This window comes from Macrotis lagotis, chromosome 1 (genome assembly GCF_037893015.1).
Source record: "Macrotis lagotis isolate mMagLag1 chromosome 1, bilby.v1.9.chrom.fasta, whole genome shotgun sequence".
Taxonomy (NCBI): domain Eukaryota; kingdom Metazoa; phylum Chordata; class Mammalia; order Peramelemorphia; family Peramelidae; genus Macrotis; species Macrotis lagotis.
This window is the reverse complement of record NC_133658.1, coordinates 20,547,832-20,618,038: the sequence shown is the minus strand read 5'-3', so window position 1 is coordinate 20,618,038 and position 70,207 is coordinate 20,547,832. Positions and strand designations below refer to the sequence as shown.

General features: G+C 41.3%; 5 protein-coding genes and 1 pseudogene across 5 annotated transcripts in view; 3 read left to right on the top strand and 3 right to left on the bottom strand.

Moving 5' to 3' along the window:
- The window catches only part of LOC141514777 (lithostathine-1-like), a 2,240-nt gene extending 1,235 nt beyond the window's left edge, over window positions 1-1,005 (top strand). The window contains exons 4-5 of the mRNA XM_074226211.1: window positions 436-547; window positions 716-1,005. Coding sequence (XP_074082312.1) covers window positions 436-547; window positions 716-783 — 180 coding nt within the window. The 3' untranslated portion in view covers window positions 784-1,005. The remainder of the gene's footprint in view (window positions 1-435; window positions 548-715) is intronic.
- Window positions 1,006-8,684: 7,679 nt separating this feature from the next.
- LOC141514154 (lithostathine-1-like) lies at window positions 8,685-11,829 on the top strand. The gene is made up of 5 exons (XM_074225091.1): window positions 8,685-8,748; window positions 8,965-9,112; window positions 9,379-9,580; window positions 10,383-10,494; window positions 11,530-11,829. Exons 1-5 carry the CDS (start codon window positions 8,685-8,687, stop codon window positions 11,595-11,597), a joined length of 594 nt encoding a protein of 197 aa, XP_074081192.1. The 3' UTR covers window positions 11,598-11,829.
- Window positions 11,830-27,163: 15,334 nt separating this feature from the next.
- LOC141513554 (lithostathine-like) lies at window positions 27,164-33,499 on the top strand. Its single transcript, XM_074223892.1, has 6 exons — window positions 27,164-27,224; window positions 27,441-27,559; window positions 27,923-28,060; window positions 29,011-29,122; window positions 32,681-32,749; window positions 33,381-33,499. Exons 1-6 carry the CDS (start codon window positions 27,164-27,166, stop codon window positions 33,497-33,499), a joined length of 618 nt encoding a protein of 205 aa, XP_074079993.1.
- A 70-nt stretch (window positions 33,500-33,569) lies between these two features.
- LOC141512945 (lithostathine-like) lies at window positions 33,570-43,572 on the bottom strand. The gene is made up of 5 exons (XM_074222696.1): window positions 43,500-43,572; window positions 43,213-43,328; window positions 42,808-42,945; window positions 41,405-41,516; window positions 33,570-33,625 (listed from the first exon to the last, which is right to left on the bottom strand). Exons 1-5 carry the CDS (start codon window positions 43,570-43,572, stop codon window positions 33,570-33,572), a joined length of 495 nt encoding a protein of 164 aa, XP_074078797.1.
- Window positions 43,573-48,848: 5,276 nt separating this feature from the next.
- On the bottom strand, window positions 48,849-53,453 carry LOC141512792 (lithostathine-like). Its single transcript, XM_074222027.1, has 5 exons — window positions 53,390-53,453; window positions 53,094-53,212; window positions 52,707-52,844; window positions 51,051-51,162; window positions 48,849-49,042 (listed from the first exon to the last, which is right to left on the bottom strand). The coding sequence occupies exons 1-5, from the start codon at window positions 53,451-53,453 to the stop codon at window positions 48,975-48,977; spliced, it is 501 nt and encodes a 166-aa protein (XP_074078128.1). The 3' UTR covers window positions 48,849-48,974.
- Window positions 53,454-62,193: 8,740 nt separating this feature from the next.
- LOC141512316 (lithostathine-2-like) lies at window positions 62,194-66,453 on the bottom strand (annotated as a pseudogene).
- Between the last annotated feature and the right edge of the window lie 3,754 nt (window positions 66,454-70,207).

The window sequence follows — 70,207 nt, the reverse complement described above, 5'->3', positions numbered from 1 at the left end:
TCTGCTGACTTCTCAGCATCCCCCAGAGGAGATTTCACAATCACTCGACGTTAATTTTAGCTCTGGGAAAACATTCAAAACAGTTAAGAACCGCAGGTTCCCAAGAGGTCCCAGGCTTCTCAGAGCCAGAGCTAGAGCATGAGAAACAAGTGTGACAAAGGAAGTAGATAAGATTTTCTGGGTAAAGGATGGCTAATAAACTGTGCCTAGGGTGGTGATTGGAGAGGAAGGGGGCTGGTGCTGAGGAATCCCAGAAGAAGCACCAGAGATAACAGCATCTGGAAAGATTTAGAGAAGTGAATAAGTCCAAGGGAGATCAGGCCTAAAGATGCACATGCAGTTAATCTATTTACTAGAAGATTAAAGGAAGGAGGTGGTTGATGGGAAGGGTCTCATCATTCCCTAACTGCCACCCTTTTTGATCCTTTCCCCCAGAATGGCAGGTGGAGATGGAGCAGCAATGCCCTTTACCTGTACCAAGCCTGGCAGACGGGTTTCCCAACCACAAACAGGATAAACTACTGTGTGGCCTTGACTTCTGAGTCAGGTGAGTTAAAGAAAGAAATACACTTATACCTCTACCTTCTATCCAATAGCATTCTCTTCTCTCTGAGCTACCCAAACTCCTAGATTCACTAGACTAGGCTAGTGAACAGACTTGGGACCTCCTGTTGATACCTCTAACCCAAAAATAATCTAGTCCCTCTTTCTGCAGGGTTCCAGAGCTGGAAAAATGAGTATTGTGAAAATAAATACCCCTACCTCTGCAAGTTTAAAGCCTAAAAATGAAAAACAGAGGAAGAGATGAGAAGGAGCCTTTAAAACAAGCACAGCCAATGAGTGCCATGGACACATCTCTGCCATCCCAGAGAATCTTCTTTTTCTTTGTCCATCCTCAAACCAATCCCTCCATCCCCTTTGTTATCCCCTAACATTCTCCCTTTCTCCTGTCCTTCTTATTCTCTCACCCCATGCCCCACACTGTGCTACCTGTTCTAGAGATTTATTTCATATACCACAATAAGATTAAAATGGATATATCACAGAATATGAATGGTCATGGTATTTCTTTCTTTTTAATAGAAGAAATCTGGTTTAAATGCCTTTGACAAAACTTGTTAAGCAGACAGGCCTTAACCAAGAAATTAAAGAAATCATTCAAAAGAAATATTGTGAAAATTAAAATTGAAAATCTAAGCACACTTTGATGGATAAAATACAACTTTGTCCTCTATTTTGAGGAAGTATAAGAAAAAACTCTCCCAGCAGCCTAGTCAAGGAAATCCAAAAAATGCTGAAGAAAATAGCATGCTAAAAACCAGCTTAGGTCAAATGGCTAAAACAGTTCAAAAAGTTATTGAGGAGAAGAATGCTTTAAAAAGCAAAATTGGCCAGATGGAAAAAGAGATGAGAAAACTCTCTGAGGAAAACATATCCTTCAGACAAAGAATAGAACTCAGGGAGATTGATGAATTTATGAGAAATCAGGACTCATTACTTCAAAACCAAAAAAATGAAAAATTAGAAGAAAATGTGAAATGTCTCACTGAAAAAATAACTGATATGGAAAACAGATTTAGGAAAGATAATTTAAAAATTATTGGAATACCTGAAAGTCATGATCAAGAAAAGAGCCTTGACATCATTTACAAAGAATTACTATAGGAAAATTTCCCTGATATTTTGTAAGGCAATGGGGTTAAGTGGCTCGCCCAAGGCCACACAGCTAGGTAATTATTAAGTGTCTGAGACCAGATTTGAACCCAGGTACTCCTGACTCCAAGGCCAGTACTTTATCTGCTTCCCTGAAGCAGAGGGCAAAATAGAAATGGAGAGAATCCACTGATCCTGCAGAGAAAGAGATCCCAAAAAACCAACCCCTAGGAATATTATAACCAATTTCCAGAACTCCCAAGTCAAAGAGAAAATATTACAAGCAGCCAGAAGGACACAATTCAAATATTGTGGAGCTGCAATCAGGATCTCACAGGACTTAGCAGCAACTACATTGGAAGCTCGTAGGGCTTGGAATACAATATACCGGAAGGCAAAAGAGCTTGGAAGGCAGCCAAGAATCAACTACCCAGCAAAATTGAATGTCCTCTTCCAGGGAAAAAGATGTACTTTCAATGAACCAGGGGAATTTCAAATGTTCCTGTTGGAATGGCCAGAGTTGAACAGAAGGTTAGAACTTCAGATACAGGATTCAGGTGAAGCATAGAGATTGGAGGAGGAGGGGAAGATATGAGGGACTAAATGATGATGAACTTCAGGTATTCCTGCATAGAAAAATGACACTGATAATACTCATATGAACCTTCTCAGTTAATAGAGCAGGTAGAAGGAGCTTTTATAGTTGAAGCACAGGAGAAAGCTGAATTTGAAGATAAAATATGGTGTAAAAATGGAGTCAATAGAAAAACGAGAAATGTAATGGGAGAAAGAAAAAGGAGAGGGGGGAATAGGCCAAGATATTTCATATAATAAGATTTTTCTTTATTCCAATGAGCTATTGCAATGATATGGAAGGGGGGAAGGCAAGGGCGAATGAGGGAATCTTCGCTCTCATCAGAGGTGGCTAGGAGAGGAAACAGCATATATACTCAATGGGGTATAGACATCTGGAGTAAGAAGGGGAGGGGACAGCGGGAAGGGGGGATGTGAGTGATGGAGGAGAGGATGGACCATGGGAGGAGAGTGGTCAGATATAACACATTTTCTTTTTTACTTATTGCAAGGGGCTGGGATTGAATGGCCTGTCTGGGACCATAGGGCCAGATGGATGCTGGGCCTTAGGGGTGGTAGGGGGGCTTGGGGCCTCTTGGCCCCAGGACCAGGCATCTGTCTGCTGCGCCACTCAGCAACCCTACAGCAGAGTCAGAGTGAAAGGAGAGAGAAAATATAGTACATGGTAGTGGAGAAATAAGAAAGGAGGGAGTTGCAATCAGCAATGCCAACAGTGGAAAAATATGGAAGTAACTTTTGCAATGGACTTATCATAAAGAATGTGATCCACCCGTGACAGAGTTGTTGGTGTTGGAACAAAGACACAAGAACATTTTTTATTATTATTATTTTAGGGGGGTGCAGGGCAAATGGGGCTGGGTGGCATCCCTGTGGCAGCATAGCAGGGTGATTGTTGAGTGTCTGAGGCCAGATTTGGATCCGGGTGGTCCTGACTCAAGGGCAAATGCTCTGTCTGCCACCCAGCCACCCCTACTATTATTACTATTTTATTTTATTTTGTGTCTCTTTTTTCTTTTTTTGGATTTTGCAGGGCAGTGGGATTGGGGTGGCTTGCATGGCACATGGCTAAGTGATTGTTGGGTATATGGGGCTGGATATGGGCTCAGGTGTGCTCCTGGCTCCAGGGCTGGTGCTCTGTCCATTGTGCCACCTGGCCATACCTAAAATTATTACTATTATTTTTTTAATTTTAATTTTTTCTCTCTCCTTTATCGCTCAAGTGAGTCCATATTTTTGGGGGAAGGGGGTATTTTGTTTACTCTTAAACCAGAATATTTTATTAATGTATAAAAACATTATTTGTACAAAATGAAAAAAAATATGTATGTACAATGTTAACCTGAATGCTGGTGAAGGGAGGAGGGTGGGAAGGGAAGGTGGAAGGAAATTTTGTAACTTAAAAATACACATGTGCATTGGATGAATAAACAAATAAATAAATAGAAATAAAAAAAAATAATAAAAGTGGGGTGGCTAGCTGGCGTAGTGGATAAATTACTGGCCTTGGAGTCAGGAGTACCTGGGTTCAAATCTGGTCTCAGACACTTAATAATTACCTAGCTGTGTGGCCTTGGGCGAGCCACTTAACCCCATTGCCTTACAAAAACCTAAAAAAAAGTTTCCACTTAATTCAAGGTGTTCTTTTGATATGAACCTCCTAAAATCACATCTTATATCTACTCAGTGATAAAATATACATTTGTATTTCTCTCTCTAATAACAATTATAAATGCATCCATTTTATCAACAAACACAGGATGGTGTCATTATCTTAGGTGGGAGATACCCTTGCTTTATGGAAGATGGTTACATGGGTTGGTTCCTGTCCTTCCTTATTGAAAAAGATCAAAATGACATCCCTAAGTCATTTCATTTTACAGTTTGTCAGACTGTGGCTGATCAGACCAGTACGAACTCAGAATTCTCTACCAAAGATTGGGCACAAACGGTCCACATGAACACCTGGGATGGGTATCCTAAATTTTTGAATGTCACATATCCTTTGAGGTCCATCAGTTCTGCCTTCCTCATAGAGGGCAACACCACCACTGATAAGCCCCTGCAGAGCAGAGCTTTCCTGTTCCATTGTCTCCCATGCTGTGCAATTGATGTTAAGTTTTTCAATGAGATCTCGAGGTATAGTTTCTTCTCTTCCACTTGTGAGCACTGTGTGGTTCTCCATAAATCAGTTTTCTAATTTTTGTTTTTGGCAAGCATATGTTCTAACATTCTAACAAAGTGTCCAGCCCATTGTTGTTGCATTCTCTTTGGTAAGGTTGGAATGCTGGGTACTTTAAGCATGAGAAAGGACCTCAGTATCTGGGAACTTCTCCTGCCATGTAATCTTCAGAATATTACAAATACAGTTTAAATGATAGCAATTCAGTTTCCTGACATGGCTCTGGTAGACTGTTGAGGTTTAACATGCATATATCCAGCTTCAAGAAGAGGCACTCCCCCAACCCCTAACAGAATCTCTGACAGCTATGACATAAGGCAGACATCCTGAATTAGGGAAACAAACTCAAATACATCATGTGACATCTTTATAAAAGTATATGGAACATCATTTGCTCCCTCCAACAATTTTATAGATCTTTGTCAATTGTCTATAAATATTCATCCCATGTGAACTCATACAACCTTTCTGGAGAACAATTTGGAATTATGCCCAAAGGGCAACAAAAATGTGCATACCCTTTGATCCAGCAATACCACTACTGGGTCTACACCCTGAAGAGATGATGAAAAAGGGTAAAAAAAAAATCACTTGTACAAAAAATATTCATAGCAGTCCTGTTTGTGGTGGCAAATTAAATTAAATTAAATTAAATGTCCTTCAATTGGTGAATGGCTTAGTGGTATATATATATATATATATGTATATATATATATATATATATATATATATATATATATATATATATATGCATATATACATATATATATATATATATATATATTTATATATATATATATGTCATGGAACACTGTTGTTCCATATTGTTTTATCAGAAACCAGTAGGCATGGGAATTCAGGAAAGCCTGGAGTGATTTGCATGAAGTGATGCTGAGTGAGGTGAGCAGAACCAGAAAAACACTGTTTACCCTAACAGCAATATGGGGCTGATGATCAACCTTGATGGATTCACTCATTTCATCAGTGCAACAAACAGGGACAATTTGGGGCTGTCTCGGATGGAGAACACCATCTGCATCCAGAGAAAGAACTGTGGGGTTTGAACAAAGACCAAGTGCTATTACTTTTAATTTAGAAAAAAAAACCTTATATCTTATTGTCTGATCTTGCTATCTCTTATACTTTATGTTTATTTCTTAAGGATAGGATTGCTCTCTCATCACATTCAATTTGGATCAATGTATACCTTGAAAACAATGTAAGACTGGCAAATTTTGCTTTCTGTGGGGGGCGTAGAGAAGTAAGATTAGGGGGAAAATTGTAAAACACAAAAGGAATAAAATCTTTATAATTCAAAAAAAAATATGGGGGCTGATAATCAACCCTAATGGACTTGCTCATTCCATCAGTGCAACAATCAGGCACAATTTTGAGGTATCTGTGATGGAGAATACCATCCATATCCAGAGAAAGAATTGTGGAGTTTGAACACAGACCAAAGACTATTTCCTTTAATTTGAAAAAACTGATATCTTTATATGTAATTTTGCTATCTCTCTTAGGCTTTATTTTTCTTCATTAAGGATGTGATTTTTCTCTATATACATTCAACTTAGATCAATGTATACCATGGAAACAAAGTAAAGACTAACAGACTACCTTCTATGAGGGGTGGGCAGAGGGAAGAGGGATTAGGGAACAAATTGTAAAATTCAAAATAAATAAAGAAAAGAAATAAAAATTAATAAAAATGCATCCCAAAATCTCATTTGGTGTCTGTTAGCAGAACCCAAATGCATTTGCACAAATAGCTCAATGAAGAGAAGAAAAAACATGGTTGTTAAGGAAACTTTCATTCATTTTCCTTAAGACCAAATAATATAAGATAAAGGAAATTCTGTTCCATTGAGGAACTTACAATGTTTCACGAAAGAAAACAATATTTTAAAAAAGGCACAAAGCTGGGGGTGGCTAGGTGATGCAGTGGATAGAGCACTAGTCCTGGAGTTGGGAGTATTGAGTTTAAATCCCACCTCAGTTAATAATTGCCTAGCTGTGTGGCCTTGGGAAAGTCAATTAACCCCATTTGCCTTGCAAAAACCTAAAAAAAGGCACAAAGAAGGTGAATGAAAAATAATTAAGAGACAGAATGACTAAGATTAAGAGTGTGTAGAAAAATCTTCTTGAAGAACATAGGATATTAATTGGGACTTAAAGTTAGCCAGGGAAGGCAGTAAGCAGGGGTGAAAATGGAGAACATTCTAGATACAGGAAACAGGCAGAGAAAAGGCCTAGAAAGCAGAGATGTAGCATCTTGTTCCTGAACCAGTCAGGAGAACAACATCTCTGGAGTAAAGAATAATGTGATGATAAGTTGCAGAGGGACTGGAAAAACAGAAGGAATACTACCAAGGAAGGGCTTGAAACATCTCTCAGAGGCTTTTGTGTTTGATCTTGCAAATGATGGGAACCACTGAAGCTGATCAAGGAAGGATATGACACCTAAAAAACAAACAAACAAACAAAAAAGGAGCAGCTAGGTGGCACAGTGGATAAAGCACTGGCCCTGGAGTCAGGAGTAGCTGGGTTCAATTCAGTTCTCAGACACTTATTAATTACCTAACTGTGTGGCCTTGGGCAAGTCACTTAACCACATTGCCTAGCAAAAACCTAAAAAACAAACAAAGAAGGGATGTAACATCATAAGATCTGGTTCTATAGGAAAATCCCAATGGTGGATAACTGGAGAAGTAAATGAAGGGGACAGACAGATCCACCAGCAGTTGATGACAATATTTCAGTCCAAATCCAAGCATTGTGGAATGGAAGTCTAGTGTGTAGAATAAGGGAGTTGATGGTGCCATGACTTCAATGCTGCCCACATCCCCTTCAGATCTTGCGAGAGACACCTTGCATTTAAACTGAAAAGGTCACCTACTTTCAATGACCCAATGGACAATCCATGGGTCTGAAACTGACTTCCAAATGCCCTAATGAATAAAAACCAACTTAATGCCCAGCTTCCCAAGTCTCATTGATGGAAACACATTTTTACCTCCCATAGAGAATCCTCTCAAAGTGAAAAAGGTGAGGAAAAAGTATAGGCATGTGGAAAATGTACCCCAAGAGGGTTCATGAAGTTGTTTAATTCTCTGGGGATGTTGGGAGATTTGCTGTGTTTTCTGGTCAATGACCTCTTCACTCTCCCCTTTCATGAGAAGGTTGTGCCTGAAGAAGGTGCAGGGAATTTGACTCTTTGTTCATTATTGTCAAGTCAACCCCAAATCAAGTCTAGAAAAGGTATGGGGGGGATCAAGAAGGCCCCTTTCTAAGGGACAGAAAATCGTCTTTCTTATTCATGGCATTCCAGTAACTAAAGGAAGATAGAGAAGTCAGTAAAGGCACTTGGGTAGAATGAGGGAAGATTCAATGCCAAGGTCAATGACCCTAGTCATTTCCTGGATTCTATTCTCCTTCATCCAGATCCTACAGCAAGCTCACTGGTTACTGTGTGAATTCTGGCTTCATTCAATGATCAGACTTTACCAAGGTATTGCAAGGCTGTGGGAAAAAGGCAGGTGGCACGTTTTTGGGAAGGGGCCTTTCTCATATTCTTCCTTTGTATTCTGGGAAGGACTCAATGCTCACTCCTGTCCTTGATTGAAAGAGCACATTCCATTCTGGGAAGTCCTTTCCCCTTATCAACACTTATGCTCTGACCCTCACATCCTCCTCCTACTTCTGCCTAATTACCTCCTCTACTGCCCCTCCCAGTATCTACACACCATTGATTTTTTCTCTATAAAGGTGCTCTCCTTTTCTAGTCTGACACACTATCCAATACATTTACAAATCAGGTAAGTAAGGGAGAGAGGGTCTGGGAGGCTTTGGCTCCTCCAGAATCCTGAGGCCATTACCTTCTTAGGGAAAGGGGAGCCATCTCACCTCCAAATGTTGCTTATCTTGGAGGAAAATGACTGTAGATGGTCATTTTGCAACAACTCTAAAAGAGAGATGGATCTTACTACACTGGTGCACCCCACTGTTATACCCAGATTCTGTTCCATAATGGGACTGTACATATGTCCTGTGATTCCAGGAAGGGGAAAGAAGCAAGAAAAGAATAGAAAGGTCAACCCCAGTCATAATACTGAGATTAGAAAAGCAGTAGCCCAGGTTTTCTAAGGTCTGGGCCACCATCTTTAGCCCCATTTCTCTTCGATCCTCCGGAAGCCCATGACAAGGGTTCAGGATTTCTCATTTCTCCTCTCCAGAATCAAAGGGAAAGCTCTCTGCCATGGTGTCTCTCAGCTTCTCAACCCTGCTCTTCACCTGCCTGCTGCTGCCAGGACTAACAGAAGGTGAGAACTTCCAGGCCTTCTCTTTGCCTATTCACATCAGTCTAGAATAGTCCTGTGGGCTTTATACTATTAAAAAGGAGAAGAATAGGGCTGGACAGAAGAAGTTTGAAGACAGTGAAGCAGCAAAGGAGAGGTTGGAGTTATTAGGGGTCAAAGACTGACATAGAGCAGGAGCCTCTGCCTCTCCACATGCAGCTCCTCTTCTCCTTCCCCCAGGCCATGAGAAGGCCCCTGCACCCCCCTCTGCCAGGAGCTCCTGCCCCCAGGGATTTGGCTTCCATGGCTCCCACTGCTATGGCTTGTTGGCTCCTGCAGAGAACTGGAATACTGCTGAGGTGTGTTGGGGAGAGGGCCCCCGAAGAAGGTCGGGTGGGTTTGTCTCACTATATCAGTGACCCTTGGGGTCAGAAATGAGATCACAATGAGTCCCTTACTCCTCATTTCTCACTGAACTCTTCCTCTCTTAAAGGGATGAAGGTTCTATGACTTTTATGTCTTTCAGACCCTAGTGGCTGACAATGGGGATCCTCATCCATTTGGAAATATTGTACCATGCTCCTCTTTCCCTATCCCACCGCAGCCTTTTCTCTTTTCCCCTATTGAGCACCCAGACTCTTGAAGCTTCCCTAGAGAACTCTCTTTCCTCCTATGCACTCTGCCTCTTCTCCTGACCTCTACTTCTACCTTACTCCAGTTGCTGTGCCAGGAATACCCCTCAGGACACCTAGTGTCCCTGCTTAATGCAGCTGAGGCCTCCTTTGTGGCCACCATGATCAAGGAGAATAATCTTAATGGGATTCCTGTCTGGATTGGCCTGCATGATCCCAACCAGGTACAACCCAAAACCCTTCATTCTTGACAGTCAGGAAAGGAGTAAGGGAAAAGTGGGGCGGGAATGGGAGTGGGGTGGGTTCCTACAATTCTTGGAGGTCCGTAATGCTCAGACAAACACTGTCACCAGGGAAAGATATGAGCCCTGCTCTAGGGGGAAAATGGATATAGAAGGGCATGGGGTATGGAGGGGAAATCTGCATGGTATACAGGGACAAAAGTCTGTACCTCCATCTATAGCTCCTTGGTACTTATCTCAACATGAATGAACTTCAGTAGCTCTTCCCATTCTGTTGGATTCATTGGCAGAGTATTTTTTGCTCATATCTATGCTGACTTCTTAGTATACCCCAGAGGAGAGTTCTCAATCACCCCACCTTGTGGAAACAAGAATACTAATCAATAAACATTAGCTCTGGGAAACCATAAAAAAACAGTCAAGAACCTTGAGTTCCCCAAGAGGTTCAGGCTCCTCAGGGCCAGGACTAGAACAGGATAAAGAATGTGACAAAGGAAGTAGATAAGGTTTTATGGGTGAGGGATGGCTAATGACTGTACCTAGATCCCATAATTAGAAAGTGATTGGAGAGTAAGTGGGTCAGTAATGAGGAATCTCAGAAGAAGCACCAGAAATAGCAGGATCTGGAATGATTTAGAGAAGTGAATAAGTCCAAGGGAGATCAGGTCTACAAAAAGATGCACATGCAGTTAATCTATTTACTAGGGGATTAAAGGAAGGAGGTGGTTGTTGGGAAGGGTCTCATCATTCCCTAACTGCCTCCCTTTTTGGTCCTTTCCCCCAGAATGGAAGGTGGAGATGGAGTAGCAATGCTCTTTACCTGTACCAAGCCTGGCAGACGGGTTTCCCAACCACAAACAGGTTAAACTACTGTGTGTCCCTGACTTCTGAGTCAGGTGAGTTAGAGACATAAATACACTCATACATCTACCTTCTATCCCATAGCATTCTCTTCTCCCTGAGCTACCCAAAACCCTAGATGCATGGAGAACCTTCCTTCTTTGACTATGGGGGTTATTTTTCTCCTGACATTTACACTTTCATTTCCCCCCTTCCCTTCTCTCACCCTCATCTTGTCTTTGTTTCATTGGTCCCTTGTCCTATCGTCTTGGCTGCTAGATTTTGCAGTGGATAGATCATGGACCTTGCAGTCAGGAAGATGGGAGTTTGAATCTAGCCTCAGACATTTGACTCTTACTAGCTGTGTGATCTTGGGCAAATCAGTTAAACTAGATTGCCTCACATCAAGGGCCATCTCCAGTCATCCTGATTCATATCTGGCCATTGGAACCAGATTACTCTGGAGGAGAAAGAGAGACTGGTGACTTAGCCCATCACCCCATCACTCAAATCCAGTTCATGAGGTTGTCATGGTATCATTTCCCTGATGTCATGGTCGTTTTTGAAAATGAAGGAAAAAACATTATGTCCTATCCACACCTCCACTCTCCTCTAATTTCTGTCTTCCCTTTCCCTCCCCTTTTCTTCCCCCTTGATTCCTTTTCCTTCTTCTCTCCCTTCTTTTCTCACTTGTTTTCCTGTCCTCTACTTTTCTGGGTTTTATCTCCTCCACATTTCTCTTCACTCACTTCTTTTCTTCTTCTCTATTACTCTATTCCTTATGTCACTCTGTTCCTCTTTTCTTCTTTATCAACTGTCTTGCTGTTCCCCTTCCCTCTCTTCTTTTTATCTTGGCTCCGTCATCTTCTCTTTTCTTTTTCCTAATTGTCTCCCATTTTCAGATCTTTTTCTATATTCCGTTCTTTTTTCCTTCCCCTTCTTCTCCTTTTTTTTCCTTTTTTCTTCCTTGCCCTGTGAACACAAGGACACGTTTGAATTAGGATACTGTTCACTAGAAACCTTGGTCAACAGACTTGGGACCTCCTGTTGATACCTCTAACCCCAAATTAATCTAGTCTCTCTTTCTGCAGGATTCCAGAGCTGGAAAAATGAATATTGTGAAAATAAGTACCCCTATCTCTGCAAGTTCAAAGCCTAAAAAGAAAAAAACAGAAGACGAAATTGGAAGGAGTCTTGAAAACAAGCACAGCCAATGAGTGCCAGGGACACATCTCACTGCCATCCCAGAGAATCTTCTTTTCACTGTCCATCCTCAAACCTACCCCTTCCTCCCCTTTTTCATCTCTCACCTTTTTCCTTTTCTCCTTTCCTTCTTATTCTCTCACCCAATGCCCTACACTGTGCTACCTGTTCCAGGGATTTTTATTCTATATACCAAAATGAGATTAAAATTGATACATTACTAAATATAAATGGTCTTGGTATTTCTTATTTTTTAACTGGAAGAGATCTAGTTTATATGCCTTTGACAAAACTTGATAAGCAGACAGGTCTTAACCAAGAAGTTGAAGAGCTGATTCAAAAGAAATATTGTGACATTTAGAATTGAAAATCTAAGCACACTTTAATGAATAAAATACAAATTTGTCCTGGAGAAGTAGTGGAAAAAGCTCTCCCATGTGTATTCTGTAATGGTTAAGTAGTGTAGAGAAGATATTCCTTCAGGTCCTTTTGGTAATACCATCTCCTTGGGTAGTTGTATTGCAGAATTCTCCTTTGGTGTTGTGTTTTTAAATAAACATCTTTCTGATCTGAAGATTTGAAATTTTTTGATGAACCATAGATTGTAACCATGATAGTGCTTTAGAGTGCATAAAATTATCCATTTTCTGAGTACTAAGGAAACAAACTCACAGATCCTCCAAATTTCACAGTGATAAAATCTCACAGCCAGATCTTTGGATTTCATAGAGGGTGCCATCATGTTTCCTCCAGAGCTCAGGACTCTGTAGCCAGAAGTGGAAGGGTGTTGCTTACCAAACCCATATTCTTATTTCAATTCTGCTTTAAATGGTTGTTCTATCTGGTGATATACAGAATTACTTCCAGAGTTCACTTTATGGCCTTCTATCCATGTGGGAAACACAACAGGAGATCCCTGATTTGTCCTTCCTGTCTAGCCTGCAGTTTGTATTGAGCTTGGGCTCCTGCCCAATAATTGTTTCTTTTAATCAGAAAACTTTGGCCTTTGGGGTCCATAAAGAATTCTCCTTTTGGTTTCCTGTCTTCATTTTTTCATTTTTCTAAGCTTCCCCTTTTGGAGACGTTCAGGGTTATCACACATGGAAGTTCCCTGTCCTTTCATGTCTCTGTGTTGGTCATATTTGATGAAGTATACAGATAAGCTGATAATTGAGGCAGGTCTTCCCCTTATGAGAGGTTGCTTGTACAGACATGATGTGGTACATTTGAATTTCTCCCCCTGAGCTTCTAGTATCCCATCTGAACTTAGTATTCCAAGTAGCCATATGTTTTTGAGGTGTGTTCCACACTCCTGGTCCCTTTCTGTTTGAAATCTGTACCTTCCTTAGCAGGGATCACTTCTTCTGTCTCTTTTCCTCTCAAAAGACCTATTCATTACTGTCCTTTCCTCTGAGATGCTTCTTTATTTGATTGGCAGATTTGCTGAGCAGAAGTGAATTACTTATTGGTACCATCATCACAGTAGGGAGATTCAGTCTCTGAGACAGGAGCCAGCCATCATCTTTAGAGAATGAGTTCATTTGCTCATTAGTCAAGCAGTCAAACAAAGTCCATTTATTCTGCATTTCCTATCTCCAAGATACAAGGGGAAAAAAATTGCATAGGAACTAGACCTTGAGGCAACTCAAATTTAATGAGTTATGGAAGAGAAAAAAAGATAATTTCTTCTTGGGTGAGACATCTGCATGAGACATCACTCATTAGGGAAATACCACTTGTTATTTGAGACTCTAAAAGCCATGATAAAACCATGTTACTAGGTGGAGTCAAGATGGCAGCAGGAGAACAGCCTTTCCTAGGAGCTCTCTCCAGAAATACTTCAAAAAGCTTAAATTATGACTCTAAATTTTTGAGAACCCATAGAAAGGTCCAGTGAAGCAATTCTCCAGCCCAAGGTGACCTGGAAGATCACAGAAAGTTCTGTTTCACATGGTTGCATGGAATGGGCAGCATGCTGGAGCAAAGGAGTTCCACCTTTCCCGTAACAGCCCATGCATTGCTGAGGTGTCAGGGATCGCTGGCTCTTGGCAGCAGTAGCAGTTTTCTGACCTGTCCACCCAGGGAGCAGCAAGCACAATCTGTTAGATCAGCAGGGAAACCTCTCCTAGGGCATGCACAGAGCACAGAGCCCTCAGAGGGGATCTCTGCACAGCGCAGATTCCAGGAAACAGAAGCAAGCCTCCAGAGATGCCAAGCAGGGAGCTGCCTGGCAGTTGATCCCAGAGCTCTCAGCCTATGGAAGGTAAGAGGGTGAGGGAAACTGTTGCAGTCTGTCCTCTGTCCCTGGGACAGGACTCTGGGGCTTTCTCCATATTCAGACCATGGTCAAAGTCTGGGCACCCCATACTGTCATAGAGCAGGAAGCCTCCTCACAATCCCAGGGTAGAGGGGGTGTGCTTATGGTCATCCACAAATCAGAGCACAGGCCAGAAGACCAATCAGAGCTTCTCATAAGACCTTGAAGGAACTGAGGTCATTATGGGGGTGTGCCAATAATACTCAAAAGCTCAGGAAATACCCCCAAACCAGGGCACAAGCTGTGGAAATGAGTACATAGAAAAAAAGGAACCCGATAATAGAAAATTACTTTGGTCCCATGGAGGAACAAACACACACTCAGAAGATGAGAAAGTCAAATCTTCTGCATCTAAATCCTCCAAGAAATATAGAAGTTGGGCTGATTCTATGACAGAGCTCAAAAAAGTTTTTGAAAATCATGTAAGGGCAGTAGAGGAAAAATTGGAAAGAGTAATGAGATACAGGATAAGCATGGAAACTAAGTAACAGCTTAGTCAAGGAGATCCAAAAAATGCTAAATAAAACAACATGTTAAAAACCAGTTTAGGTCAAATGGATAAAACAATCCAAAAAGTTAATGAGGAGAAGAATGCTTTAAAAACAGAATTGACTAGATGGAAAAGGAGATCAGAAAGCTCTCTGAAGAAAAGAAATCCTTCAAATGTAGTAAGGAGCTAAAGGAATTCAATGACTTTGCAAGGAATCAAGACACAATAAAACAGTATTCAAAAAATGAAAAACTAAGAGAAAATGTGAAATATCTTATTGAAAAATTAACAGATCTAGGAAACAGTTCCAGAAGAGACAATTTAAAAATTATTGGGCTTCCTGAAATTCATGATTGGGAAAAGAGTCTTGACTTCATTTTTATTTTTTTTAATTTTTTTTTAGATTTTTTTCAAGGCAGTGGGGTTAAGTGGCTTGCCCAAGGCCACACAGCTAGGTAATTATTAAGTGTCTGAGGTCGGATTTGAACCCAGGTACTCCTGACTCCAAGGCCAGGGCTCTATTCACTGTGCCACCTAGCTGCCCTTTGACTTCATTTTTAAAGAATTTCTACATGAAAATTGCCCTGGTATCCTAGGCACAGAGAATAAAAGAGAAATTTGAGAGAATCCATTGATCTGCTCCTGAAAGAGATCCAGAAAAAAACAACTGTCAGGAATATTATATCCAAGTTCCAGAGCTCCCAAGTCAAAGAGAAAATATTGCAAGCAGCTAGAAGGACAGAATTCAAATATTGTGGAGCCACAGTCAGGATCACACAGGATGTAGTAGCATTAACATTAAGGGCTCATCACACTTGGAATATAATATTGTGGAAGGCAAAAGAGCTTGGAATGCAACCGAGAATCAACTACCCAGCTAAACTGAACATCCTCTTCCGGGGAAATGATGGACTTTCATTGAAACAGGAGAATTTCAAAATGTTCCAGTTGAAATGACCAGGGCTGAACAGAAAGTTTTATCTTCAAGGACAGGATTCAGGTGAAGCATAGAGAGGGGGGATGAGAAGGGAAAATTGGGAGGGATACAATAATGTTGAACTGCATGGGAAGATGATGCAGATAATACTTATATGGACCTTCTCATTTATTAGAGTAGTTAGAAGGAACTTTTATAGTTGAGAAGCAGGAGACAACCTAATTTGAAGGTATAATATATTGTAAAAATGGAGTCAATGGAAGAAAGCGAAATGTACTAGGAGAAAGGGAAAGGAGAGATAGAAAAGACTAAGATATTTCATGAGTCAAGAAATGGTTTTTGCAATGGTATGGAAGGGGGGGAAGATGGGGGGGGGGAATGAGGGAGCTTTCATTCTCATCGAAAATGGCTCAGAGAAGAAACAGCATACATACTTGATGGGGTATAGAAATCTAGAGGAAAAAGTAGAGAAAGATGACAGGGGGAGGGAAGGGGTGATGTAGGTGATAGAGGAGATGGTAGATCATGGGAAAGGATAGTCAAATATAACACATTAACTTTTTTACTTTTTGTAAGGTAGGTGGGATTGACTGGTCAGTCTGGGACCATGAGGCCAGGTAGTTACTGGGTCTCTGGGGTGGGATTTGGCTTGTGTTCTCTTGGCCCCAGTTCCAGGGCTCTGTCTGCTGTGCCACTTGGATGCCCCACAGCACATTTCTGAAGAGGGACAGAGTAACAGTGAGAGAAAATATAATAAATGATGGTGGGGAGGAATGGATGCAGGGAATTACAATCAGCAATAGCAACTGTGGAAAATATGGAAGTAACTTCTTTGATGGACTTATGATAAAGTATGCAATTCACCTCAGAGACAGAGCTGATGGTCTCAGAACACAGACTGAAGCACATCTTTTTTCATTCTTTCAATTTATTTCTCATGAATTTCTTTTTTAATTTTGTAGGGGAAGGAGGGATTATGTTTACTCTTACAACAAAATATTTTAGAAATGTGTAAATAAATAAAAATTATAAAAATTCAAAAAAATAAAGTAATTGGAAATCAGAAAAACAAAAACAAAGCTTTGTTAGATATCTGCGAATTTGCTCTGGCTACATGGTTGGGACTCCTTCCCTGCCTCCATTCTTATATTTTAGTTCTATGTAACTCCAGCTGTTGAAATGGAGTCTATGGTGGATGTTGTCCTTAATCACCATAGGAGAACTTAGAGATGGTGAATATTCCACCAGGTGTGACCTGCAGATGTGTATAGAGTTTCTGAGGTTAAGCTCAGTACCTTATCACCTCACAGCAGACCCAGGCCTCAGAAAACTTTGGTGTTCTTTCCCCTTCCTTCTGGAAGAGAGGAAATGACATTATAAAACAGATGCCATCACCAGCAGATGAACTTGAATGAGTAAGGCAGAGTAAACAGAGTCATTAATCTGACTCTCCTTCACAGTCAACAGGGTCCAATAGTTACATATAGGTCATGAGGATAGCCCAGGATTCAGTGGGAGACCTTGGACTTTTGAAGCTGGGTCTTACCCAGGTGTCTGTCTGTCTGAGGCAACACAGACTCAGTATAGGCGTGCTATGTTCCTGCCTCCACACCAGAATCAGTCTAGAAGAAGAGCTTCAAAGAATCTGGCCAGAACAGAAACATTCTGTTCTTTATGCTCACTCTGAGCTAATCAGAATCCAAACCAGAAGTCTTTTAGGAAGGAAGGAAGTAATTAAATAGCATTCATTAAGCTCTCATCACATGCAAAGCACTGTCAGTCTAGAATCTCTAACAGAAAAGCCAGACAGCCCCTAACCTCAAGGAATTCCTATTCTAATGGGAAAGTGGGGACAACACATATGGAATGTGGAAGGTGCTCATTATATGGGATGATGGAGATGTGATAGCCTAAGAGTATAGTAGCCAATGTGATGGTCAGGCCTCTTTTTTGATGTCATTTCCATGAATAAAATCAGTACAATTCTTGTTGTTGAATCTCTTAGTAAAAAGTATTTTCATCTCAATTATGATGGACTTGCTCTTCTCAGCAATACAATAATCACCGGCAATTCTAAAGGACTTGTGATGGAAAACAGCATCAATGTCCAGAGAAGGAATTATGGAATCTGACTTCATACCAAAAATACTATTTTCAATTTTCAAAATTTGTTTCATGTTTTATATTTTTCCTCTCATTTTATTCATTTTTGTTTTGATTCTTCTTTCACAATATGATTAATATGGAAATATGTGTAACATAGTTATACATGCAAATTAGCTTATTCTCTGTCTAGGGGAGGGGGGAGGGAGAAAAATGTGGAACTCAATACTTTAGGAAAAGAATTATTGAAAATTACCTTTACATGTAGTTGGAAAAAATAAATTTAATAAAAAAAATAGAAAAAAGCTTTCATCCCTTCCTCAAATGACTAGTTCTAAGAATCTATACTATTAAAAACTATACTATACTATATTTATTCTAAGAATCTATTCTAAAAAATCTACAGCAGGACACAGGAAATGGGGATTAGAGATGTAAGGACGACAATAAGGATTCCAGAAAACCTACTGTATAGGTTCTCAGTAAGGAAAATATATCTACATTGTCAGAAAATGAGAAGACAGAACATTAGACCTTCAAAGTATTAGTCAACTATTCTTAAGATACAGAATTCAGTGATGAGGGAAAAATTGGTCTAAAGTAGACTTCTGTCTCCACTGCTGATGAGTTTCCTCCATTAAAAGTTCAATTGAAGAAATAAACATTCATTAAGTATCAAACATACAGCAGGTAGAATGCTAAGCATGGAGATATATACACATTCAAAAGACAATGCTTTCTTTGAGGACTCACAAGTTAATAGGTGTAGTGGAAGGAAGACAATAAGCAAAGAAATATTTAGGAATAAGCTCTATAGAAGATAAATCTGATGTAATTAACAGGAACTAGAATAAAACAGGATCAGTAACAGCTTCCTATAGAACATAAGACATGAAGAAAGCCAGGATATGAAGATGAGGAGGGAGACAATTTTAGTCATGGGGGACAGTCAAAGAACAGGCACCCATGAGAACTGAAAGGTGGTTTGTCATCATTCCAGTCTTGGAGACATATCCCAATTCCTAGAGCAGATTCCTAAAGCAGTTTCCACCCGATTCAAGGTGTTCTTTTGATATGAACCTTCTAAAATCATACTTTATGACTGAATACTCAGTGATGAAACGTTCACTTATGTGTTTTTCTCTCTCTAACAACAATTGTAAATCCATCCATTTGATCAACAAACACAGGATGGTGTCATCATTTTAGGTGGGAGATACTGTTGTTTTATAGAAGACTGTTACATGGGTTGGTTCTTGTCTTTCCTTATTGAAGAAGATCAAAATGACATCACTAAGTCATTATATCTTACAGTTTGTCAGACCGTGGCTGATCAGACCAGTACTAGTTCAGAATTCTCTACCACAGGCTGGGCACAAATGGTCCACATGAACACCTGGGGTGCGTATCCTAATTTTTGAATGTCACAATTCTGCGTCAATTCTGCCTTCTTCATAGAGTGTAACACCGCCACTGATGAGCCCCTGTGGAGCAGAGCTTTCCTGTTCCGTTGACCCCCATTGATTCTAAAGTTCTTCAATGAGACCTCCAGGGTGTCTTGGTATCGTTTCTTCTGTTCTTCTTGTGAGCCCTGTAGAAGTTCTCCAGAAACTAGTTTTTTTGGCAAGCATAAGTTGTAACATTCTAACAATGTGACCGGGCCCATTGTAGTTGCACTCTCTGTACTAATGTTGGAATGCTAGGCAGTTTTGCTTGAGAAAGGACCTCTGTATCTCCTAACTTCTCCTGCCATGTAATCTTCAGAATATTACAGAGACAATTTAAATGATTGCAATTCAGTTTCCTGACGTTTCACAGGCACATATCCTGCTTCAGGAAGAGGCATTTCTCCCCCTAAGGGAATCTCTGACAGCTGTAACATAAAGCATACATCCTGAATTAGGGAAAGAAACTCAGATATATAATGTGACATCTTTATAAAAGTTTATGGAATTTCATTTACTCCCTCCAATAATTTCATGGATCTTTGCCTAGTGCTTATAAATATGCATCCCAAAATTCCACTTTGGGGACTGCTAGCAGACCCCAAATGCATTTACATAAATAGCTAAATGAAGAGTACAAAAACATGGTTGTTAATGAAACTTTCATTCTTTTTCCTTTAGACAAAATAAGATGAGATAAAGGAAATCCTATGCCATTGAGGAACTTAAAATCGAATGTTTCACAAAAAGAAACAATATGTAAAAAAGGCACAGAAGCCTGGTCAAGATGGTGGAGAGAAGGCAGGTACAGTTCTAAAATCTCCTGATCTTCACCCATATACAATATAAAACAAACTACTTAACAGAAATCCAATCAATAAAACTCAGAAAGAAAACCCAGGAGAGAGAACATCTACCTCAGGATTTGTCTTCCACGATCAGTCCGGGTGCAGAGGGTAGACTCTTCAGGAAGCAAAGAACCAGGAGAGCCTGGGAGCCTGGATTAGCCCCAGATTAGCCTGATTAGTGGCAGGGCTGGAGGCCAGGAGCCTGAGGGACCAGCTTGATCAGCTGCAGGTCTAGAGACTGGTCAAATGAGGGGGCTTGGGTCAACTAGGGAGCAGAGGCATTGGTGTTGGCAATGACCCTTGGGAGCTTGCCAGCAGGGCTAGAGGAAAAGTTCTAGTGCATGAGAGCTGAGGACATCATCTCTGGGCTCCTCTGGTTAGGAGGCACCTGGAGTCCATGCCTCCATTTCAGCTGAAGCCTCTTCCCAGAACAAACACAATTACAGACTACCTCTGGCCCAGGCTAAGGCTCAGCTGACAATAGGGAGAGTGATGACCTCACCCCCAGGTAGAGCCCACCATTGATTGAAGACAAAAAAATTTAACAGCTTCAATCACTCCCTCCAGGCCAAGGGAGAAGGTCTTAATCAAGGTCACAGTTACTCCAGAGAAAGCAACCAGCACCCCCTTCTGGCCATCTGGAGATATTACACTCAGTGAATAAAGCCTCTAGGAATCCCAGCGCCAAAACCTCTGTGAACCAGCCCCTCTCCAACTCAAGGTCTTAGCAAAATGAAGAAAGGTCGTTGGAAAGAAGGGTCCCTAGAAAAATTCTTGGAAGGAAAAGACCTTAACACAGACAGACCTAGAACCTCTGAGAAGAATACGATCTGGTCTCCAACACAGAAAGACTTCCTTGAAGAAATAAGGAAGGAGTTTAAAAATCAACTGTAAAATTTGGGAAAAGAAACCCAAGAGAAGAGTCCTTGCAACAAGAAAATAAATCATTGGAAAATACAATTGGACAAATACAAAATGAGAATAATTCTCTCAGATCCTCAATTGGGCAAATGCAAAAAGAAAATAATTCTCTCAAAAACCTCAAATGGTCAAATGGAAAGCTCTTTCAAAAATAGAATTGACCAAATAGAAAAGGAGTTACAAAGGGTAAATGAGTAAAACTCTTCTCTAAATAAAAGAATGGAGTCTGTGGAAACTAATGACTTCATGAGACAGCAAAAGCCCATTAAACAAAAACAAAAATAGAAGAAATAGAAGAAAATGTAAAATACCTCATCAGCAAAACCACTGACCTCAAGAATAGATTGAGGAGGGACAACCTTAGAATTATAGGTCTTCCTGAAAACATTGAAGAGGAAAAAAAAACCTAGATTTAATATTACTGTATTTAGTGATGGAAAATTGCCTTGATATCATGGAACCAGAGGGCAAAATAGTTATTGAAAGAATACATCGCTTGCTACTAGAAAGAGATCCTAAAATGAAAGCACCAAGGAATGCTGTGGCCAAATTCCAGAACTATCAGATAAAAGAGGAAATTCTGCAAGAAGCCAGAAAGAAACAATTTAGGTACCAAGGAGCCATGGCAAGGATTGTGCAGGAGCTGGTTGCATCAACATTAAGGGATTGAAGGTCCTGGAACAAGTTATACCAAAGAGCAAGGGAGTTGGAATGCAACCAAGAATCCACTATTTGGCAAATCTGAGCCTTTTCTTTCGGGGAAAAGATGGACATTTAACAAAATGGAAGAATTCCAATAATTCCTGATGAAAAAAACAGAGCTAAATAGAAAATTCAAATATCAAACAGGAGGTTCAAGAGGCACATGAAAAGGTTAAAAGGGGGGGGTGGGTAAAGAAAAAGCTACTATTCAATAAGATGAAACTGGCTATATCCCAGCATTGGAAAAAGAGTCTCATAACTCTTGAGAATTGTAATTCTATCAGAGAGAATATACTCAGCCAGAAGTGATGGATCCTCAGGATTTTCTATGATGCAGATAGAATGATTTAAAAATATTTCCTCCTTACAAAGGGGAACAGGAAGGAGATGAGAAGAGGGAGGAGATTGAATAGGTTAAATCTCATTACAATAAGAGGTACAAAAAACCTGTGGTAATAGAGGGGAAGAAAGGAGATGAGAAACACCTGAATCTTCCTCTCATCAGACTTGACTTAAAGTTAACTTACAAACACACTCAGTTAACTTTAAAAAAATCTTACCTTTCAAGTATTAAAAGGGAAAAGGGGAGGGGGGATGGAGACAGGGAGGGGGAGAAACAGGAGAACTAACAAAAGGGAGGGAAGGGATAAGAGAACAAAGGAAAGGGGAAAGAAAGGGGAGGGATGGATATAGGAGGGCAAACATACTGAAGGGGGTGGTATTCAGAAACAAAATAAAGGGGGAAAAGGGGAAAAATACAAACAAGAGGGAAGATAGCATGGAGGGCAATAAAGAATTAGTAATTATAACTTTGACTGTGAATGGGATGAACTCTCCCTTAAACATAAATGAATAGCAGAGTGGATTAAAAAACAGAATCCTACAATATGCTTCTTACAAGAAACTCACTTGAAACAGAGAGATACATATAGAATAAAGGTAAACGGTTGGAACAAAATATATTTTGCTTCAGCTGAAGTGAAAAAAGCAGGGGTAGCAATCCTTATCTCAGACAAAGCAACAGCAAAAATAGATCTCATTAAAAGAGATAAGGAAGGAAACTATATCTTCCTAAAAGGTACCATAAGCAATAAAGTGATTTAAATGCTGAATATGTATGCACCCAGTGGGACAGCATCCATATTCTTAGAGGAGAAGCTGAAAGAACTACAGGAAGACATAGACAGCAAAACTCTACTTAACCTCCCACTCTCAGATTTAGATAAATCGAATCATAAAATAAACAAGAAAGAAGTTAAGGAGGTAAATAGATTGTTAGAAAACCTAAATATGATAGACTTATGGAGGAAATTGAATGGAGATAGAAGGGAATATACCTTTTTCTCTGCAATACATGGCACTTACACAAAAATTGACCATGTACTGGGGCATAAAAACCTAACAATAAATTTCAGAAAGGCAGAAATAGTGAATATATCTTTTCTCAGGTTCACAATGCAATAAAAATGATATGCAATATTAGGCCATGGAGATATAGACCCAGAACTAACTGGAAACTGAATAGCCTCATTTTAAAGAATGAGTGGATCAAACAACAAATTATAGAAAGAATTAATTATTTTATCCTAGATAATGACAATAATGAAACAACATACCAAAACCTATGGGATTCACTCAAAGTAGCTCTCAGGGGATATATTATAGCTTTAAATGTTCACATAAATAAATTAGAGAAAGAAGAAATCAATGAACTAAATATGCAACTAAAAAATTAGAAAAAGAACAAATTAAAACCTTCCAATTAAATACCAACTTAGAAATTCTAAAAATAAACAGAGAAATTAATAACATTGAAAGCAAAAAAACTATTGAATTAATAAATAAAACCAAGAGTTGGTTTTATGAAAAAACCAATAAAAGTGATAAATGTCTGGTTAATTTGATTAAAAAAAGAAGGAAACCAAATTGCTAGTATCATAAATGAAAAAGGTGAACTCACCACCAATGAGGATGACATTAAAGTAATAATTCAGAATTATTTTATGCAATTCTATGCCAATAAATTTAACAATCTAAGTAAAATGGATGAATATATTTTAAAAAAAATATAAGTTGCCCAGTTTAAATGAAGAGGAGATTACATACCTAACAACTCTATCTCAGAAAAAGAAATTCAATAAGCCATCATTGAACTACCTAAGAAAAAATCTCCAGGGCCTGATGGATTCACAAGTGAATTCTATCAAACATTTAAGGAACAATTGGTTCCAATTCTACATAAACTCTTTGGAAAAATAGGGGAAGATGGAACTCTGCCTAACTCTTTTTATGAAACCAATATGGTGCTGTTATCTAAACCAGGAAGAGTTAAAACAGAGAAAGAAAAATTATAGACCTATCTCCCTGATGAATATAGATGCAAAATTTTTAAATAAAATCTTAGCAAAGTGATTACAACAAGTTATCACTAGGATGATACATTTTGATCAAAAAGAATTTATCCCAGGAATGCAGGGTTGGTTCAATATTAGGAAAACTGTTAGTATAATTAATTATATCAACAATGAACCAATCAGAAATTATATGATTATATCAATAGATGCTGAAAAAGCTTTTGACAAAATACAGTACCTATTCCTATTAAAAACACTAGAGAGTGTAGGAATAAATGGACTGTTCCTTAGAATAGTAAGCAGTATCTATGTGAAACCATCAACAATCATATTCAATGGGGAGAGGCTAGAGGCATTCCCAATAAGATCAGGGGTGAAACAAGGGTGCCCATTATCACCACTACTATTCAATATCATATTAGAAATGTTAGCTTTAGCAATTAGAGAAGAAAAAGAAATTGAAGGAATTAGAATTGGGAAGGAAGAGACAAAACTCTCACTCTTTGCAGATGACATGATGGTCTACCTAGAGAATCCCAAGAAATCATCCAAAAAACTACTGGAAACAATTAGAAATTTTAGCAAAGTTGCAGGATATAAAATAAACCTCATAAATCCTCAACTTTTCTATATATGACTAGCAAGATACAGCAGGAAGACCTAGAAAGAGAAATCCCATTCAAAGTAACCTCAGACAATATAAAATATCTGGGAGTCTATTTGCCAAGACAGACTCAGAAACTTTTTGAAAACAATTACAAAACACTTCTCACACAAATTGAATCAGATTTAAATAACTGGGCAAATATCAACTACTCGTGGATCGGGAGAGCTAATATAATAAAAATGACAATTCTACCAAAACTAAACTACCTGCTTAGTGCCCTGCCAATCAAAATTCCAAAAAATTACTCTAATGAGTTAGAAAAAGTTGTAAGTAAATTCATATGGAGAAATAAAAAGTCAGAAGTCATCAGAACTGTCTGGTATTGGCTAAGAAATAGAGTGGTGGGGGCGGCTAGGTGGCGTAGTGGATAAAGCACCGGCCCTGGAGTCAGGAGTACCCGGGTTCAAATGCGGTCTCAGACACTTAATAATTACCTAGCTGTGTGGCCTTGGGCAATCCACTTAACCCCATTTGCCTTGCAAAAAAAAAACCTAAAAAAAAAAGAAATAGAGTGGTGAACCAGTGGAATAGACTAGGTGCAATAGCAGGAGACAATTATAGTAATCTGCTGTTTGATAAACCCAAAGACTCCAACTATTGTGATAAAAAACTCTCTTTTTCATAACTTCTGTTGGGAAAAATGGAGGTTAGTATGGAAGAAATTTGGATTAAACCAACACTTCACACCCTATACCAAGATAAGATCCAAATGGTTACAGGATTTAGACATAAAAACAATATCATAAGCAAACTAGAAGATCAAGGAGTAGTTTACCTCTGATCTATGAAAGGGAAGCAGTTTATGACCAAGGAAGAGATGGAGAACATCACTAAAAACAAACTACATGATTTTGTTTATATTAAATTAAAAAGCTTTTGCACAGACAAAGCCACTGTAACCAAGATCAAAAGAAATGTAATAAACTGGGAAACAATCGCTACAACTAAGGTTTCTGACAAAGGACACAATTCTAAAATATACAGAGAACTGAGTCATATTTAAAAAAAAATTCCCCCATTGATAAATGGTCAAAGGATATGCAAAGGCAATTTACAGTTGAGGAGATCAAAGCAATTCATAGTCATATGAAGAATTGCTCTAAATCATTACTTATTAGAGAAATGCAGATTAAAGCTTCTCTGAGGTATCACCTCACACCTCTCAGACTGGCCAGTATGACCAGAAAGGACAATGATCACTGTTGGAAGGGTTGTGGAAAATCTAGACACTATTGTATTGCTGGTGGATCTGTGAACTCATCCAACCTTTCTGGAGTGCAATTTGGAGCTATGCTCAAAGGGCAATGAAAATGTGCCTACCCTTTGACCCAGCAATACTACTATTAGGTCTATACCCTGAAAAGATGAAGAAAAAAGTAAATACATCACTTGTACAAAAATATTCATAGCAGCCCTCTTTGTGGTGGCAAAGAATTGGAAATCAAGTGAATGTCCTTCATTTTGGGAATGATTTAACGAACTGTGGCATATGTGTGCCATGGAACACTATTGTTCTATTAGAAATCAGGTGAAATGGGAATTCAGAGAAGCCTGGAGGGATTTGCATGAACTGATGCTGAGTGATTGGCTGCTTTTTCTAACCAATGAGTTCTTATCTCTTCCCTTTCAGGAGAAGGTTGTGCCAGAAGAAGCTGCAGGGAACTTGACTCTTTGTTTACTATGTCAATTCAATCCCAATTCAACTCTAGAAAAGGTATTGGTGATGACACAATGCCCTTTTCTAAGAACCAGAAAATTGTCTTTCTTATCCAGGGCATTCCAGTAACTAAAGGAGGATAGAGAGGTCAGCAAAGGCACTTGGGTAGAATGACAGAAGATTCCTCTCCTTCAATGCCAAAATCAATGGATCTAATCATTTCCTGGATTCTATTCTTCTCCATCCAGATCCTACAGCAAGCTCACTGGTTACTGTGTGAATTCTGTCTTCATACAATGATCAGTCTTTACCAAAGCATTCCAAGGCTATGGGAAAAAGGCAGGTGGCACGTTTTTGGGAAGGGGCCTTTCCCCTGTTCTTCCCTTGTGTTCTGGAAAGGATGCAATGCTCATGCCTGTCCCTGAAGTTAGACTGAGAAAGAGCATACCCCATTCTGGGAAGCCCCTCCCTCTTATCAACACTTGTGCTCTGACCCTCACTTCATCCTCCTACCTCTGCCTAGTCACTTCTTCTTCTGCCCCTCCCAATATCTACACACCCATTGGCCTTTTCTTTGTAAAGGTGCTGCTGTTCTTTTCTAGTCTGACACACTACCCAATACATTTACCATTCAGGTAAGTGAGGGAGTGAGGAATTGGGAGACTTTGGCTTCTCCAGAATCCTGAGGCCATTTCCTTCTTAGGGAAAGGGGAGGCTCTCACCTCCAAAAGTTGGTTATCTTGGAGGAAAATGATTGTTGATGGTCATTTCTAAGCAACTCTGAAAAAGATGGATCTTACTTCACTGGTGTACGCAACCAGTTATACCCAGATTCTGTCTCATAATGGATCTATGCATATTTCCTGAGATCTTTCCCAGGAAGGGGAAAGAAGCAAGAAAAGAGTAGGAAATTCAACCCCAGTCATAATACTGAGATTAAAACAGCAATAGCCCAGGTTTTCTAAGGTCTGGGCCATAATCTTTGCCCCCATTTCTCTTTGATCCTTGGGGAGCCTATGACAAGGGTTCAGGATTTTTCATTTCTCCTCTCCAGAATCAAAGGGAAAATCTCTCTGCCATGATGTCCCCCAGCTTCTCAACCCTGCTCTTCATCTGCCTACTGATGTCATGTCTAACAGAAGGTGAGAACTTCCAGGCCTTCTCTTTAACTATTCACATCAGTCTAGAATAGTCCTGTGGGTTTTGTAATATTAAAAAGGAGAAAGATAGGGCTGGACAGAAGAAGTGTGAGGACAGTGAAGCAGCAAAGGAGGGGTTGGAGTTATTAGGCGTCAAAGACTGACATGGAGAAGGAGCCTCTGTTGCCCCCCACACAGCTGCTGTTCTCCTTCCCCCAGGCCATGAAGAGGGCCCTGCTCCCCCCTCTGCCAGGAGCTCCTGCCCCCAGGGATTTGGCTTCCATGGCTCCCACTGCTATGGCTTGTTGGCTCCTGCAGAGAACTGGAATACTGCTGAGGTGTGCTGGGGAGAGGGGCCCCTGAGAAGGTTGGCTGGGGTCTGTCTCACTATCCTAGTGTCTCTTGGGGTTAGAAATGGGATCACAATGAGCCTCTTACTCCTCGTTTCTCACTGAACCCTTCCTCTCTTAAGTGGTTGGAGGTTCTGTTATTTTTTGTGTCTCCCAGATGCTCACGTTCCCCAATGGGGATCCTTGTCGCTTTGTAGCCATTTTATCATGATCATCTTCCTCTACCCCACCCCAGCCTTTTTTCTTTTCTCTTATTGAGCATCCAGACCTTTGAAGCTTTCCTAGAGAACTCCCTTTGTTCCTTTGCTCTCTGCTTCTTCTACTGACCTCTACCTCTGCCTTCCTCCATAGTTGCTGTGCCAGGAATACCCCTCAGGCCACCTAGTGTCCCTGCTTAATGCAGCTGAGGCCTCCTTTGTGGCCACCATGATCAAGGAGAATAATCTTAATGGGATCCCAGTCTGGATTGGCCTACATGATCCCAACCAGGTACAACCCAAAACCCTTCATTCTTGATGGTCAGGAAAGTGAAAGGGAAAATTGGGGTAGGAATAGGGCTGGGGGATGTTCCTACAGTTTTTGGAGGTCCAGGATCCTGAGCCAAGCACTTAAATCCAGGGAGGGATATGAGCTCTGTTAAAGGAGAAAGAAGGATGCAAAAGGGCATGGGGCATGGAGGGAAGATCTATATGGTGTACAGGGATAAGAATCTGTTCCTTCATCTATAGTACTTGGTAGTTATCCCCCCCCAATTTAACATTAGTATTTCTGCCCATTCCATTGATTCATTGGAGGAGTCGTTTGATCTTGTCTATTCTGACTTCTCAGCATCCCCCAGAGATTTCTCAATCACCCTGCCTTGTGGAGATGAGTCCTCATTAAGAAACCTTAATTCTGGGAAACCATCCAAACAGTCAAGAACCTCAGATTACCCAAGAGATTCAGTGTCCTCAGGGTGGGGCAGGGCTCTAGAGTAGGATAAAGGAGTTTGACAAAAAAAGTAGATTAGTTTGTCTGGCTGAAGGATGTGTAGTAGCTGTGCCTAGATCCCATAATTAGAATGTAATGGGGGGTGGCTAGGTGGCCCTAGAGTCAGGAGGACCTGAGTTCAAATCCGATCTCCGACTCTTAATAACTACCTAGCTGTATGACCTTGGTCCAGTCACTTAACCCCACTGCCTTGCAAAAAAAGCAAAAAAAAAAAACCAACAAGAATGTAATGGGAGAGGAAGGAGACTGGTGCTGAGGAATCCTAGAAGCAGCACCAGAGATAGCAGCATCTAGAAAGATTTGGAGAATAGAATAGGTCTGTGGGTGATCAGGACTAAAAAAAGATGCACATCCAGTAGATCTGTTTACTAGGGAACTAAAGGATCTGGTGATTGGTGGGAAGTGTCTCATCATTCCCTGACCACCCGCTTTCTGATCCTCCCCCCCAGAACCGCAGGTGGAGATGGAGCAGCAATGCCCTTTACCTCTACCAAGCCTGGCAGACGGGTTTCCCAACTACAGACATCACAAACTACTGTGTGGCCCTGACTTCTGAGTCAGGTGAGAGAGAAATATACTCATATCTCTACTCTGAGCTGCCCAAACTCCTAGATGTATGGGGAATCCTCTTTCCTTGTCTATGGGAGTTGCTTCCCCCCTCTTCCCTTTACATTTTCATTTCCCATCTTCCCTTCTCTCACCCTCATCTTCCTTCTCTTCTTTTCTCTGGTTCCATCTCCTGCCCTCTTGGTAGCTAGTGGATAAAGTCTGACCTTGGAGTGGATAAAAGTCTGACCTTGGAGTCAGGAAGATGGGAGTTAGAATCCAGCCTCAGACACTTGACTTTTACTAGTAGTATGATCTTGGGCAAGTCACTTAACCATGATTGACTCACATCAAGGGTCATCTTCAGTCATCATGATTCATATCTGGCCACTGGACCAGATTACTCTGGAGAAGAAAGTGAGGCTGGTGACTTAGCCCAGCACCCCTCATTCAAATCCAATTCATGTGCTTGTCATGGTATCATCTACCTGATGTCATGGTCCTCTTTGAAAATGAAGGACAAAACATTATCTCCTCTCCTCTCCTCCATTCTCCTATAATTTCTGTCTTCCCTTTTCTTCCCATTTTCTTCTTTCTCTCCCTCTCCTCTCTCTTGCTTTCCTATCCTCTGCTCTCTTGGTCTTTTTTACTCCTCCATTTTGCTCTTTACTTACTTCTTTTCTTCTCTATTCCTCTATTCCTTATGCCAATCTGTTCCTTTTCTCTTCTCTCCTCTACTCTCTGCTTTTCTCCTTCCCTATCTTCTTTTTTCTTTTCTTTTTCTGGACTATCTCCCCTTTTGGGTCTTTTCTTTATTCCATTCCATTCTTTTCTTCTTCCTCTTCTTCTCCATCTTTTTTTTTTCTCTTCCCCTTTGGAACACAAGGACAAGCTTGATTTAGGATACTAACTGTTGGCTGGAAACCTTAGTCAACAGACTTGGGACCTCCTGTTGATACCTCTAACCCCAAATTAATCTAGTCCCTCTTTCTGCAGGATTCCAGAGCTGCAAAAATGATAATTGCAAAAATAAGTACCCCTATCTCTGCAAGTTCAAAGCCTAAAAGGGAAAACCAAAGGAAACGGTTGGAATTTTCTGCTTCCTTATAACCAAACAGAGCCAGAGTGCCACAGACACAACTCTCTGCCATCCCAGAGAATCTTCTTTTCATTGGAATTTCATTTGCTCCCTCCAATAATTTCATGCTTTTTTGTCTAATGCCTATAAATATGTATCCCCAAATCTCACTTTGGGACCCAATAGCAGGATTCACATGCATTTGCATAAATAGCAAAACATAGAGAATGAAAGCCATATTTGCTAACAAAATTCCAATTCTTCTTCCTTAAGATCAAATAAGAAATAAAGGAAATTCTCTTCCCTCAAGGAACTTACAATTTAATGTTTCACACTAAAGAGATAAAACATACAAAAAAGGTACATAGAAGGTGAATGGAAAATAATTAAGAGACAAAATGACTAAATTAAGAGTATGTAGCAAAGGCTTCTTGTGGAGCATGGGATTTTAATTGGGAACAAAAGTTAGCCATGGGGGCGGCTAGGTGGCACAATGGATAGAGCAACGGCCCTGGAGTCAGGAGTACCTAAATTCAAATCCAGCCTCAGGCACTTAACAATTACCTACCTGTGTGGCCTTGGGCAAGCCACTTAACCCCATTGCCTTGCAAAAAAAAACTAAAAAGAAAGTTAGTCAGGGAAGGCAGTAGGCAGGGATGAAAATGGAGAACATTCTAGACATAGTGGACAGTTAGAGTAAATGCCTAGATTGTAGAGATTGAGCATCTTGTTCCTGGACCAGTCAGGAAGACAGTGTCTCTGGACTAGAGAATGATGTGATGTGTAAGTAAGGTGTAAAGGGACTGGAAAAACAGAAAGAATATGAAGGATTTGAAATATCTCACAGACCCTTGAATTTGACCTTACAGGTGATGGGAACTACTGAAGTTGATCAAGAAGGGGTGTGACATCACAGGATCTGGTTCTATAGGAAAATTACAATGTAGTTAACTGGAGAATCAACTGATGTGGGGAGAGACTAAAGGCAGTCAAACCCACAGGCAGTGAGTAACAATATCCCAGGCCTAATCTGAGCATTCTATATTAGGAAGTTTCGTGTCCAGAATAAAGGAAGTGATGATGCCAAAGACAAAAGAATTGTTCATAAACTGTCCAGGGTCTTGTGAGCTGTTCTGGGACACATATTGTGATAGAGATATTGGCATTTAAATTGATCATGGTCTTTTCAGTCATCAATCTCCCAATGGATACCACGAGGGCCTCAAAGTGGGCTCCAAAGTTCTTAATGAGGAATCAAATTGATTTCCAACTGCCCAATTCCTACTGATAGGAATACATTTAAACCTTCTTTAAAGAATCTTCTAAAAGAGAAAGAAGCGAGAACTAGGAATAGGGCATGTGGCAGTTGGATAATGTAGTTCTCTTTAAGGGCCCAGAAGACTTGGGGAAAGATTTTCAGATTTCTGGTTATCTTAGGAGATTTGCTATGTGGTCCTGCCAATGGCCTCTTGTCTCTCTCTTTTAGGAGTAACGTTGTGCTAGAAGATACGGAGAATATGACTCTTTTTCAATTATGTTGATACAGTTGCAATCAAATCTAGATAAAGTTCTGGTGATCACTGAGAGTCCCTTTCCATGAGCCAAAAAATCTTTTTTTCTTATCCAGGGAATTCCAGTAATTGGATGATAAAGGATCAAATCAAAACAACTTGGGTTGCCTGGAATTCACTGTTTCTCCAACCCCAAGGTATATGACCTTTCCTGGATTCTACTGTCCTCCATCCAGATCTGTCAAAAAGTTTACTGGTTAATATTTATATTCCCTCTTCCTCCAATCACCAGCCTTCAACCATGGCTATGAGAATAAGGCAGCTGCTCTGCTTTCTGGAAGGAAGTTGTCTTAGGTCTCCCTTTCTTTTCTGGGAAGAAAGCAAGGCTCATGTCTGTTCCCAAACACAGGTTGAGAAGGACCTATCCCATGCCATGAATACCCTACCCTTTATCAATACATGCACTTTGCGTCTCACCCCATCCCCCACCTCGGTCTTGTCACTCCTGCTATCCTTCCCAATATCTACACTTTCATGGGCCCTCTTTCTATAAATTCCTTTTCTGGTCTGATTCACTATTTCTTTGTCCTTATTACTCTGGTGAGAGAGAAAAAGTAGAGGAGATTGGTTCCTTCTAGGCTCCTGAAACCATTTCCTTCCCAGGTGGAAGGAGGAAGCACAACTTCAAGGAGACAATTATATTGCAGAGAGATGCCATCTATTGGTTCACCCTACTGGTTCATTCCACCAGTTATATCCAGATTTTGTTTCAGATCTGGAGTCTACAAATTCTTTGAGACCCCAGTAAGGAGAGAGAAGCAAGGAATGAACAGGGAAATCAATCCCAACCAGAGTCCAGAGATCAGTAGAACAGTAGTACCTGGGGTTTTCTGAGATCTGGTTCACCATCTATGTCCCCATCTCTCTATGATCCTTGAGTGATCCATCACAGAGGAATCAGAATTTCTCTTCTTTCTTGTCCAGATGTCAGCCATGATGTCTCCCCACTTCTCAGGATTGTTCTTCACCTACTGCTTTCAGGCCTAGTACAAGGTAAGCCCCTCCAGGTCTCTCCTTTATTACACACCTGGGCCAAGAAAAACCTTGGTGACTTTGATATATAAAAGGGAAAGGGAAGGGGATGGACAGGAGCAGTGTGAGGACAGTGAACTAGAGAAGAGGTTGGGGTGGTGTTCATAGAACAAGAGTCTCAGCTGCCCTCCCTGTCCTCAAGTCAGCAGGAGGTCCCTGCTCCCCCTCTCTACCAGAAGCTCCTGCCCCCAGGAATTCTCTGCAGAGAACTAGAATATTCTGAGATGTGTTGGGGAAAGGGTCCCCTTCATGGAGTGGTTGGGACTTTCTCACTATCTCAGTGTCCTTTGGTGGTCAGAAATGGAGTCACAATGAGTCCTGCACTCCCTCTCTCTCAGTCAGCTCTTCCACTCCCTAGGGGAGAGGTCCCTCCTTTTTCTTTGTTCCGCAGACACTCAGTTCCCACAATGGTGATCTTTGTCCTACTTTAAACATTTTACCATGTTCCCCTTCCCCTTGGAACTTTAGTCTTTTCTCTTTATCTCTACTAGAGCTTTCCTGGAGCATTATCTGTCCTCCTTTGCTCTCGGCCTGTCCACTTAACACTACTTCAACCTTCCCCCACAGTTACTATGTCAGGAACACCCCTCAGGACCCCTACAGTCCCTTCTTAATGAGACTGAGCACTCCTTTGTGGCCACCAGGATCAAGGAGAATAAGCTCGAGGGAATTCCAGTCTGGATCTCCCTACATGATCCCAACAAGGTATAACCGACAAGCCCTTCCATCTCAATGTCCAGGGGAGTGAAGGGGAAAAGCATGGTGAGGGTAGGGATGGTTCCTACTCATCCAGGACCCTGAGACAAGCACTAGAATCAGGGAAGGGTATGGGCCTTACTATAAGGGAAAGGAGTGTTTAGAAGGGCATGGGGAAGGTCTACATCATGTCCAGAGTCAGAGGAAGTCTGTAACTCAATCTGTAGCTCCTTGATACCTACCTCCCACAACTTACCTTCAAAATCTCTGTGCATCTTTTTTGATTCATTGGACAAGTCTTTTGTGACCATGTCTATATTGACTTCTCAACATCCCTAGAGACTTATTAGTCATGCCCCTTTAGAAACCAGGATTCCAATCAAGAAATCTTACCTCTGAGGAATCATCCAAAACAGTTCAAGAACCCAAGGTACCCCAAGAAATTTAGGGTTCCCAGAGCAGAGAATGGGGCCTGTATAGAGGAGTGTAACACAGTAGTAGGCTCTGCTAGATCTCATAATTAGAATATGATGGAGGTTGGGGCGGAGCCAAGATGGCAACAAGAAGGGATCAAGTCTTAGGCGCTCTCTGATAAAAACATGAAACTAAGGACTCTAACTAAACTTTGGAGAGACAGAATCCACAGAGGGACCCAGTGAGGCAGTTCTCCTACTCAAGGTAACCTGGAAAAGAGCAGAAAGGCTCTGCTCCCCAGAGTCGGAGGGGCGGCCCTCCAGAGGGGTGGCCCGCCAGAGCAAAAGAACTTCAGCCTTCTGGAGGCAGCCCCAGGGCACTGGGAGCCACAGCTCACAGCAGCGGGGGAGTCTCCTGAGCTGCACCCCGGGGAGCACCGGCCACAAAGTGGGGGAACAGCGGGGAACCTCTGCCAGAGTGAGCACATGGGGCCCAGCCATCAGGGCACACAGCTAGCAGCTTGGTCTTTCCCCAGCCCTGATCCAGGAAACAGAAGCAGGCTGAGCCAGTAAGCAGGAGCCTCCAGGGCATGAGCCCATTGAGCTGAGGGAAGGGAGTGAAGAGAGACTGCAGAGCTCTGACCTCTGCCTCTCGAACAGGACTCTGGGGTTCTGACCCCCCCCCCATAGAACAGCAGGCCCACCCCACCTCAGCCCCGTGGCAGAAGGGGGAGCTTATGGTCATTCACAGACCAGAAGGGAGGACAGAGCCTCACACACTGAGACCCTTGTGGGAGTGTCCCAAAAGCTGAGGAAGCACCCCAAAACCAGGCTCAGGCTGGGGAAATGAGCAAGCAGAGAAATAAGAGGAAGACCATTCAGAAATATTTTGCTCATGAGCCCAAGAAGGATCAAAATATTCAGTCTGAAGATAAGGAGGTACAAGCTCCTGCATCTAAAGACTCCAAGCAAAACAGAAATTGGGTTCAGGCTATGACAGAGCTCAAAAAAGACTTGGAAAATCAAATGAAGGAGTTGGAAGAAAAACTGGGAAAAGAAAGGAGAGAGATGCAGGAAAAACATGAAAATGAAGTCAGCAGCTTAGTCAAGGAAATCTCAAAAAATGCTGAAGAAAATCGCACGCTAAAAACCAGCTTAGGTCAAATGGATAAAACAGTTCAAAAAGTTATTGAGGAGAAGAATGTCTTAAAAAGCAAAATTTGGCCAGATGGAAAAAGAGATAAGAAAACTCTCTGAGGAGAACAAATACTTCAGACAAAGAATAGAATTCAGGGAGATTGATGAATTTACCAGAAATCAGGAATCAATACTTCAGAACCAAAAAAATGAAAAATTAGAAGAAAATGTGAAATATCTCATTGAAAAAACAACTGATATGGAAAACAGACTTAGGAAAGATAATTTAAAAATTATTGGAATACCTGAAAGTCATGATCAGGAAAAGAGCCTTGACATCATTTTCAAAGAATTACTACAGGAAAATTGCCCTGATATTCTACAAGCAGAGGGCAAAATAGAAATGGGGAGAATCCACCGATCCCCCCAAGAAAGGGATCCCAAAAAACCAACCCCTAGGAATACTATAGCCAAGTTCCAGAACTCCCAAGTCAAAGAGAAAATATTACAAGCAGCCAGAAGGACACAGTTCAGATATCGTGGAGCTGCAGTCAGGATCACACAGGACTTAGCAGCAACTACATTGGAAGCTTGTAGGGCTTGGAATGTAATATACTGTAAGGCAAAAGAGCTTAGAATGCAGCCAAGAATGAACTACCCAGCAAGGCTGAATGTCCTCTTCCAGGGAAAAAGATGGACTTTCAATGAGCCAGGGGAATTTCAAATGTTCCTTTTGCAATGGCCAGAGTTGAACAGAAGGTTTGATCTTCAGATACAGGACTCAGGTGAAGCACGGAGATTGGGGTAGAGGGGGGAAATATGAGGGACTTGATGAACTGCATGCATTCCTGCATAGAAAAATGACACTGATAATACTCATATGAACTTCCTCAGTTAATAGAGAAGGTAGAGGGTGCTTTTATAGTTGAAGCACAGGAGAAAGCTGAATTTGAAGATAAAATAGGGTATAAAAATGGAGTCAATAGAAAAAAAAGGGAAATGTAATTGGAGAAAGAAAAAGGAGAGGGGAAATAGGCCAAGATATTTCATATAATAAGATTTTTTTATTATTACAATGAGCTATTGCAATGATATGGAAGGGGGAAGGTAAGGGGGAATGAGGGAACCTTTGCTCTTTCATCAAAGATGGCTTAGGAGAGGAAACAGCCAATATACTCAATGGGGTATAGGCATCTGGAGTAAGAAGGGGGGAGCAGGGGGACGGGGTGGGGATGTGAATAAAGGAGGGGAGGATGGACCATGGGGGGAGAGTGGAAGGCCTGTCCAGGACCATAGGGCCAGGTGGATTCTGGGCCTAAGGGGTGGTATGGGGGCTCAGGGCTTCTTGGCCCCAGGACCAGGGATCTGTCTGCTGTGCCACTCAGCGACCCTACAGCAGAGTCAGAGTGAAAGGAGAGAGAAAATATAGTACATGATAGTGGAGAAATAAGAAAGGAGGGAGTTGTGATCAGCAATGGCAACATTGGAAAAATATGGAAGCAACTTTTGCGATGGACTTACCATAAAGACTGAGACAGAGTTGTTGGTGTTGGAACAAAGACTGAAGCACCTTTTTTATTATTATTATTTGGGGGAGGGTGCAGGGCAAGTGGGGCTGGGTGGCCTGCCTGGGGCCACATAGCAGGGGGATCTTTGGGTGTCTAGGGCCAGATTTGGACCCAGGTGCTCCTGACTCAAGGGCCAATGCTCTGTCTGCCACCCAGCCACCCCCTACTATTATTACTATTTTATTTTATTTTAGGTCTTTTTTTTTCTTATTTTAGGTTTTTGCAGGGCAGTGGGGATCGGGTGGCTTGCATGTCACACGGCTGGGTGATTGTTGGGTTGGTGCTTTGTCCATTGCACCACCTGGCCATACCTACAATTCTTACTATTATTTTTTTTTAATTTTAATTTTTTTTCTCTCCCCTTTACTTTATCGCCCAAGCAAGTCTATATTCATGGGGGGAGGGGTATTTTGTTTACTCTTAAACAAGAATATTTTATTAATGTAAAAAACACACTTGTACAAAATGAAAATTAAAAATGAAATTTAAAAAGAATGTGATGGAAATGGAAGGATCTGGTACTGAGGAATTCAAGAAGCAACATCAGGATTAACATCTGGAAAGATTTTAGAAAATAGATTGTCTATGGGGGATCAGCACTAAATAAAGATGCATATGTAATTTGTTTTTGGGGGGGGTTAAAGGAGACAATGGATGGTTGGAAGTGTTTCACCATTCTTTCATCAACTCCCTTTTTTATTTTCTTCCCCTTCAGCCACAGATGGAGATGGAGCAGCAATGCCCTATGACACTATCAAACCTGGCAGAAGGGTTCCCCAAGCCAACCAAGCCCAACTACCATGTGACCTCTGAGTCAAGTAAACTATAGAAATAGAAAATCACAACAATCTATTCAATAGGGGCAGCTAGGTGGCACAGTGGATAAAGCACCAGTCCTGGAGTCAGGAAGACCTGGGTTCAAATCTGGTCTCAGACACTTAATAATTACCTAGCTGCGTGGCCTTGGGCAAGCCACTTAACCGCATTTGCCTTGCCAAAACCTAAAAACACACACACAAAAAAAACAATCTATTCAATAGCATTCTCTTCTCCCTGTGCTGGCTGAATCCATAGGTTTTTGAAGGACCCTTCTTCCTTGAATATGACAGCTACTGCTCTCCCCCCCCCACTTTCATTTTCCCTCTTCCCTTCTCTAGCATTCATTTTCTCTCTTCTTTTTTTTCCCTTTGGTCCCTTCTCCTGTCCTCTCCTCCATTCTCCTTTCTTCTCCTCAACTTTTAGCTGTTCTACCCTCTCATTTCCTTTTCTCTCCTCTCTTTTGCTTTTCTGTTCTCTGCTTTCTTGATCTTTTCTCTCCTTACTTTTCCTCCATTTTCACTGCTTTCCTTCTCTGCTTCTGTTCCTCTTCTCTTCTATCCTCCCCCCATTTCTCCTTCCTAATCACTCTTTTTTTTGTCCTGACCTCTCTCACTTTTCTTCTCTTTGCTTTTCCCTAACTCTCTTCACTTTTCAATCCTTTTGTTTATCCCTTCCTCTTCTCTTTCCTCTCCCTTCCTCTTTGTACCAAAAAAAGAAACCAAACAAATTAGCATACCAACAATTGTCAGGAAGTTTTAATCATCAGATTTGGCACCTTCTGTTCATACCTCTGCCCCCAAATTAATCTAGCCCCTCTTTCTGCAGAATTCTGGAGCTGGAAAGATGAACATTATGAGAATAAGTATCCTTACCTCTGCAAGTTCAAAATTAAAAGGGAAGATTTAGAAGAAGTTGTTACCTAGGAAAAAAGCACAGTCAATGAGTGCCATGACCAAAATCTCTCTTCCCTCCCAAAGAATTTTCTTTCCAGTATCCTTCCTCAAATCAGTTCCTCCAATTACCTTTATTATGCCCCAACTTTCTCTCTACACCTCTGTGCTCCTTTTGATAAAGATCTGCAGGTAATGAGATCACTTGAAGTTTAGAATACAGGTGAAAACAAAGAGTAGAGACAGAAGAAGATAGAACCTGGGTTCCATGATCTCCCAGTAGTCTGAAATCACTTGGCCCAGATCTGATCCTGAGTGTCTCCTTAGAAAATCAACAAGGATAGTCAATAAACATTTATTAAGAACCAATTATGTGCCAATTACTGGTTTAAGTGTTGGGGATACAAAGAAATGTCAATCTCCTCATTATCGACTCCCCCCCCCAAATAGTTAGTTTCTTCTGGGAATATTTCAAAGTGGAGCCCAGGCACATGTCAGCCTCAGGGTTCCTCAAAGTGTTTCATTGAGGTTGCAGGTTCCACATATATCTCAAGATGACAAATGTATACTGAGTGCAGAATAGCCTTCATTCCAGATGAAATTGAGAAATTGTTAGGGACTCTTTGAACCCTTGAAAAGATTTAAAGACAGCTTAATCACACCATCGACAGCAGCATCCATTGGAAGTTCCCATCGAGAGGCAGAATTTTTTTTGGGGGGGCAATTATTTCCAAATTCCCTTTCCCCTGAATCCCTCGTTTTCCCATATGGTTCAAAACAATTTCTTCCAGGCTCACGATTGCTTTCTGGGACTTGAACTTCCATCTGAAAGCAACCATACTTTGGAGCTGCTGGTTGAACAGCTCCTTCTCAACAGAACCACAGAATCCATATAATTCACTGAAATTGAAAGGTGTGGAGACAAGATTGGCAAGATCCAAGGTCCCTCCTTGCCATGGCTTTGCTTTCTAGTTTCAAGGACAGTGATGCTCTTCTATGCCCAAGAGGACCAGAGCTAGGGAACTAAACTTTTTTCTCCATAAGTTTCAATATCTGAATTCTCACATATGTGGAGTCACTAAAGATAACCCCTAAAGATAGTTGCTGCTGAAGGCTTCTATTTCTAGATTCTGGGATTTTTTTTTGTTAACCCAGGAAACTGAAATGTCCCCTTTCTTCTCCTTAAAGGAATATTATCCTTCAACTCACCTCCAAAGTCGAATGGCAAAATACAGTTCCTATTCTGCCATGTTCATCTGCAGAGACTTTAAAATGATCTTAGCTGATGCAATTTCTTGGAAAAGTTCACTATTGACTACTCTCATCTCAAGGAAAGTGAATGTGAAAGCTGTGGGTGGGTAGACAGAGCCACCAGGAGCTACCACTCCTCGGAAGTTTCCTTCATGCATACACAAGCTTCCCTCATATGGAATCCAGGTCTGCTCTGATGTCTGCTAGCTTTGGAATAAGGAAAGGGAAAGAAAGAAAACTTTGAGATGGACCCTGTAACAAGAGTTCACTCTCCCCAGAGCCCTAGCCAACCAAATAATCTTCAAGTCAGACACAATCTTTGAAAATCTAATTACTAGTCCTCTTTACCCTGTTGAGCAGATGCCAATGAGAAAGCCCTTACTTTGCAGAGGACGTCCATCATACTCAAGCCTGATTCAAACCTTTCAATAAATTTTTCCCTCTGAAAAGGGACAATGAACCATAATGTCTTTTTTTAGGTTTTTGCAAGGCAAATGGGGTTAAGTGGCTTGCCCAAGGCCACACAGCTAGGCAATCACTAAGTGTCTGAGACCAGATTTGAACCCAGGTACTACTGACTCCAAGGCCGGTGCTTTATCCACTATGCCACCTAGCTGCCCCGAGAACCATAATGTCTTGATGATGATTATGGAATATGGCTTAAACTACATGATGGCCAAAATCTCTTACAACTCCTAAATACTATGATTCTGGGTTTCTGTCTTGGACATCACATATATATATATATATATATATATATATATATATATATATATATATATATATTTCCCCTTTACTTCTAATTCACCTTGTAAGGGGAAGGGACATGCTTTCATAGTTCCTTTCTCTGTTGTTCTCAGGAGTTTAATCTCCAGTTTTGATTTAGTAGAGCTTTATTGAAAGAATGAATAATGAAAGGCTCTGATTGAAGAGGAGAAATACTTCTTCATGTTAAAATTCATTCTCTCTCTCTCTCTTCTTCTCTCTCTGCTTTACACACACACACACACACACACACACACACACACACACACAGAGTCAGACAAAACTCCAAATTCCAAGAAAAGAAAAAACTAGAAGGAGTAGAGGAACAGGTTTTATTCTGATTACTGGTACTCCAAGCCAATCAATACCAAGAGGAATGTAAGCAAAAAAAAAGAGGGGAGAAATGGGGACACGGAGATTTCAAAAGGGAGGGGAGATGTGGGTATAAGGAAGAAAAATGAGAAAAAAGATTTCTGGGATGGTAGATTTCAGTCAAGGTTTTCAGGATATGTGCTTGGCTCCAGGTATGCAGAATCCCAATCCCTCCTTCTGGTTTGTCTTCTCTAGGCTTTGAACTTACAAATATAGGGGAGTTTTTTCTCACAGAGTACGTTTTTCCATTTCTCAAATCCTGCAGAATGATGGCTTGGGTTAGATTGGCCGGGGCAATCATCAGGAAGCCATCCCATGCAGATGGTCTGGGGACCTTATAGTCATTCATATAAGCCCCTGTAGACTAATGTAAAGAGTAAAGGAGTGGAGAGATGGGAAGTAAAACAATGGGAGGTAAGAGGAGAACTGAAAGACTGAAAGGAAAGGAAAAAGAGAGTTGGGAAAGGGGAAAAGAAAGGAGAAGGGTAAAGGGTAGATGAGGGAAAAGTTAAGGGGAAAAAATGTGGGAAGAGGGGGTAGAATGGAAGGGAATAAAAAGAGGAGAGTCATAGACAGGAGGAAAGAGAAGGGAGAAGAGAGGAGGGATACTTCTAGAGGTGCCCCAGCCACCCAGGGGTTCACCCAGTAGAGTACTGAGAATGAACCTGGATCAAACCCAAAACTGTTGACATTTTGTTCTCTCACCAGATTCTGGAGTCAGGACGGCACAGTAGCCAGGTTGGCTATTAGAGGGATAATTTTGCTCCCAGGCTTGGTAGAGGTAGAGTGCATTGCTGCTCCATTTCCACTTGCCATTCTATGGAAATAGGAATAGGAAGGACAATGGTTAGTGTAAAAAGAGACCTTTTTCCCAATGACTTTTCCTCTCCTTCTTCCCAGATCAACTGCACACAAACTCTCCCCTGACCTTGTAGAACATAGCAGGCTTTCTCTGCCCTCTGAATCTTTCCATAAACTGTCAAGTCTACTGCTGTTGATGCTGCTACAATTCCTGAACAGGTTCCCTCTTCTATAACTCACCCCATCTAAAAGGGACGTAAAGCCTTTGCCAGCTCCCTACCTCATTCCCTTCAGAGACCCTTCTGATATCAGGTTCTCTATGCAACACTGCCCTCCACTGACCCTCACCTGCTCCCAGAGGAGTCTTGGTCATTGAACATTAGACTGCTGTGTTTTGGGTCTCCACCAGAATAGTCACTGTGAAGCTCCTCTGGGACCAGCTCAGAGCTGGGTACTCTAAATTTGCCCATCTAACCAGCAAGAATGGGACAGAATTACAGCAGAAAGGATGGGGTGTGGGTGAACAAAAATCCATACCTATATACATATGTATGAATGTATCATGTATATAGGTGGTGGATAAACATATATATTACATTCTTTTCTTTTTGAAGTTTGAGTGCAAGTTATCTCCCTCCCTCCCTCACTCAATGAGAAGGCAAGCAAAATGATTATAAATTATACATGTGAAATCATACAAAACACAGCCATATTTCAAAAAAGCAAGTAAAATAAACAAAGTGAATATTTTCAATTTCTATTTGTACTCAGAGTTCATGGTGCAGAGTATTATCTCATCATGCGTCTTTTAGAATTGCCTTAGTTCATTTTATTGAACAGAAGAGCCATGTCTTTCAGTTATTCATTATTACAAGATTCTTGTTACTGTGCACAATAATTTCCCGATTGTTCTCATTTCCCAATTCTTCTCATTTCACTTTGCATCAGTTCATCTAAATCTTGTCATGTTTTTCTGATACTACTCCCTTGTCATTTCTGATAGCACAATGGTATTCCCTCATAATCATACCACAATCTGTTTGACTATTTCTCAATTGGTAGGGCTGATGGTATGAGAGACTAGATGAATGGCCTCTCTGGCACTGAACACCTTGTAGGTATGCCCTGATTATTCCCTCACACCAAGATCTTTCTATCCCTTGGAGCAATTCTCACACACTTCTCAGGGTCAGAGAAGGACACCCTCCAGTGGATGGTGAGAGAAGGAGTCTGAGCTGGTAAACTAGGACCCCTCCTTCTTACCATCACCCCCTGGGCAGAGAGAGGGAAGGACTTTGAGATCATACCTGGCTAGTGTCATGAAGGCCAGTCCAGAAGGGTTTACTGCCAGCCCCACTCTGAGCAATCAAGGCAGCCACAAAAGATGTCTCACCATCATTGAGAAGGGACAGCAGGTGACCAGAGGGATATTCCTGGCACAGCAACTGTGAGGGGAAGCAGAAGAGGCTGGTATCATTGAAGGAGGGCGACTAAGAAGGAGATGGGTCACCCTAGGAGAAGCAGGGTGGTCAAGAAAAGTAGGAGGAGGAGGTCAAATGCCTCCAGGTTCCTAGTGGGATAAAGCTCTAAAGATCCATAAAGTGAAGGGACAGAGTGATGTTTGAGCAGTAAGGAAGAGGGCTCTCACAGGGGATGATGAGGTGAGAAGAAGAACCTTCCACCCCTCTCATAGAGAACTCTACTCAACAAACCTCAGCAGTGTTCCAGGTCTCTTCAAAAGTTAATAAGCCATAACAGTGGGAGCCACGTGAGGCAAAGCTCTCAGGGCAGGATATCCTGGCAGAGAGGGGATCAGGGGCCTGCTGGCCTGAGAGAGAGAGAAAGTGCAAGGGAAGGGACCTGGGCCTGGATCCCCAAAGCCTGGTTCCACTGTCCCTACCTTCTCCACTTTTCCCCTCCCACTCTCCCACCCAGTGGTAGTAAAAGGAATGGGAGGTTAGAGGTGTGAAGTCAACAGAGAAATGTTGGAGGGACCCACCTTGTGATAGGCCTGTGAGTAGCATGCAGGTGATCAGTATCCCTGAGAAGCTAGACAACATCATAGGAGACATGTTCCAAGTGATCTTGAATTTGAGATATCCTTGGTCCTGAAATGAAGTCAGAGATGGGGGCTCAGAGATTAAAAGAAAATTGTTCTCCTATTGTTCCTCACCCAGGCCTCCTCTCCCACCTCTTCCCTTCCTGAGGTCTGGAAGAATATAATGACATTGGGGACTAGAAGGAGTACAATGTCTTTAGGAAATGAAAAGTATGCTCTCTTTCAGTAATTCAGGGAGGAGAATCAGTTGATACTTCTGAAATTAGTTCCCTCTCTGTGGTAAAAAGCTTCCTTCTACTTCCAAGTATGGAATTGGTCTCATTATTCTGATAAAGTCACCATTCCCAGGACGTTCTCCTTCTGACTTACTGGTCTGAGAAGGTTTGGGGATGGTGTGCCTTGGTCATGACAAGACTTTTATAGAGAGAGGGAAAGATGGGGGGAGGACATTGACATGGGTGGAAGAGAAGGTCTCTAGGAAAAGGCAGAAGAGATGGGAGGTGAGAACCAGAACACATGTGTAGATCAGGGGAATTGCTGGGAAACGGTGTGGTCTTTCCCAAGCTAGGTTCAGGAGCTGATTGAGTAATACATTCTTCCTGGAATAAAAGGAAGGGACACAAGATTTGTTTTTTCTCCAAAGGATGACAGCTGCCTTCTTCCCATAGCTCTAAGAAATCCTAGAGAAGGTTGGGGAGTAGAGCAGGAGGCAATATGCACAGAGTGAGCTTCTGGCAGGATCTGGATGTGGAGAAGGCAAGAATCCAAGAAAGGACAAGAGGAGGAATGAATTCTCACCCAGGGATTAATGGTTGCCAGGCTGTGCATTATTTTTATATTAATAAATTTATATTAATATATCAATGTGAATGAGATCTGTTGATCAAGTGATATGTCACCACCAATTACTAATAGTATGTTTCCTAGATTTATTTTGGGGTGGTGGAAAACGAGACAAAATAAGACAGAAATACCCAAAGCTTCTCCCAGTATGAACCTGACCCTCAGAGGTGAGAGGCAAGAATGCATGGATAGGACCAAGGAAATTTCCCAATATCACCCTTGAACTAGACATCCCAATATGTACCAGAGCCAGCATGGTGAACCATGGCATAGGGACACTCTCTACTTCTGATCTCTCACTTCTCCCACTTTTTTCCCTTGTCTACTGGTAGTTTGAAACCTCTTCTCAGTAGGGAACTTTGAACAAATGGAAATTAGTTAAGGCCCAGAATGTGTGCAACTTTGAAGGTGCTTGGCAGATTATTAGAGCACCCAATGATGATTTCAACACCACTGGTGGCCCAAATCCAGGTATGCTACAGGTTATCAATGCTCCTCTCACTTTGAAGATCCTGCCAGATGTCACAAGAGGTGGAAACATCACAGAGTTCAGTCACACCATGTCTTCCTTTATTCTGGACTCTAGACTTCATAACCTAGGTAGAAGCAAGCAGGTGGTATGGGGATAGAATACTAGGATTGGTGGTAGGAGGGCCTGAGTTCAAATACAACCTCAGACACTCATTAGCTATGTAGCCCTCGGCAAGTTTACTAAGCTTCATTGTCTTCATCCATAAAATGAGGATGAAAGATGATATTTACAAAAAAAAATTTATCAGAGTGTGTGGCACACAGTGGGTACTTTAATTAAAAAGACTTTCCCTTCCATATGTTTTCCAAACAGTTTTGGAAATTTGCATAGGAAGACCCAGATTTGGATGTAGACTAAGAGAATTGAATCTCTCCTTGTGGAGAGAAATCAGTGATCCAGTTGAGTGTGTGAGGGCCTTCCCTTGTCCCTAAGAGAGCTGAAAATTATGGGCTTAAATTAAAGGAAAACAATTTCAGAGCGAATTTCTTTATGGTAACCCCTTATCAGTGAACTCCAACTGAGGCTTAACACATCTTAGCTGATCACTGATTGAATCCAGACCAATATAGGTTAATGGGGGAGACATGGAACAGCCACAACCCCCCTGCAGAAACAAGGAATTGAGGATACCCAGTGAGCAATGCCCTGGGACATCACAAGATATGTGTGGCCCTGCAGCACAGGAGATAGGAGCTGGCCCTTGAGGTATGGCCCTGGGTCACTTATGTTTATTTATGCTGTCTTTCCAAGTTCATATACTGTGCTAGCCTCCAGTACCCCTATATCTGTTCTCTACAATAGGCTTTCATTATTGGACAAGCATGTTCCTATGTCAACTCTCTGCATTAATGATGCATGCCTACTTGGAAGCTCATTCCAGAATTATGAGGAAAATGTTTTATGACTCTTTTTCTTACTGTGTTTTTAATTAAATGCCTAATTTCTGGTCTGACTAGTAAGAGTAAAACCCATTGGATAGGGATTGTGAATTATATGGGCTTTTGGATCCACAGAGTACAGAGAATGGGAGGGGGGATTTTGGGGTGGCTCACCCAGGAGAGGGGGTGATGCAAAGTAAAACTGACTGGGAGGGCAGAAAATATTCTGAAGTGTTGTTATATAAGTTTAATTTCATAATTCTAACTCCCAGTCTGATCTGCTCCTACCTAAAAACATTCTCTAAAGTCTGGATTGATCCAGACTAAATTAATCTTTTTCTTGAGGCATTCGCTACTGTCACACTTGAGATTCTTATCCTATTTCTGTTTTCACCCACCAGTCCAACTCCCTAGCACCTTTGGAATGCATCTGTGTATTCAAAGAGTCGTAAATTGGAATTTATCCAGCTATTCAAAAATCCTTTATGAGTCCAATCACCCAAGAGGTCATGGGTCCCTGAAGGTAGATCCCCTCATTGTCGGTCCTGCCTGTTTCATCATATCAGTCCTTTTCAACCGTAAGAAGCACAAGCCTGCTTCTACTGGCATTATTTCTAATGCATATAAAGAGAATTTAGCTTTCATCTCTTTATCTCAAGCAGACCTGTGTCTGGAGACAATAAGGAAGATTCTGCTTTTTTCTGCTTTTGTCCACCAGTGAGACCATTTTCTGTAATTGCCATCCACAAATGGAAATGACCTTCCAAAATATTAGTTTTTCTTGTCATGGCTGTGAAAGTATTTATGATTCTTTTATTACTCTATATATGTGTGATGAATACATTTATAATTTATATTTCTCAGATTTTATCATGAGATTCTGTCTTGGGAGCCAGAAACACATAGTGCTACTGAAAGTGAGCCATCAGTTCTTAATGGCTGCATTCTTGGGCTCTACTTGCCTCTGTATGTTAAGTGAAGCAAATCAAAAACTGTGGAACCTGTTCCTGTTACAGAACTCTGGCTATCTGCTGGGGGCGGGTGGGGCAGGGAGAGTGCTCATGACCCCCAAGACTTGAAACAATCAACCTAAGAATTCATGTATTGTTCTTCAGTCCTGAGCATATTGTGAGAAACCATTCAAGACTTGGAAAAATTGCTTTGTAATTCACTTTTCCCCTCCCCTCCTACTCTGAGATTTATATATAAATATATATCTATACCATATCTATATCTACCTACCTATATATATATGTATGTATGTATGTATATCTTTAGATAGATAGGTAGATAGGTGGATGGATAGATAGATAGATAGATAGATAGATAGATAGATAGATAGATAGATAGATAGATAGAACAACCGTCTGCTTTTGGGGATGGAGGAGAGGTCTTCTCAGGGGAGCTTCTGATTTGCAAACTCACTCTGAAACTAATTAATTTAATTAAACTGCTGCTTAATTTTGTCAGTCTACCTCTGACCTTCTTTATTTTTATCTCTAGTTTTTTCACAGATTAGACACCTGTCCTGTCCAGACCACATTTAAAATTTTGTTAGCACAGGGAAATATTCAGGAGCATCCTGAGTGTACATCTGTCAGGGCTAATGAAGGGTATAATCCTAGGGCAGGCATGTCAAGCTGAGCTTCATGACCTTCACAGCAAAGACTGAAATTCCAAAAGCTTTCCAATTGACTTTCCACTTCCCCCTACTCAACTCTCGGCAATAGGCAGATGCTTTGTCCCCTACATGTACTTCCAGATTTTCTATCTTTTTCACTCTGGTAGAGCTATTTACCTTGCCAGGCCTCTTCCCAAGTGGTAAGTTCTTTCTATTGGCCTCCATTTTGGAGTAAGGCCTGGGCCAGCCATGTTTTATTCACCTCCTGGTTATGCTTCTGCTTCTTCAGTTGCTACTACTTCTGCCCCAGTTACCTTTTCCCTCTATTCAGCTCCCTTTTGTAAGTTGTCATGTCTCCATTAGAATGTAAGCTCCTTGAGGAAAAACAATACCTTTCTTTTTCCATTTATTATATTCTTAAGATCTAATATAGTGTCTGATTTTTAATGAATATTTAATAAATGTCATGACAAATAAAATATCTTAGGTTGGTAAAGTTCACTTTTGGGAACTCATCTCAGCTTAAGTGAATTAAGAAAATTTTGTTACATATGTCCATGTGATTTAAACCTCTGTTTAAGACCACCATGGACAGTTCCTGGAGGGAAGAGACTTTTCATACACATGAGTTTTCTTCACCCAAGACATAGGTCTGTCTGCACACTATCTTCTGGATGAGAAAGGGGGAAAGGAAGAACACTGCAAGAACATTCTGTTGTTCTCCTAGATGATGGTTCCTGGAACAAGTGTACATCCGCTTCAGAGTTCTAGCCAACAGATGATCTCCAAGGCATTCTTGGCTCTTAAATATGATCAAAAGTCCCCCCCCCCCCCATCTTCTCTCCCAGACACCGATGGAAAAGTTCACATTCTTCATTAGAAGTGCCCATATGAATCCAGTCTGACTTGTTTCAATAATCTGTCCTCTCTAAAAAGAAAGAATTGAACCAAAATAAAGGACGCTGAATGCAGTATTGTGAATGTCTTTAGATTAGACAGTGATCAAGTTCCTTTCCAGTCCCCAAATTTTCTGGTTCTAGAATTCTGTCTTGTATATCCTGTAGTGTCTTCACTTCTATTCACTTTACATTTCCAAAGGACATATTCTGCTTTCCTTTTACTCTCAGCAATGAGTAGGTCACTCAGTATTTGGTCAGAATGAATAAATGAATGAATGAATGAATAAACAAATAAATGAATGAATGAATGAAAACATAGCCTCGTAGCACAGGCTACATTAGAGATGCCTGCCAGGACCCTGCAAAATGCATATACATATGCATACACAGGATAACCTGTATTTGAAGAATCAAGTACCAACCACAGAGAACAAAAGAGGCAGTAGGGTGGGGAGAAGAATAGTTTATTCTGATTTGTCAGTGCTCTGGGTCAAAAGGTGGGTTGGAAAGAAGATTCTCTGGGAGGGCAGAGAAACTATAACCAGGGCCCACAGAATGTCCATTAGAATCCAGGGTTGCAGAGCCTCTCAACTCATTGCTTCAGGTCTTGGGGGTCATGAGCATTCATTTGGCTTGCTGCTTCTAGGCTTTGAACTTGCAAATGTAGGGGAGCTTTATGCTACACAGTTCATCCTTCCATGCTTGGAATCCTATAGAGAAATAGTATAGGTTATACTGATCTGGGTGGACTGGATCTTGTGGCCTCTATTCTGATGATCTTGGCCTTTTTCCTTTAGGCTCTCCATCCATCCATGGCAAGAATGGGAGGCAATTATATCAAATTAGACATCCTGTCCAACTTATAACTATTCTAACTAGATGAAAACACTTTAACTGAATCAACTATTCAATCAAGTGGTTTGTTAGATGGAAGGCCTTGATCATTTGAAAGACATGAAATCCAGTGAATAAAATGGAATGTTACTGAACAGGGAAGAGGCTAAATCAATCTTTCTGGGTCTTAGATAAAAGAAGCCAGAGCTGAATTCAGTGTTCAGTGTCTGACCAGTATAAAGGAAGGAGGAGATCCAGTCAAGTCTCAAAGAGGAAATACCTCACTGGGGAGAAGAGCCTCTCTATCTCCTCCAGTCTCCCATTCTGGACTAGAAGACCTTTTTAACCTGGAAAAATATGAGGAGTTTAATTTCTCATCAATATTCTACCAGGGTTTTTCTGAAATATGTGTTGTCCGGTCATTTTAGTCGTGTCTGACTCTTTGTGACCCCATTTAGGGTTTTCTTGTCAAAGATACTGGAGAGGCTTGCTCAGATTATGTCCAACACAATTTCTTTCTCTAGTTCATTTTTTACAGATGAAGCAATTGAGACAGAGTGAAGTGACTTGCCCAGGGTCACATGGCTAGGCCAGATTTGGGCTCAGAGAAAAGAGTCTTCTTGATTCCAGGCCTGACACTCTATCGACTATATCACTTTGCTGCCAGAATAGTAGTGGGTGGCAAAATCTGAATTAAGGTCATCACTACATGTGCTTTCTCTGTTTTAGCTCTCTTTGTCCTTGACTGAATGTGTTTGTAGAAGAGGGAACCTACTTGTGGGGGGCTTTGTGTGAAGGAAGGGATTGTAATAACTATTCTTAGAATGTCCATTTCATTTTTAAAAATTCTAAAACATAAGCCTGAATGGTTAATTAATGTCAACTGATAATCATTGGAGAAAGTATACCAAAGGGGGTATACATTATAAAACCACTCCCGCAGATAGAGTTATGTAAACTTCTGCAAGTTGCCTGGGCTTCAGTTTTCTTGACTGTCCAATAAAATATTTGAACTAAATGGCTTCTGGAAACCTTATCAGGTATAGAAATAAATTTATCCCAAGAACTTTGAAGGAAGAGGAGGTAGTCTTCCTCTGAAACCTAACATTTTTGTTTTCTGCGATGGGGTTAAGTGACTTGCCCAAGTTTACACAGCTAGGTAATTATTAAGTGTCTGAGGCAGGATTTGAACTCAGGTTCCACTGACTTTAGGGCCAGTGCTCCATTCACTGTGCCACCTGGCTGCTCAAAACCTAACCTTCTGGGGCGGCTAGGTGGTGCAGTGGACAGAGCACCAGCCCTGGAGTCAGGAGGACCTGAGTTTAAATCTGGCCTCAGACACTTAATAATGACCTAGCTGTGTGGCCTTGGGCAAGTCACTTAACCCTATTGCCTTGCAAGAAACTAAAAAAAAAAAACACCTAATCTTCTAATGAAGAACACAAGTTTTTCCATTAGTGCCTGAAGGTTGAAAGAGTGAGCTCAGATTATGTCCAACACAGGTATGGCACTGTGGCTTCAAAAAAGAGGGAGATGAAGAAAGGTGGAGGAAGTAAAAGTAAATTAAAAGAGGGAAGGGGAGCAGAGGGGAGGGGAGGGAGAGGGGGAAAAGATAAAGGAAAAAGGAACAGGATGGAAGGGGAGGGCAGGGGAGGGGCAGAGAATGGAAGAAGGGGAACATGGATAAAGGTAAGGGTAAGGGGGAGACAGAGTAAATGAAGAGAAGAGGAGGGGAGGGGAGGGGAGGGGAGGGGAGGGGAGGGAAGTAGAGAGGAGAATAGGAGAGAAGGAAGGCGAGGAAGAAAGAGGAAAACTCAGGGATGGAGGGTATAGGCCTGACCATTATCAAAGTTGTAGGTGTTTCTCTATGTCACTCTTTCTCACCTGAATCCTGAGTCAAGATTACACAATAGTTTGGGTTGGTTCGGCTGGGGGCTCCCACATCCCAGGCTTGGTAGACAAAAAGGCCACCACTGGACCAACGCCACTTGCCGGTCTGGAGGAAGGGTCAGGTAATACAATGATTAGTGGAGAGAGAGAGAGAGAGAGAGAGAGAGAGAGAGAGAGAGCCCCTAATCAGCTACCCTTCAATATTTATAGAATTTATTCATGAATCTTCCCTAGGTCCCCCAGAACTACTAGGATTGCTCTGCCCTTTAAGCCTTTCCAAATGCTGCTACTATTCCAACTAAGAACTACCTCCCTCATCCATATTCTACCCCGTCTTGAAGACCCACTTGGAGCTCTGCTCGACCTTCCTGTGACCCTCCCGCTTCTAACCCAGCCAGACTATGAGCCCAGAGAAACCCAAATCAGAAACTGCGATTCCCTAAATCCAAGCTTTCTTCTTTATGACCTTTATCTATATCCTCTCCACTCACTTTCTTTGTAAACCCCCTCAAGTTGGTTTCTTGTCTTACAGTTCCACTGCAATAGTCCTTTCTAAGTCATCAGTGATCTTGGAATGGCCAAGATTAAAGGCCTTTGTTTGATTCTTCCTCCATGGGTTCCTTGACAGCTCCAGGATCAAATCCATGTTCCTCAGTTTGGCATTTAAAGCTCATCCCAGCTTTCCAATCATCATATTCCTAACTCCCCCCCCCCATGCACTCTATTATCCAAAGACACTATTCTGCTTGTGTTTCAGAGCATGACTCAGTCTCATGACCCTACCTTGGCACTATCTGCCGTACCCTCCCTCCTCATCTAGGACTCATTGTTCCCTTTGCTTCTTTTCAGACTCAACCTAAGCAATCAACATTTATTAAGAACATAGTCCTTGCTAGGCAGTCTGCCAAGCACTTAGGATACCAAAAAAGGGGACAAAAGACAATCTCTACCCTTGAGGCAGAGATTACAGTTTAATGGGGGAGACAAAAAGCAGGTAAATATATGCAAACAAGTTATAGACAGGATAAATAGCATATAATGCAAAAATGGAAGGTCCTAGAATTAAGAGGGCTAGGGAAAAGCTTCCTGTAAATGATGGAACTTTAACTGGGATTCCAAGGCAATCAGGAGGAGGATATAAGGAGGGAAAGCCTTCCTGGCAAGGGGCACACAACAACCGACGTCCTTTACTTCCAGATGATTTGTCATCTGTTCTGGAGAGCTCTTGCACGGACTTATTTCTTTACACCTTGGAATGTGAGTTTTCGGAGCATGGGGGTGGGGGTAGGTAGGGACTGTTTTTGCATTTCTTTGTATCCTCTGTTCTTAGTCCAGTTCCTAAGGGAAGCTGAGCAAATCCTAGATACCTATGGAAGTAAAACCAATGGGAGGTGCTTGTCAAGGAGGTCTGGGGTAACTGTGCAGATCCTACAGATGTTTGCCCCCCCATCCCAAAGTCTCCCTGCCACTGGACACTCTCTTCCTCAGGTTTCCTTTCCAGTCTCTCCCCATTCCAGAACTTTATCCTGGAAAGGGAAGCGAGAACTTAAACCAGTATGACTGGCACTAGACCATCCCTTTGCCCAACTGCTCTCCCCTCCTCCCCATCCCCACCCCCAGCAAGGAGAGGGAGTTACTTTTGTGTCTCACCTCATTGGGATCATACAGACCAATCCAAATGGGTTTCTTACTCCCCCCGTTCTCAGTAATCATGGTGGCCACGAAAAGTGCCTCAGCACTATTGAGCAGGGACAAGAGGTGGCCTGAGGGGTAGTCTTGGCACAGCACCTATGGGAGAAGGCATGGGGTACTGGTGTCATTGGAGGAAGGAGAAAAGGTGAGAAGATAAAGCCAACTATGGGGGGCAGGGGGTTCAACAGAGGTAAGAGAAGAAGGCTGAGGGGCCTATAGGAAGAACCCTTGGTTCAGGACCATGGGGTTAAACCAGAGGGTTAAAAATGGCCCCTGAGGAAAATGTCTGTTGGCAGAGGGGGCAGAGCTAAGTAAATGTGGTAGGGATCCCTTCCCCTAACAAACTTCTGCAGTGCTCCAAGTGTCTTCATAACGGACTAAACCATAGCAGTGTGAACCAAAGAAACTGAAGCCATCAGGGCAGAAGCTCTTGGCTGAGGGAGGATCAGAGGGGTCCTCCAGTCCTGGGAGAAGGAAAAGAAAATTGGATTGAAAGAGATATGGACTACGCTCAGTAGCCTTGAACCTATGAACCCCTGGAGATCCCAGCTGTGGGATCTATCCCTGTGCCCCTTTACTCTAGCCCCTTTTCTTTGCTCCTAAGAGCTGGAAACCAGATGGAAAACTCTGATGGAACTCACCTTGTGCCAGGACCATGACGAGCAGGCAGCTGAAGAGTAGCTCTGAGAAGTTGAGGGGCAGCATCATTTTGGAGTCTGGGGGCATAGAACAGAATCCCTGAGTTCCATGGCACCCCTAGCCCTGGGTTAACCCAGAGATGGGGTTAGGGATGGGGCCTCAGAGCTTGTTCTCTCTTCCTTGAGATTGGAACTGAGTTCTCTCTTATCTCCTTCCTCCTCCCCTTTCTGGTGACTCTGGGGAATGGACAGAATCTGGTGGTAGCTGGCATTAAGAGGGAAAGGTCCTTCCCTTTCATAGCTATTCAGAAATAAATTTGTTTTCATTTACCTCTAAGTCAGCTGTCTTCCTAAGGTGAAATGCCTCCTTCTTGCCTCTGGGAAGGAAATGACTTTAGTGTGTGGAGTGACTGACTCCTTTCTCAAGCCCTTCATCTCTCACTTACCAGATTGGCAGGGCTAAGGGATCAGGTGTCTGACCTGCCAATAACAGGATCTTTATAAGGAGAGGGCCAAAAAGGGAGTGGACTTGGGCAGCGGTAGAAGAGGTGATTAAGTAAGTAAAGAAATGGGAAGGATGAAGGATAGAGCAGGTGGGTTAATGATAGGCAAGGGGGTTCTGGGCATAAGTGTGGTCTTTCCCAAACTGGGTTCAGGAGCAGGCACAAGCAATGCCTTCTTTCGGGAACAGCAGGGAAATGGTTTCTCCAGGCAGGGATAGAGGGTTAGTACTTCTCCAGGGGCTTCCAGCTGCCCCATTCCCATAGCCTTGGGAAACCTGAGGAAGAGGAGAAGGAGGAAGAGGAGGAAATTTACTCTAGAATAAGTGAGTTTCCAAAAGTACCCTGGTACAGGAGGAAGGAATCAAAGAAAGGTGAAACCCTGGAGCCAGAGGAGAAGGAAATTCCAGCCAATGGAAGCAAGGTTAAATGGTGTCTTGACTGTACACACCCCTTTACCACAACTTCCTGGAATCTCTTTAAAAAAAAAGAAATTAGAGAAGTGTTGGCAGCATTCAATCAGTCACCAACACTAGACAAACAATTTTAAAGCTTAGTTTTTTCTATGCTTTTAATATGAGTGTGTCAGTTATAAACTAAGATGAATCTTTCAGTATCAGAGAAGAGACAAATGATATGAAACGTGAACTTGTATCACTATGGCTTGCTTATCAAGTATATTAAAATCAAAATGATAGTTCTGTCCTGTTCATTTGGGTTTCCATCTCTATTTCCTTCAGCTCAATTCAGTATATGTATATATTTCAGTATATATATATATATATATATATATATATATATATATATATATGTTTACAATTAATGGGCATCCTTTTCCCTTTTCTCTTGTTATTATCATTATCTCTATACACTAATTCCCATACTAATTTTCAAATCCCCCCCCAAAAAAGCACTTTCTTTAAATAAATTGATATTGTCAAACAAAGCAAAGTCACACATTGACTGTATCTAAAAATGTGTGTCACATTCACTGGGTACCTCCTTGCCAATGTCTAGGAGTGATATGGATGCGTTAAAGTGATAGCTTAGTGACTTTGAGGCTAAAATTCTAAATTATTTTCCAGAAGAGAACTATGAACGTTTAAAGGACATTTTTATTCCTGTCTTTTGTTTTTTTTATCACCTCCCTTTCCCAATGTACACCTCTTCCCACTCTCAGAGGACCATTTCTTTTAAAAAAGACCTTTTGTTTTAAAGATGGAAAGCACTTTAGCAAAACTAACCAACATATCAAAAAACTTGTACTTTAAATCTATTTCTTACCTGTACATTCCCACCTCTGCAAAGGGGAGAAAGAAGTGGGTATCTTCTTTTTCCTTTCTTGGGGGGACAAGTTTATTCATTAAGATTTCTTAGCATTCAGATTTTTGGTAGTCTGATTTTGGTAGTTGATTGAAATGGTGTTACTATTTACATTATTGTAGTCGTTGCATATGTAGCTTTCTTGGATCTGTTTTCTTCATTCTACTTGAGTTTGGGGAATTCTTCTTCTTCTTCTCCAGATTTCAACTCCTGCTATGCCATATTCTGCCTAATCTCCTGTCTTCAGAGAAGAAAAATCATGAAATAGGCACTCCCAGATGACCGAATGCTTTTCAGTTGATATTGCCCTTGTCTCTAGCCTCCTTTGGGAATAGGAGTGGTTAGTGATGAACATTCTCACACCTGGTTATAGCCTACACCTCCCAGGGATTCCGAACCACTGTAGGTCATCTTACAAGCCCCAATCCCCACTCCTTATTCCTATCCATCTGTGAGGTCCCTATGGGTGAAAGTCATAATGTGGACTCCTTAAGCAGCAAAAACTATGAATAGTGTAGATTTCCTAGGAAAAGTCTTTAGCAGTAAAGTTCATTAATAATGTGAGTTTCCTAGCCAAAGTTTCAATCAATGAAAGTCATAATAATAATGATAATATGGAGTTCATATCAACGAAAATCCTGAATATAAATCAAGATTAATGGAAGTCAAATGAAAACACACTGAATGGGGCATGACCACAGTGATCAATGCAAGGTCTTACATGCCTGGGACTCTGGTCAAAATAGAACTGATACAGGACCCAAGTATCTGAAACCCAAGCCCACTGATGAGCAGAATAGACCAAAATATCAGCCAATCTGCAATAGCATACTCTATAACTCCTCTTCCTTTTGCCTGATTTCTATAACTACCATATAGGGTTTTTTTTTGGGGGGGGGCTTTTGAGGGAATTTCAATAGATTGACTAGCTGTCACTCTAGACTGCTCCAATGTAAGTAACCCACTTTGATTATTAAGCTACTTACAGAATCAATCTGAAGTACCCTAGACTCTTCCTAATCATGTTGAACCCTTTATTTGGAGGGGCAGGAGCCTTGAATATTCCACTGAAGGAGAATTTTGGGGCAAGATGCCCCTTAAATCCTCCCATCCCAAAGGCCCAACTAAACACCACCAGCCCTTTGACTATGCCATTTGGAATGTCTGCTCCAGGCAATTTTCTTTTATCCTAATTTTTTTCTTCTCTCACTCCTATTCTCTCCCACTCCTTGCATCTTCCAACTCTTAGTGAACCCTGATTCCCCTCTAAGAACACAGCTTCCCTGGTCACCCTTTCTAGTGCTGGTTATACTTTCACTTATTCCCTTGGCTCACTGGCCAAGGAACAAGCATTGGAATTCTCCTTGCTCCCCATAAATGCCACTTCCAGCTTCTCCCTCCCATCACCCCTTAGCAACAAATTCTATTTTATCCCCTCTACCCCAAAACATTGGTTCCTCTGTCAACCCCCACTCCATCAATTCTCTACAAGTTGTTTCTGTCTACTGACTCTTTCACTACACCATACAAACATATCCATGTATCTTCTATCTGCAAATAAAAACCTTGCTCTCACTTGATTCTTTCATTCCTATTATCTATCTATATCTCTTCTGTCCTTTGTGACTTAATTCATGAAAGATATATCTATGATAGGTGCCTCCCTTTTCTCTCCTCTCATGTTCTTCTCAATCCTATAAATATTATATTATAAAATATGACTTTCAAACTTACCATCTGGCAATATCACTCTCTCCCTCCAATATTACCAATGATCTTTTAATTGCCAAATTCAATGATTTTTTCAGTCCTCATTGTTTTGCAAATTTTGACTCTAATGATCACCCTCTTTTCCTTGATATTCACTTTTCTCTAGATCTTTGGGACACCAGTTTTTTCTGGTTCTCTTCCCATCTATCAGATGCCTCCTGACTATCCCTTGTTAATTCTAAATCCAGGTCTTGTCCTCTTATTATGGTGTCCTGATCAGGGCCCTCTCCTCTCCCTTCCCTCTATACCTCTTCATTTGGTGATCCCATCAGCTCTCATGGATTTAATTACCATCTCTATGCTGATTTTCAAATCTACCTTTCCTGTCCTAACCTTTCTGCTGACCTTCAATATCACATTTCCAACATCTCAAAATTGATGTCCAATCTCAAACATCTTAAACTCAACAATCCAAAACAGAATCTTTCTTCCTAAATTCTTCTCCCTCCCAAACTTTCTTATCAAGGAAGTTGAGAGAAACAACACCCACCCAATCCCTCACAACCTAGGTATTTATCACAAACCTCCATATTCAATCTTTTGCCAAGACCTGTTGATCTCACCACTGCAACATCTCTCAAATAATGCCCCCTTTTCTCCTCTAATACAGCCATCACCTTGATGTGGGCCTTTATCACCTCAGCCCTGGACTATTGTAGTAGCTACTAAGGAGATTGATCTCCACCCCCAGTCTCTCTTCACTCCATTTTGTCCTTCATTCAACCACTAAAGAGATTTTTCTAGAATACAGGTCTGATCATGTCATCTAGCCATCGACTCACCCCTTCAATAAACTTCAGTGGATTCCTTCTGCCTTGAGAATCAAAAACAAAGTTCTCTGATATTCAAATTCTTTTATATCCTAAACCTCTCCTACCTTTCCAATCTTTTTTCATCTTACTATCCATCACTTATTCTTTGGTCCAATGACAGTGACTTCTTTACTGTTCTGGGAACGAGACACTCCATCTTTCGGGTCCAGTCCATTTCTGACCTATCCTCCCATGTCTTTAATGTTTTGCCCTTCTTATCTAACTCAGGCTTCCCTTAAGTCCCCATGAGAAACTTTCTATCATCTCTTAAGATTAATATTTTTTATCTCAATTAGTTCCTATTATATATATATATATATATATATATATATATATATATATATATATATATATATATTCTGGTTTTTATACATGTGTTTGCATGGTGTTTTCTCCATTACATTGTGAGTTCCTTGTCATTTGTCTCTTTTTGTGTCCTTAGCACAGCACAATCACTGGCATGTTGTAAGTATTTAATACTTATTAACTGAATGACCCTTACAATATACCTAACAAGTGGTCATTAAGCCTCTGCTTGAATAAAAATTGGGAGAGGGAGTATTGGGAGGGTGTCTTTAAGCCCTGGGGCAGCCCATCCTTTTTCATGGCTGTTTTTTTTTCACATTAAAAAAGTCTTTTTAACAACTTCCACAAATCTGTCCTCGATCTGCCACCTGGGGCTAAGAAGAATAGAATAACTCTAGGGCATCTGTGAGGTCATTTTTGATGCCAAAGTTTAGAGATATTTGGCAGCATTCTATGCCTTCCACAATGTTGTAGCTGACCTTGATGCTTTTTAATCCTTGTGGAAGGCATCTGACATCACCAAAAACATCATGCTCAATAGCTTGGGAACAAGTATACAACCTTGCTTTACTCCATGGATCACAGGGAAATAGCAAGAGCATCTTCATCAAGTACAATGATAACTACCTGTCCCATTCAATATTGCTAGGCTAGGGGCGCAGTTTTAGTTCAACTCAAACATTTAGGAAGCTCATCTACACTAGTATGGGGCACCCTATGACTAGATGTACTTCCTAAAGGATTGACTGGGGCCGCCAAAGGTAAGAGGATGCTCTTAATCTCAGGATAAACTCACTCCTGTATTAGTGTCAATTCTGTCTCCCAGGAGAAGGCCCCAAATGCCTTAGATAGCTCTGTTTTGGGTGATCTGGGCATGCTCCAAACCACTGTGATTATCTGTGTCATTACTCTCCAGGCAAGTTTTCTTACAAATCATCTTTTTCAGCCACTAGCTTTCTCATGACCTCTTCTCTCATAATGAACAATATCATCAGATGTCTCAATAAATAAGTTATCACTTTAATGTCCCACTTCTTATGTGAATTCTATGTGACACAGTGTCTATACATAGTAAATACTACATAATTGCTTGTTACCTGAACCATTTTAATCTCTATGAAGCAATTCACCAAAAGGCATCATTTGAGCCAAATAAATGTGGGAAACAGCTACCTCATTAAGATAATTATTTGACTTAGGATAGATCTCACCATCCTCATAATGATGAATTCTCTACCAATTTGCTGAATGCCAGTGATTGCCCCATATATAAGAGCTGAATTTCATACTGTCTATATTGGTTTCCTTTGTATTTTCCATCCCACCCCACCCTCCAGTTTCCCTGGGAGTGGAGGCAGCCATTAAACTGACAGCCAAAGACCACCAGAAATCCCCAGCTGGGTTTTAAGAATGACAAAAGACTTTGATCTAAGATTGATTGAAGCCTATCTGTGTGAACCACAAAGTTAGATCCTTAGCTACATCAAGTATCTGTATGCTTTTCCTACATGGTACCAACTTATCACAGGTCTCATTTCACTCATTATTTTCCCTCCCAAAAACAGTAAATGTGAGACTCAGGATTGTAAATAATATACTATTAATATTTAATTTGTATCATGAAAACAACAAAAAAGAGAAGCTCAGAATTGGACCACTTGGCCCATTCTCTTCTCATGTTTTCCCAGTTCAAAATGCAGACTTCTCTTATTGTCCAGGAACCTCTTAAATTGACAGTTGGGTTTTATATCCAAAGGCCTCAGTACAAGCTTCTTTGTGATCCTGGCCTCTCCCTCCCTTCCCAAGAGTCTTTGTTTGATCACCATAGCAACTCTACACCCATTAATATCTTTGTCCTTGAGCATATAAGGAATCTTCTCCCCTCTTAACTGTCTTCTTTGTGAGGTTGATGCTTACCTCACTTCTTCTAGTAAGTTCTCTGAGTTTTGCAGGGATATTCACCAGGCTGACCATACAACACCAACACCAAGACAGATTGAGGGGCATTACTTTTTTAGATCCAATAGATGCTAACTTCTGTCATTGCTATCCCTTTTAGGAGGCTATTCCAAGATTACATCTTTTGACCTGGTCCCTTCATATTAATGTTAGCTAGTCAAAAAATCATCACAAATAGTAAACACATTTATCCAAATAGATTGCAAATGGAATAAAAGAAATAAAGAAAAAAACAGAAAACTCTCAAAAGTTCAAATATATATATATATATGTTTTATTCAAATATTAAATATTGGATATAGCATATTGTTATATATTGATATTCTAACATATTAAGTATAGAAAAAACAGAAAATAATGTCTTTATGGTGTATATAAAAATATTTTGTATAACAGAAAATACATGAGAATAACATATTACATTCAATGGGAATGAGATAAAATCTTGCTCGACTAAGACAAAGAGGAATCTTTATATCATACAATAGGAAATTCCCCACAATCTCCAAGGAGACAAGTTGAGAAAATTGAGGTACTGAATTCCTCTATATGTTTATCTTCCAAAATCTGTCCCTGTCCCTCCAGATATTTCTAATCTTGAAGATCTGGAATCATTTCTGTCCTCTCTCCAAGAATAAATCAAAGAATGTCTCTCATTTCTAATGCTCTCCTACCAACTTTGACCCTTTTCCTACATGGTACCAACTTATCTTATTATGGGTCTCATTTCACTCATTTTCCCCCTCGCAAAACAGTAAATGTGAGACTCAGGATAGAGTAATGAGTCAGGGTCCTCTCCACCATTCTGCTATCAGATCCATGTGGTAACTTGTAGCACAGGGTTGCCCCACCTCTACCCAATTTGGTTGGGAGTTGAGTTAATCTCACACAAATGTCTATATTTTAATGTTCCTGCTAACTTCTCTCTCTTCTAATCTTCTCTAAGAGACTACGTTCATTTATTCATTCATTCATTCATTCATTCATTCATTCAGGCTTATTCAGCAACTGTGGGGTGTCCAGTGGAGACTGCCAATCCAGAGAAATCAAAAATGAGGAAAATTTCTAACATAGAAACTGTCCAACTATGGAGTACCTGCCTCACAAAGCAGTCAAGTCAACCAGTATTTATTAAGTGCCTATCACTGTGCTGAGGGCTGATGATGAGAAAAGGCAAAAGACAGTCCCTGTTCTTAAGGAGCTCAGTGTTTAATGGGGAAGTGACCTCCCTATTACAGATTAATAGATGTAGATCTGGAAGGAACCTTAGTGGTCCACTCCCTTCACTTTACAGAGGTCACTGGGACCAACAGAGATAAAGTGATTTGCCCAAAATCATGTAGTGAAGGACAGAGCTTGGATTTGAACCCAGATCCTATTCCTAAGATAGTCATTCAAGTTTAAAGGGACATAGCTATCTAGTTCAATCTGATTGTTATAAAGATAAAGAAACTGGGGTCTAAGAAGGATAGGTGATGTGTCCAGGGGCAAGTTTACATGTTTATATATAAGTTTATATGCCTGAATTAGGATTTGAACTCATCTTTCTGACTCCAAGTTCAACAAAACGTGTCTTTTACTGGAAACTTTTCTTGACCACCCAAAGCCCACAGAGATCTCCACTTCTGTGAATTCAAGTGAAATAGACATATTCAATTGTAGAAATCAAAGATTTATTTTGATATATTTAGTACTTTGGGTCACGAAGCCACTAGGTAACAAAGGAAGGGAAGGAAGAGATTGGGAGAGGGGAAAGGGAAGAGAAAGAGGGGAAGTAAGGGGAAAGAAGAAGAGGAGGAGGGGGAAGAAAGAGGAGATAAGAAAAAGGAAGAAAAGAGGGGAGGAGAAGGGAGAGAAGAAAAAGGGGAGAGGACTGGAGAAATGGGGAGGGAAGAAAGAAGAGAGAAAGAAAATGGAGGGCATAAGGGAGAAGGGAGAGAAGAAAAAGGGAGGGGAGAGGAGGGTATAGAAAGAAGAGGAAAGAAGAAAAGGGGAGAGAAGAGGCAGGGAGGGAAAGCAAGGGCAGGAAAGAGGAGGAGAGGCTTCTTTAGGAGTGTAAAGGCTGCACCCCTGACCTTCAGAGTCCATTTCTAGCTCCTTGATGACTCCATGCTCAGCTCCCTCCTAACCCCAGGCTCTATTTAAGTACTGAGAACTTGCAGATAAAGGGAAGCTCTTCATCGCAGTGTTGATCCTTCCACTGTAGAAACCCTGAAGACAAAGAGGAAAGGGAAAGTGGTCCCCATTCTAGTAGCCCTGACCTCAGGAGCTGCACAACCCCCGTAAATTGAATATGTACTTCTGAACATGCTGGAGAAAGAATTAAATGAATAAAAGAAGGAATGAGCAAGAGGGAGAAGGGAGAAGAGACCCAGAAGCCTCAACTTACCAAGTATCCTGTTGGCTTTAGGGGAAGAGGGGGGAGATAGGATCAGAGAGATATGTTTTTTCTCTCACCTGAGCGTGGGGACAGACTCACACAGAACTTGAGGGTGGTCTTAGTGGGGGCTCCTCTTTCCCAGGAATTCAAAGTCAGCAGAGCATTGTTACTCCAGCGCCAGCGACGGTTCTGAGGAGGGAAGTATCTCAGAATTGGAAGGGACCTGAGAGATCATTGAGTTCCACCCACATCTGTGCAAAAATCCCCTTTGAAATCATCCAACAGATAACCTTATAATAAAGATAATCTGTAGAATAGTGCCAGCATGCCTAAGATACATTTGGTTGTGTGACTTTGGGCAAGTCACTTTTCCTTTTCTACCTCTATTTCCTCATCTCTAAAATGGGTATCAAAATAATACCTACTTCCTGGTCATTATAAAGATCATATTGAATATAATAGAGGAAGCACTTTGCGAACCTTAAAATGCTCTATAAATGCTAGTTATCATTATTATTATTATCATTGATTTCAAATCAGAAGGAACCTGAGTGTTCACCTAGTCCATCATCTCCCTTTACACAGTTTTGAAAAATAGACACAGAGATATTACTTTTCCAGGGTCACACAGGTTCTAGTGGCAGAAGTAAGATTTGAACCCAATGCTTCTGACTTTCAATCCTAGACTCTTCTTTCCACACTGATACCTCGCATGATAATCAGCCTCTAGTGGAAACCTCCACCATCCACTTCCATTCCCTTCCTCCAAAGTAGACCCAAAGACAGACAAGATACAGATTTAAGCATGAGATGGTCACTGATGATGGATAAGCAGACTGTGGCAATGGGCTAAGGCAAGAAGATTGGCCACTACATCCTCCTTATCTCAGTGACTCTCACTTCCTCCATTTCCCTCTTCTGCCTCATCACTTTCAGAGTTCAAAGAAAGGAGATTGGCAGTTGATGGGAAGGTGGAGTAAAGTTACCTGGTTGGGGTCATGAAGGCCAATCCAGAGGTAAGTACGATTCTTTCCTAAACTCTGGGAGGCCAGGGCAGCCACAAAGTCAGCTTCTGACTCATTCATCAAGGATAAGAGATGACCCGAGGTCAGGTTCTGACAGTTCAGCTGTGGAAAAGAAAAGAAAAGACATTGTAGGGGATGGGGTAAAGAAGAGGCAGACAATACATTATCCATGGGAGGATCTGCAATAAGGGGAAAAGGTGGAAGAGGGGAAGAGAGAAAACAACAATTAGAGATATTAGAAAAGACAAGGACTGTGGAGGCTTGGGGTGTCCTGTCCTTCCAGATAGGAAAACCATGGCTCAGAGACAGTCACTTGGGTATAGGTGGGAACAATTTAGGATTTAGGTGGGAGAGGAAGACAACACCTGGGTCAGATTAGGGGTAATGAAGGTTGAATTCTCATGCCATGACATTGACCCAAGGAACCCTGAGATAAAATAGCAAACACACCCACCCCATAGGCTTCCCTATAACCACACCTAAGTACCTCTGCAGAGTTCCAGGTCTTTGGTTTCTGAAATACTCCATAGCAATGGGAATCATAGCCCTTGGATCCTTCTGGGCAGGAGAACTGGGGAGGAGTAGTCCATTTGGAAATCTGGGCTGAGGGTAGGGTGGAGAGGAAGAAGCAAAATGAAGACTGTGGGCCCTGCTAAGAGGGGGGGTAGGGTCAGTAGGAATCCCAACAGTGAGACCCCAGAATTCTCTCCTCTCTCTAGAATAGGATCAGATTCAGTTCTGAAAGAAGCCTTGGAACTCTTCTATTCAGAACCACAGAATTCTGTCTTCCTTGGTTTTCTCAACTGTAAAATGGGAATAATAATACCTATCTCTTAAGGTTGTTATGAGGATCAAATGATTTTATCCATATATATGTGTACATATTTCACTTAGCACAGTTATTGGAACATAGAAGGTGCTTAATAAAGGATTATTCCCTTTCCTTTTTCTTCTTTTCTCCTTTACAGAAGAGAAAAATCAAAATCCAGGAAGAGGAAAATGTCTAGCTGGTGTCTGAGGCAGGATTCAAACTCATCTGAGGATGCCAGTTTCAGCCTTCTATTTTCATCATTTCTTTGAGTCTGTTTGTTTGTTCGCTTTTTGTGGAGGCAATATGCAAGGCACAGGGTTACACAACTAGCATGTATCTGAGGCTGAATTTGAACTCGGATCCTTCTGACTCCAGAGTTGGTACTCTATCCACTTCTTCATCTAATTTCTCCTTCAGAATTCTTTCTGGACCAATGAAGATTTTTTTTAAAAAAACCTATAAAGGGTTTGGAGAGACAGGAGACAGAGATACAGTGATAGATGATAGATAGATAGATAGATAGATAGATAGATAGATAGATAGATAGATTCTCCAGATAAGCATGTATGTACATACATGAACATCTTACCAAGAGGCAGTGTTGCATAGAGGTTAGATAGTAAGTCTTGGAGGCAGATAGGTAACTCAGTGGATAGAGCACCAGCCCTGGAGTCAGGAGGATCTGAGTTCAAATCTTGGCCTCAGACACTTAATAATTACCCAGCTGTGTGACCCCATTGCCTTGCCAAAAAAGAAAATAAGACTTGGAGTCCAAAAGACCTGAGTTCAAGTACTCTATCAGATCCTTTCTGGACTCTGTTCTAGTGACCCTGGGCAAGTCATTTCACCACTATTTGCTTCAGTTTCCTCATCTGAGCTAAACAATAGTACCTACCTCTCAAAGTTTTTGTTAGGATCAAATGGCCCAATTATAAAGGATTTAGCGAAGTGTCTGATACATAGTACGCTCTAGATAAATATTATTTATTACAGTTATTTTTCTGTCAGTCAAGATTCAAGCCAAGGTATTTGACTCAACATGATAAAATGAGATTTGGAGTCGGAGGGCCTGAATTTAAGCCCAATCCCTGCCACTAACTTTGCTGAATGATTCTGATCCTCTCTCGACTCAACTTCCTCATCTAACAAATGAGGGGGTGCAAAAGAGGACCTTGAAAGACTTCTTCCATCTCTAACTATGTTTTATTACTCCGGAAGGAAAGGTAGTGGATACAGAAAGTCTGCCAGATATGGAGTCAGAAGAGCTGAGTGCAAATCCAGTTTATTTTACCTCTGTGCCTCAATTTCCCATCAGTAGATATGGAGAATAGAATGCAAGGAGGAAGATGGGACAGAAGATGACCTCATTGTTTATGACCTAAGTGTGAATCCTGGCTCAGATATTTATTATTATATGACCTTACACAAAAGGTGGTGCCTCTCAGCCTCAGTTTCTTTATCAGTAAAATGAGATCATAGATTTTAAGTTGGAGGGAATTTAAGAGACCAACTAGTCTAACCCATGAATCTTTCTGATGGGGAACCCAACACACAGAGAGGGAAAGAGGCTTATCTAAGGTCATACAGTTAAGTCTGTGATGGGTGATGTAAATGCCAGTATCCTTTTCATGGGAGCCTGGTTAAATCATTTCATGCAGGCACTCAACTGAACCCAAGGGAACCTTTTTTCTCATTTTGGCCTCAGATAGTAGACAGGAAAAGGCAGGGAGCACAGTACCATTGTTCAGGAATGACTCACCCAGGACCAGATCTGGGAGCAGCAGGCAGCAGATGAGTAGCCTGGATAGGCTGGGGGGCAGCATTGTATCTATGGGAGTAGAAAATACCGAGACCCTGTGGTCTGAGATGGAGCCAGAGTAAAGCAGAGCCAAAGGAGAACAGTGGAGATTCTTTCTCTTCCTCTTTTCTGTGGTGGGTCCATTGTAAAATCCTAACCCTGCTTGATATCCTCCCCTTCCCTAAGTATGGGGAAATCTCAAGGTTTGGGGCTTTAGAGAGGATAGAGGAACCCAGGACCTCTGGAGCAGTTCCAAAGCTTCTATGACCTGACTGGGAGGGATGGCTCTCCAAAGTAGGGGTGGACAGTCTCTGCTCCTAGGATGGTCCTCCCTGTCTAGCTATGTTCGCCACTTACCCTTTGGCCAGTACTTGGATCAACATATCCAGCCAGGGGATACATGGTCCTTTATAGAGGCGACTCAAAGGCAGGAATCGAGTGGAGAAATAAGAGAAGGGGGAATGGAAAGGGGAGGATGGGGTGGCCATGAATGAGGAACAGTCTCTTTCCAGAAAGGGGAGGTACTGGCAGGAGAAATATTTTCTTCCCAGCAGAGCCAGGTCATGATTTCTCCCAGAAAGTAGACTAGGAAGGTCCTTTCCCCTAAGGATCTCAGATGTTCCTTTCCCATGGCCATGGAACAAGGTGACCAGAGGTGAGTGTGTATTCAAGAGTTGAGCATGCAAAGGAAAAGCTTAGAGGAGAAGTTGGGAGCAGGACCTGTGGAGATAGGAGGAAATGATAGGTGAGAGCACCAGAACCTTCCTGATTGGATATTTGAATAAAATCATCACTATTCATTCCAGTGGTGCTGTTCCATAGCTACATCATGCTTTGGGCTCTCCCTACATTTGTTTTCAATATGACAACATTTCAGATCTGAGAGACCTCAATGGTCATCTTGTCCCATGTCAGTCCAAATAAGAGTCCTGTTTACGGTCTGCCTAAGAGATGATCATCTAGCCTCTTCTAGAAGACATGGAGGAATTGCAATAAATCTAAATGCTGGGGAGTTTATCTCCACACTGAGCTCAAAATTGCCTCTACAATTTCTCCCCATTTTACAGTTAAAGAAACTGAGGTCAAGATCATAATCTAATCTAGATGTAAACCCAGATCTTCCTCGATAGGAAAGAATAGGAATAAACTAGGAAAAGAGATCTTTGGTGGGCAATGAACAGTAGGAAACCTGCTATCATTTGGTGCCAACTTTTTTGCTGAGGAAGGCTCAGGGCACCAGGGAGGGTAGGAGGAGCAGTATCCAATACATGCATACTAAAATTCCTTCTATTTCTGTGAGGATGATACTGGTCTCCCCGGTAGTAGAAAATGAAAATTCATATTTAAAATCACTTCATCTCAGAATTGGGTGAAACCTCAGAAACCATCTAATTTTTCCTTTTAAGAGAAGGATATGATGGTCTAACCCAGGGAGCCCGACTTGAAGGTATCAAGCCAGATGCAGAAAAGAGACTTAGTATTTATGTCCATTTTGTCCCAGGTACTTTATCTTGTTTGATCTTTTATGGAAATTGTTTTGGCAACTAGGTGCTAGAAATGGCTAGAACTCTGGGTCTGGAGTCAAAAATACTCCCAGTTCAAATTCAGCCTCATTCACCTATTAACTGTGCAATCCTGAGCAAGTTACTCACTCAGTCTTACTCATTAGATTGTAAATTCTTTGAGGGCAGGACTCTCAAGACAGGAGAAGAGCTTGCTGGCTGCACCCTATACATTTCTAGGTTTCCCTTCCTCTCTCTCCTGTCTGATTCTGACTTCTAAAGGGAATATGGAAGCCTTGCTGGGGAAGGGAAAAGGAGATGATGGATGACAGGGAAACTGAGACAAGTTGAGGAACTACAGCTAATACAGAGCCTGTGACTAATAAGTAACATATATGTTTGGGGGATGGGGGAGAATTTCAACTTCCACCTTTTCTGTTAATCCATGAACCTGAATGAGTAGAATAATTTTTTCTACAATAATCCTTTTTGGGGGAGAAACATCCTTTGTTACTATTGTTCAATTTTTTCAGACTCTTCATGAATTCATTTGGGGTTTTCTTGGCAACCAAGATACTGTCTTCAGTGCATTTAATAGATGAGGAAACCAAGGCATACAGGGTGTAGTCACTTGCCCAGGGTCACACAGCTATCAAATGTCTGGGGGTGGATTTTTACTCAGGTCTTTCTGCTCCAGGCCCCATATTCTATTCACTACATGATCTAACTGTTCAAAGAGTTATCTTCCTGAGTTCAAATCTGGCCTCAGACACTAGCTGTGTGACCCTGAGCAAGTCTCTTCACCTTGTCTGTCTCAGTTTCCTTCATCTGTAAAATGAACTGGAGAAGGAAATGGCAAATCCTCTGGTATCTTTGCCATGAACACCCCCAAACTGGGATACAAAGAGTCTGAGGAAACTAAGTTCATCCTGATGAATAGTTCGAGTAGAATGCCACCTGATGGCTGACTCCAACATTACACTTTGAGCTATTTCAAACACAGTAGGTTGTGATCTAAATGACCTCAGGTTTCAGTAAATACTACATCTGAGCTGAGCCCATAATAGGTGTTTGTTGACATCTTTCAGTCCCCTGGTGGATATTTACTTGTGGATGCAATAATAAAGTCACAGAGATGACTTGAAATACTTTCTAAACCTTAAGAATTCACTACAAAATGCTATTATTAATTAGAAACTTGCCCAAGATCATACAGCAACAAAACCCAAGTCCTTTCTTTTCAAATACAGAATCCTTCATTGTAATTCTTCATCTCTCTTTCCTCACCAATAAGATGGGAGGGGCAATTCCATTCCATTAAATTCAACACATTTATTAAGAGCCCATTATGTCCCAAATATTATCTTATTTAATCATTCTAACAACCATGGGAGGTAGGCACTATTTTTGTCTCCATTTTACAGATGAGGAAACTGAGGCAAAGGGGAATTTAAAACTTCATTCAGCTAAGAGGCATCTAAAGTTGAAAGGTGGATTTGAATTCAGGTCTTCCTGACATCCTTCTCACCTCACTGCCTCAGTTGCAAGAGAAGTTAATTTCTCAACCTAGAAGCATTAGGGAATCAATGACATTTCTTGAGCAGAAAAGTGTATGGGCAGACTTTTGTTTTAGGAATGTAACTTTGGTTGCTTTGTAGGACTTGAATTGGACAGAGGACCAATGAGAGAGAAGAAGGTTTTGGAGGCTACTACATCAATCCATCCAGAAAGCAATATGAGCCTTCACTGGAGTAATAAGTGTGTGAATGGAGAGAAGGGTCAGATTCTGAGGAGGGAGAAGACCCAACAGGTGATTGGTTTTGAGAAATGCTTAGTAACAGGGAAAAGCTGAGGGTGCCCTGAGGTTGCTCACATGAGTTGATGGAAGAAAGGTGGCACCCTCAATAGGAACAGGGAAAGGGGGCATATTGGGGTGAGGGATATTCGGCTGTGTTGAGTTTATGTTGCCTTTGGGACCCCCAGGCAGAGATATCCTGGTTTGTCAGAGATTGAACCTCAGGAAAGAGGTGAGGGCTAGGAGTCCTCTGCATATAGATGCAAATTAATTCTATAGGAACTGATGAGTTCACCAGGGAGTATAAAAAAGGAGAAGAAAAGAGAGTCCAGGGGTAGCTAGGTAGCAGGGGATACAGCACCAGCCCTAGAGTCAGGAGAACCTGAGTACAAATCTGGTCTCAGATCCTTAATACTTACTTAGCTGTGTGACCTTGGCCAAGTCACTTAACCCCATTGTCTTGAAAAAACCAAAAAAATGAAAAAGAGGGTCCAGGACAGAATCCCAAGACACACAATCTAGCAAAAAAAAAAAAAAACCTGAGACAAAGACAGGGAAGAATCGGGAAGGAACCAGGATTACACCAGGTGGTCTCTACCATCTCTCTCCCTATCCTAAATCTTATCCATCTCTCACTTCTTGCCTGACTTCATTTCCTTTACACAACAGAAAAGATCTAGTTATGGATTACTTACCCAGGTTCAGTCTCTGAATTTCCCTCCAAGAACAAGGAGGAGGGAGGAGACTGGAGAGAGTGAGGAAAAGAGAAGTTAAGATCAGCATTTTCCTCTCCTCTTCACTGACCCTCCTTCAGATTCATGGCGCCCATGTGCTAGAGTC

What these genes read in the sequence shown, in the direction of transcription:
- LOC141514154 (XM_074225091.1), top strand. Translation starts at nt 8,685, where the DNA reads ATGGTGTCTCTCAGCTTCTCAACCCTGCTCTTCACCTGCCTGCTGCTG. An exon ending in GCCTGCATGATCCCAACCAG is followed by an intron (nt 9,581 to 10,382) that starts GTACAACCCAAA and finishes CCTTTCCCCCAG; the next exon opens with AATGGAAGGTGGAGATGGAG. An exon ending in GTCCCTGACTTCTGAGTCAG is followed by an intron (nt 10,495 to 11,529) that starts GTGAGTTAGAGA and finishes CTCTTTCTGCAG; the next exon opens with GATTCCAGAGCTGGAAAAAT.
- LOC141512945 (XM_074222696.1), bottom strand. Translation starts at nt 43,572, where the DNA reads ATGTCTCCTATGATGTTGTCTAGCTTCTCAGGGATACTGATCACCTGC. An exon ending in AGACCTGGAACACTGCTGAG is followed by an intron (nt 42,946 to 43,212) that starts GTTTGTTGAGTA and finishes TTCCCCTCACAG; the next exon opens with TTGCTGTGCCAGGAATATCC. An exon ending in CGTCCTGACTCCAGAATCTG is followed by an intron (nt 33,626 to 41,404) that starts GTGAGAGAACAA and finishes TTTCCCTTATAG; the next exon opens with TAAGGCCCATACCCTTCCCT.
- LOC141513554 (XM_074223892.1), top strand. Translation starts at nt 27,164, where the DNA reads ATGTCCCCCAGCTTCTCAACCCTGCTCTTCATCTGCCTACTGATGTCA. An exon ending in GATGTCATGTCTAACAGAAG is followed by an intron (nt 27,225 to 27,440) that starts GTGAGAACTTCC and finishes TCCTTCCCCCAG; the next exon opens with GCCATGAAGAGGGCCCTGCT. An exon ending in AGAACTGGAATACTGCTGAG is followed by an intron (nt 27,560 to 27,922) that starts GTGTGCTGGGGA and finishes CTTCCTCCATAG; the next exon opens with TTGCTGTGCCAGGAATACCC.
- LOC141512792 (XM_074222027.1), bottom strand. Translation starts at nt 53,453, where the DNA reads ATGCTGCCCCTCAACTTCTCAGAGCTACTCTTCAGCTGCCTGCTCGTC. An exon ending in CGTCATGGTCCTGGCACAAG is followed by an intron (nt 53,213 to 53,389) that starts GTGAGTTCCATC and finishes TCCTTCTCCCAG; the next exon opens with GACTGGAGGACCCCTCTGAT. An exon ending in GTCTGTATGATCCCAATGAG is followed by an intron (nt 51,163 to 52,706) that starts GTGAGACACAAA and finishes CCCTTCCTCCAG; the next exon opens with ACCGGCAAGTGGCGTTGGTC.